Raw genomic sequence first — 72,089 nt, forward strand, 5'->3', positions numbered from 1 at the left:
GGAGTTCAAGTATCTCAGGGTCTTGTTCACGAGTGAGGGACGAATGGAACAGGAGATTGACAGGCGGATCGGTGCGGCGTCTGCAGTGATGCGGGCTCTGCACCGGCCCGTCGTGGTGAAGAAGGAGCTGAGCCAGAAGGCGAAGCTCTCGATTTACCGGTCAATCTATGTTCCTACCCTCACCTATGGTCACGAGCTGTGGGTAGTGACCGAAAGAACGAGATCGCGAATACAAGCGGCCGAAATGAGTTTCCTCCGCAGGGTGTCTGGGCTCTCCCTTAGAGATAGGGTGAGAAGCTCGGTCATCCGGGAGGGGCTCGGAGTAGAACCGCTGCTCCTCCGCATTGAGAGGAGTCAGATGAGGTGGCTCGGGCATCTGGTGAGAATGCCTCCTGGACACCTCCCCGGTGAGGTGTTCCGGGCCCGTCCCACTGGAGGAGGCCCCGGGGAAGACCCAGGACACGTTGGAGAGACTATGTCTCTCGGCTGGCCTGGGAACGCCTCAGGGTCCCCCCAGAAGAGCTGGAGGAAGTGGCCGGGGACAGGGACGTCTGGGTCTCTTTGCTCAAGCTGCTGCCCCCACGACCCGATCCCCGGACCAGTGGAAGATAATGGATGGATTAATTTTGTCAGGAAAGTCAACTATATTCAAGATAGACCTGTTTTGTTTGTTATTTTGGCCAGGGTCCACTCTAACTCGTGTTCCTAAGACATGTGCTCATTGCGGAGTTGCCAGTTGAGTGAGGAAAGGTTTTAACCAGACTAGGAAAGAGTTTCTGTTCCTAGCACCATGAGAAGCACTCCACTCCTGGGATGGAGGGCTTAGCTATTATTACCACAAACCTATTTTATAGTTTTATACTGAGTGTGACGTTTTTACATGGTTTATCACTTATTTCTGACAGTGTTCAGTCTTATTAACCTTGTCTACATTTATTGGTCAAAATCGTTGCACGTTTTGGATACCGTTTTTTACTTAACAATCTGCTATTGCAGTGGCGTGGCCAGACGCCGAGGTGTTCCATCTCTGTACGGGCGTTTTGACAGGTGTAAGGGGGGAATGACTATGAAGCCGCCGCTAACAGGACAAGATGGGTGGACACAAGTAGATACACATGTCACATACACACTAATATAGAAATAAGGGGAATTAGTAAACAACATATACAGGTATAGTAAGTAGGACTCTGGAAGCGGAGTTTGGACACATCGTGCGACAATTATGTAATCATACAATATACTGTAGCATAAGTTAATTTTACGGCAAGATACTGGTGGGTGTTTTCTTTTCTTTCTTCTCAGGATGACATTCTGGGAAATGGAAAACGAACTGAGAGACACTGGCTGTCCAGGGACCCCCATGGAATGGACTCAGAGACTCAAGACGGGATGATGAAAACGGACTGTGGGACCCTGGACAGGAGAATACGATAAAGGAAAACAGACGTTGTATAACAAAAGATGGAAACTAAGCTGCACGGCTACTCCACTGCAAATGCATTGATATTTTTCAGTAGTACTAGTTTGCTTAAAATCTAGAATTGTTTGGATTGAGTTATAATCATGAAAAATGTAATCGTTGATGTTATAATCTTGGTTGCTGTTATGAACCATTTCAATCTGCATTGTATGCCATAATGGAGTGTGAACTTATATGTTACTTGTGATATTGTTGTCATTATGCTTTTGATATAGCCTATTCTCTGTAATACAGTAGGAGCTCAAGAGTGAGATTCCCTTAGGTCATCCAATCTTTTTCCCCACCTTTTAGGAAGGGTGGTTTTTTATCGACTGGATGACAACTGACCTGCAGGTTCCCCACAGGGACACACAGATTGCATGGGAGAGCCGGACATGAATGTTTTGTCATGTCAGGAGACTGATGAGTTGTGTGACTGGAGGGAGACCGGTAGGCTGGTTTACTGTAGCCGAATTTGGACTAATTATATGATAGATTTAGCTTACCTAGTCTAAAATAGTTAAAATAATGTGCGCATAGACACGTAAATAGGAGTTTAACTAATCAGTTGACTTACGATTACGCTTATGATATATTAAGAGATTTAGCAACCAATAATGTCGAACAGTGAAGTCTTTGTTGATGCAGGTTTATGGGGTTGACCATCTATCATGACCATTTTGTGTTTCGGGACTCTAAGTAGTCCCGAAGGGGGGAATGAAGTGTATGGACCAGCAGACAAAATGGAGCACAAGGCGCATGAAGAAGGCCGAATCAGGTTCATTTGGGTTCGAAGCTGCATAGGTTCACCAAGTGCATAATTGTTGCGCGTGCCTCTGCGCGCCTCCTTGTAAGACACGGACATAGACTTAACACAACCAAATAAGGAAAGATTTGAAAGGAGACATCTTTAAGTTAGACCATATCTCTTGGCTAAACGCCTGGACCAAGACAGTGGCCTTGAGCTAGGCTCTCTTAAAAGAGAGGCTTCCCTTCAGGACGGGGAGAGGGTTTTTCATCTGGCTAATTGACACATATTCTCTCCAGGAAGATGCATCTTTTCTGTAAATTTGAGACGGACCTGACGACAGAAATAAAGATTTCTTTGTTCAACTAAGTCCGTGTCAGCAGACTTCTTCACCACTCATTTCTACATCGGCTCGGCGACCTTCCCTCATATTCACTACATTACGCTACAAGGTTAATCTTCCAGAGAGAGCAGAAGGAAAGTATACATAGGCTTTATTGGATAATTGGATCCCGTAGATACAGACTCTCACAAGGGGTTTATGCTAGAACGATCATGCCGGGTCACCCAGAGATGGGATCACAGTGATCACAAAGTTCATGAATGTCTGTTCATGAAAGTCGGCAACCTTAGGAGCAGCGGGGGTTCAAAACCAAGTCTCGACAAGGATCAACAAGTATGGTTAAATCCAGTCTTGGCAGCAGGAGTAATCAAGAAATGGGAATTTAAAGCAGCCAGGCAGAAACTTTTAACCTGGGCGAAAGCCGACTGTTGACTCCATCAAACAGTCTGGGAAAACAAAAGAGGAATCCGTTTCCATGGAGGGTGGGACCTTACTCAGCAACTTAAATTCATTGGAGTTCCCTTAACCAATCAGTAATGTTTAGAAAGGACGTAGGTTATGCGCCGAGGTTCATGCTTACTCTCGCGAGGCTGTAGCTCGCGAATCACGCTTCCCACATCCGCTTTCATTATACCGGTGCCATTTGATAAATCAAACTTTTCCCAAAGCCAGTTGGAAGGAGAGCTACGACATCCTTGCCACTAACAAAATTGACGAGGCATTCCTCTTGCTCTTGTTTTAATTGTGTAATGCTCTCCAGAGTTGAGACAACTTCATGGATAGCTTCTAGCGTTCTTCCGTCGCCATGTTTATTTCCGCTGCGGTTGAACTACAATTATATGGACTACAATGGACTCCGCGCGTGAGTTCTGCGTCACCACTCGCAACTGTTTGCTGATTGGCAAAACACTGAGCGAACCGAGGTAGGGGGATTTGGCCAGACTATGTGCGGAGCCAAAATCTTTGGGCGGAAGTACGTAGGATGGCGTCGCCAGGCTAAGAAAGTTTAGCTTCTTTCACGAATGTTAAATTTGCATACCCAATTCACACATACCAAAAAACGGAGGATCAGCCCCACATCAATGTGTCCTTACAAACATCAAGCCGGCATTGAGGAATCAGCTGAATGACAACAGCACCGTTTGTTCAAGTGACAAGTTCCACAATGCCAGCTGAATGTGAGTAAGCGCACACGAGGTGGGACAGTTTCACCTCTCTTTCAACCTCCCTTACTAGCTGAGTGGCATATCAGCAGTGGATAAACTTCAACCCCATTTTCAGTCCCAGCTTGAAATAGGATATGTGAAAGAAGCTTTTGAAAGATGGTGATGAAAAAATGAATGCACATGGACACAGATAAATGTCTTTTACAAACCAAAAAGATCCATTGCATTATCATGGAAAAATATTGTTTCACAAATGAGTGTATTTCACTTATACTCACCCTCCTATCCTCATATTTATTCACATGAATCTCAGTTAGAATTACTGTATTAAAATATAAGCGGAACTTTACACATTTCTGCCCCGCTCTGATGCTGGTGGCTTCTGGGGTTTCCCTTTTCCCTATTTTGACTACAGGCTCCTGTACGGCCTTTACCCTTCTGGAACATACAGCAGCTTCAGCAAGCAACAAGAGGGGGACAAAGATTTCTTCAAGAACATCCACTTCTCAAAAGTGCTTGCACCTAAAGCCCATCGTTTTGGAAATAGGCAGAGCCGGACAGTAACGGAGTACATTTACTTGAGTACAGTACTTAAGTCCAATTTTGAGGGATCTGTACTTTACTCGAATATCATTTTTGGGGAGTACTCATGACTTTACTCAAGTACATTTCAGAGGCAAATATTGTACTCTTTACTCCGCTACATTTCTATCCATAACCGTGAGTATAAAAAAAAAAAAACCTCAATTTGTAGTTTCCCTCTCAAACGTGATTGGATTGTGCACGCACCACTGATTGGGACAGCCTATCAGCAATCACCTTCAGCTTTCCACCAAAGTCAACTCCATGGTCAGATTAGATGAGAGAAACCCTGGACGAAACAATGGAAGAAGACGCAGCAGGTCCATCCCGGGAATTTGCCAACCAGTGGCCCCACCTCGCCAGACTAGTTCAATTTTCTGAACAAGTGGCAGATAGTTTTCGCTTCAAGTGTTTGCTCTGTTTGCCAAAACAGAACTTCATCACCGCCTACAAAAATTCATCCTCCAACTTGCGGAAGCATGTCAAGGTACGTACATTGAAATAAACTTCCTTACATTTCTAAGCTAGATTCTAGCTACAGAAAAGTGCACTAAATAATTGGCTATCTACGATAATGCAGCTTTTTACATTCTCGGTTATGTTTGAGTAGTCGAAGCCACATGCACCCGCCAATTTGCCACCTGTAGCTAGCCATTCAGATGGCTAACTTTGGCCTGACAATAGTGAGCATAAGCTGAGACAAGCTAATCGTGTAACACCTGCTGCAAGACAGAAGCCCGTAACATCAGTTACGTTATTTTAGCTTTGGTCCGCTGCACTTTAGAACGCTGGAATTAAGTTACAGCGGAGTTACGGCCATGGTTACGGCTCTCTGCCTTTGTTTCACCATGCATCAATGTTAAGATGGGGTTCGAGTTCTGTTGACTGCGCTGGAGTTACGGTATTATGGTGGCTAGCTGCCTGCCAATCTGAACTCACTGACAGAAAACAACGCGAGTGGGTTGGGGATGCCTCATAACACCTCTCTGCCAAAAACATACCACGCACACAAACCAAACCAGCAGATATAACTTAGATCGCATCCTACCTTTTCTTGAAACCTGGTCAAAATCCATGTTAAACAACATCCACTGAGAAGATAAATCCAATGTTTCAATTCATCACGAGTTTTCAGCAAGCCCATTCGCAATGTAAATATGTGCCAAAGCTATCGCCTATTCTAAAGTGCAAAGTTATCGTCCGGAGGTGGTCATTCAGTTTTAAGTGTCGCTGTGGATAGGTTATTAGCTAAAGCTGAACAGCGTTGTTTGCAAAATATTTCACTCCCATACGAACAATTAACTACACAGCATGTTCTTTAGTCCATAAGTCTTCCCTGATGTTTTGATTTGTCAAGAAAGCATTCGGCGAATCCACCTGATGCTTAGTTGATATGCGCCCGCATTCAGTGAATTATTAGAATACTGCATATTCCTATATGTTTTGTCAGAAAAGGGTAAATGGTATATGAGAAACGGCATCTATATATTACTGGCGTAGCCAAATCTAACCTTTCAAATGTAAGAAATAAAGTATTTTAAATAAGTACAATGATAAGGCTTTAAATATATATATATATACATATATATATTTGTCATGTTCTATTCATGTAATATTAAGCCTAACTAGACAGAAATCACTAAATGTTATTTTAAGACAATCATTGTTATCACAGAAATGTTTCTTTGTTTTATAGGCTACTGGTGAATGTGAATGAATTGTATTACATAAAAATACAATTATTTATTTCTGAATCCTCTGACTTTGTCATCTATAATTATTGCCATTAAAAACAACTCAAAGGACATACTCTCAATTTAAAAAGTTAGTCTGGAGCCATTGGAAAATTATGAACAACCAGCACTTCATAATTAATAATACTGCTATGTAGACTACATGATGGGTATCTTTTCTAATATTTATTAGTTTATTATAGTTTAAACTGAAATATTATACTGTGTTTTACAGAGAAGGCATGAGACACATCTGGAGGAATACTGTCAACTGACTTCAACAGCCTGCAAGAGGCCATCAGAAGGTGGAACAGGCTTCAAGGCGAAGCAACTGAAGCTGCTGGAGACCAAGCAGGTGTCTCAGAAGACGGTTGATCGGGCTATCCTCCGCTTCATCGTTCAAGGTCTCCAGCCCTTCTCCCTGGTTGAGAAACCATCCTTCCAAAACCTTATTGTAGAATTACAGCCGAGTAGTGCTGTCATGTGCCGCACAACTGTGCGGCGTAAGATTGATTCAGCTACATCTAAAATGAAAGAACGTCTCAAGAACTAAATGAAAACGGTACCATACATTGCCACCACTACTGATTGTTGGATGGCCAGGAGAAGGAGCTTCATAGGTGTAACAGCCCACTGGCTCGATCCTTGCAGTTTTGAACGCCGTTCAGCTGGCCTTGCTTGCCGTCAACTAAGGGGCTCCCACACATTCGATGCCTTGGCAGCTGTTTTGACCGACATTCATGCAGAGTATGAAATAAGTCTAAAGGTTGTTAGAACTACAACAGACAACGGTTCGAATTTCGTCAAAGCATTCTGTGTCTTTGGTCAGCAGTACGCAAATAACAATGAAGACGAGTTAGTTGCAGAAGGCACAATCGAAGAAGTAGGAGAAGATTGTGATGCATCTGATGGTGAAGAGGAGGGGGAATTCATGGATGTGGAAGCCATTCTGGAGGAAGATGATGGGCTTCAGTATCAGCTGCCGAAACATCATCGGTGTGCATGTCACTTACTAAATTTAGTTTCCACAGTCGATGTTGATTGGGCTAATAAGACAGAAGCTTATAAGAAATTGTCTAGATCAGCCTTTTCTAAGTGTCAGGCACTCTGGAATAAAGCATCAAGGTCTCCTCAAAATGCAGAGCTTATCGAGGAACACCGTAAGCTTCACTTGGTACAGCCTAATTCAACTCGATGGAACTCTTTCATGGCCGTGGAACGTGTGGTCAGAATCATTAAGGAACAAGGACAGGGGTCTGTGAGAACGGTCTGGGCTGCACTCAATGTTCCAATGTAAGTAGCTTATTTTAATGTATAATTGTGTTCTTAATTTGCTGAGTAATGCTCACCACATTATCTGCTGTAGGTACATAAACAAATAAATAAATGTCCAGTGGTTCTGTATACATTTTGTTGAAATATGTGTTTGTTTGTCTTCTGTTTCTATTAGGTACAGTCTGGCTGACATAGCCTTTTTAGGGGAATATGTCACCACCATGAGTCCAGTTGCGAAGTCCTTGAACATACTACAAGGAGAAGTCAACGTTCAGATGGGCTGGCTGCTCCCGACAATCACCACCCTCACAACCAAGCTTGAAAAGTCCAGACCGTCACTCAGATTTTGCAAGCCACTTGTTGATGCTCTTCTTGAAGGTTTGAGGAAGCGGTTTGAGACCATGATGCCAGAGCTAATTGCAGCAGCCATACTTGTTCCAAGGTTCAAAACATCCTGGACCAACAATGACACAGTCCTACAGCTTGATAAGGAAAATGTTTTTGTTTTCTTTTTTTTTTTTTTGTTTGCTTGTTTTTTTCCAACAATGATTCTATGCAGTTGTTTACTTACAGAGTAATAATAACAAAAATATGTGTTTGTTGGTGTGATTCTGTTTTTCTAATCAAGGACTTGGTTACATCAAGACACATCTGCCAGAACACGATGAAGGTCTTCGGTCTCCTGATACCACATCAACCTCTTCTGATGAAGAGGACTTCTTCTCCAATGTCAAGCAGACGCATTCCCATGAGATAAGTAAGCAACTTGATGGATACCTAGCCGCTACAGCTGAAGGAGTGAATACACTGGCCCCCTATCCAGCTGTGCGTAACCTCTCACTAAAGCTCAATACAGCCCTGCCAGCTTCAGCAGCGTGTGAAAGGCTTTTTAGCATTGCAGGTTTGCTTTTCACCCCAAGAAGGGGATCAATTCATTCATAGAATTTTGAGAACCAACTTCTCCTCAAGTTGAACAAGGATTTCATGACATTTGATTGAATTGAAGTACAGTGTACACACATAGATGTGTGAGACTGGTGTTATTCAGCTGAAAGTATTTTCTCCTACCTTTGCCTGTATGTCAATGTGAGAGGAAGGGGCTTAATACTGTCACTCAAATGAGCTGAATTTTATTTTTCCTTCTTTGTACGCTGACCTAAACACAGCTGATTAGCTGATTTTCTTTAATCATTATTTTCTCTTCTTTGCTATGCTGCATGTATAACACGGTCAGGTTCAGAGATGTGTCAACTCAGAACACTGCTATATTGCCTTCTTTGCTGGTTTAGGTTCATTGATTTGCTTGATGAAAAACACATGCATACAATTAGCTGAATTTTCTTTTCTGATATTACATATTTATGTAAGCTGAGCATTTGTTTTTATGTTCTTGAGTATACTGTGTGTTTAACAGTCAGGTTCAAATGTGGATGCAAAAATCCATTAAAACTCTAGCAGAGGTTTGTCAGTGTTGCCATTGTGCTATTGCCTTGCAAGTGAGAAATGTTAAATAAAGCAACATGGTAAAAAGATGAAAATGACTTGATTTTACTTTCAATTCCTTTCACATTCTCCAAGGTATTAACATTTTTCATAACTCCATGTAGGACGTTTCTATACATAAATGTAAGCACTGTGGCAGTAGTGATGCAATATTTAGAAATTGTACTCTTGATACTCAAGTACTTTTAAAAACCAGTACTTTTACTTAAGTAGACATCTGACTATAGTACTTTTACTTGTACTTGAGTAAAATGTATCAAGGGGTATGTGTACTTTTAATCAAGTAAGGAAGCTGTGTACTCTGTCCGCCTCTGCCACTGGGGTTCCCCAAGGTTCGGTCTTGGGTCCTCTTCTTTTCTCCATCTACACATCATCTCTTGGTTCTGTCATCCACTCCCATAACTTTTCCTACCACTGCTATGCAGACGACACCCAGCTGATTCTGTCTTTTCCCCCTTCTGACACCCAAGTGGAGGCACGCATTGCTGCGTGCCTGGCAGACATCTCGGGGTGGATGTCGATGCACCACCTTAAGCTCAACCTAGACAAGACTGAGCTGGTGTTTCTCCCGGGGAAGGGCTGCCCGTTCCGAGATCTGGCCATCACATGGATGACTCTGTGGTGACGTCAACCCGGACCGCGAGGAATCTGGGTGTGACCCTGGACGACCAACTGTCGTTCTCGCCAAACATCGCATCAGTGACCCGTTCCTGCCGATTCCTCCTCTACAACATCTGGAGGATTCGCCCCTTCCTCACCGACAAGGCAGCACAGGTGCTCATCCAGGCTCTTGTCATCTCCCGCCTGGACTACTGCAACTCCCTCCTTGCTAGCGCCCCGGCTTCTGCCATCAGACCTCTGGAGCTCGTTCAGAAAGCGGCTGCTCGTCTGGTGTTCAACCTCCCCAAGTTCTCCCACACCACTCCCCTTCTCCGCTCTCAACACTGGCTCCCTGTAGCTGCTCGCATCCAGTTTAAGACTCTGGTGCTAGCCTACAGGGCAGTGGAAGGAACAGCTCCTTCATACCTCCAGGCTATGGTCAAGCCCTACACCCCCGCCCGACCACTTCGCTCTACGGCCTCCAGGCGGCTGGCTGCCCCGTCACTCAGCGGTCCCTGCGCACGATCGACACGGTCACGGCTTTTCTCTGTTCTGGCACCCCGATTGTGGAACGATCTCCCGACTGATGTCAGGACAGCTGAGTCGCTGCCCATCTTTCGCCGCAGGCTGAAAACCCACCTCTTCAGGAAACACTACCCTGATCCGCCCTCTTAGGACAGCACCTGCTTCGTCCTAGTTCTTTACGCACTTATTTGTTTCCTAAATTGTCTTTGTTTTCTAAATAGTCTTCCCATGTGTCTAGGTACCTGACTTATCGCACTTACTCTAGCACTAGTTATGCTCTTAGCTGTTTGGTTTTGGAAGGAAATGCACTTATGATTTCTTGTGACCTGAAGTTCTTTTGCCTACCAATGTAGAACGCACTTATTGTAAGTCGCTTTGGATAAAAGCGTCTGCAAAATGACCGTAATGTAACATGCAAAGTCAACCCGCCAGTTAGCTGTAGGCTACATGGCTAGGCTAGTTAGTGTGGATGCCCAGAGGGCAAATCTAAAATTACCTGAAAGTTATTCTCTGTAAGTTGAATTAGCTGGTTAAACTTTTTTTGTTGTTGTTGTTGTTGTCATTGCTAGGAGAAGATTTTATTAATGCTACCAGCCTAACTTTTGTGTAATAAAATGCTTTGAGTAGTCTAACAGGCATCTTACACATCTACTTTGTTTCAGTCAGTGTTGGTGTATATTGTTGTACTCTTTTCGTATGAGGAATATGACTGCAGTTTTTGATAGTACTGATAGAGATACGTTCATGACAGATGTCCTGTAAAATAACTTTTTTTTGTGTGTGTTTTCAGGTTTCTGCTACAAATATGATTTGGCACTGTAAGTTGTGTTCAGCTTCTTTTGCCACAAGAACATATTTATTTAAACACTGCAGCACAGCCACTTTTAAAAAAAATTAGCCCACTCTCATGCCTCCATGATGATTGTATGTGCACATTTAAGACACTTAGTGCACTGAGGACTCTTTCATCTGTTTTAATCTACGCTGAATAAATTATATAAATACATTTTTTAGGTTATTTTTTCTGTTTTTATCTTTGCTACTGTATGTCACATTGTGTGTAATGTTGCCTAATTTCATTCATCATAAAATAAATGTGTGTCCTTTCCTCAATGCAGGTGTATGCAGAGTTCCAACGTATAACTAACCAGAACCTAGCTAACACTTTCTATTCCGAGCTTGATCGCCACACTCCTCGGTTGATGGCCTTATTCAGGCAGAAAGCTTCCAAAACTGGAAAGACTGCAGATTCTTTGGCTGACATTTTCAAAGTCCATGATACACAGGTGATTATACATTTCACAGTTTAAGTCTTTGTGTAATGTTGTGAGTTTAATGCTTCGAATAAGGTTTTGAATTCCACAATTGCACCAGATGAGTCAGAAGGTAATTATGTGCATTTATTGGTAATTAATTCATTAATAATGAGTTGGGACTGCTGACATTGGATTTGATTCGTAAACTTGTCACAACACTATTTTAATCTTCTTAGGAATTACATGATGTCCACACAAGGCTGTTCACCATGCCCTGCCTGTGTATCTACGTGAGGAAGTCTCTGGATTTTTACTAGGACTTACCACACATGTTCTGAAAGAGATATCAGGCATGTACTGTAAATTAGCCAATTCATATTTTAATTTAATTTACAACACACATCATTTCTGTATATGTACCAGTGTTTCAGCTACAAACCTCTGACAAGATGTGTGAAGTGTCATTTTGAGCCCATTAGGGCATCAAAAAAATTAATTGCAAAGAAAATCAAGTAGCCATCATTAGCCTAACAGTGGAACACATAAAACTCATCTCACTTTCTCAGCAAACGAGAGCACAACGCAGCAGAATGAACAGGAGTCTTTCAGACTTGTGTATTTATTGTTATTTATATGACAATCAACTGTAATCAAAATTGCCACAGCCATAGTTTCAGTAAATGTGATTAGTATATGATCTCCCTTTAATTTTTTTAAGGATGATATGGATGAGCCAGACCTGGGGGATGCTTCAGTGGTCCTCCTTACAACTGTCAGTGATCAGAATCGCTTTTTATTGCCAGGTATGTGGACACACACGAGGAATTTGACTCTGGTTACACCTCGCTCTCTTTAGTGCAACAAGTACAAAAATAGACAAAAAAATAGACATAGAACAAGACTAAAGTAGAAAGTGCAAATTGGTGCATGGGGCAAGGATGATATACTGAAGCCAGATCCGATTTTAGCTGTTTAACACAGAGACGGCCTGAGGGAAGAAACTGTTCCTGTGTCTTGTTGTTTTGGCGTACAGAGTTCTGTAGCGCCTTGCAGAAGGGAGGAGTTTAAACAGTTTGTGTCCAGGGTGTGATGGGTCTGCAGAGGTGTTACCTGCCCGTTTCCTGACAGATACAGGTCCTGGATGGAGGGCAGGCTGACACCAATAATCTTCTCTACAGACCTTATTGTCCGTTGCAGTCTGTTTTTTTCCTGTTTGGTGGTTGATCCGAACCAAACGGTGATGGATGAACAGAGAACAGACTGAACAATGGCGGTGTAAAACTGGATCAGCAGCTCCTTAGGTAGGTTGAGCTTCCTGAGCTGCCGCAGGAAGTACAACATCTGCTGGGGCTTCTTGATGATTATGACTGTGTTGGTCTCCCACTTCAGGTCCTGAGAGATTGTGGAGCCCAGAAACCTGAAGGATTTCGCACTAGACACTGCGTTGTTGGTGATGGTGATGGGTGGCAGAGTGGGGGGGCTTCTCCTAAAATCCACTGTCATCTCCACTGTTTTTAGCGTGTTCAGCTCCAGATTGCTCTGACCACACCAGCAGACCAGCCGTTCAACCTCCCGTCTGTATGCAGACTCGTCACCATCCCGGATGAGGCCGATGACCGTTGTGTCATCTGCAAAGTTCAGGAGTTTAACAGACGGGTCTCTTGAAGTGCAGTCGTTGGTGTAAAGGGAGAAGAGCAGTGGGGAGAGCACACACCCCTGGGGGGCGCCTTTGCTGATGGTCCGGGTGCTGGATGTCATGCTCCTCAGCCTCACCTGCTGCTTCCTGTCAGTCAGGAAGTTTGTTATCCACTGACAGGTGGAGGAGGGCACAGTGAGCTCGGTGAGTTTGGTGCGGAGGATGGCTGGGAGTATGATGATGCCACAAGCCCAGTTCACTACAACCCAGTGAGAGTCTCTGCTGTCCTAGAGGGTGATGTGGTTGTCAATCTCCCCAGGCTTGCTGATGCCTTCCTGGTAATCAACTTAAGAACATATCCAGAATTAAGGGTTTCATGTCCCAAACAGATCAGGAGAAGCTGATTCATGCTTTCATCTCCAACAGACTTGACTACTGTAATGGTCTTCTGACTGGACTCCCCCAAAAGAGTCTCAAACAGCTGCAGCTCATTCAGAACGCTGCAGCCCGAGTTTTAACCAGAACAAAGAGATCAGATCACATCACCCCAGTTCTCAAGTCTTTACATTGGCTCCCGGTCAGATACAGAATAGATTTTAAAGTTCTGCTACTTGTCTACAAATCACAGAATGGTTTAGGTCCAGAATACATGAATGACATGCTAGCTGAGTATAAACCCAGTAGAGCTCTGAGATCTGCTGACTCAGGTCAGATAGTGGAGCCCAGAGTTCAAACTAGACACGGCGAAGCAGCTTTTAGCTGTTATGCTGCACACAACTGGAACAAACTACCAGCAACTGAAATCAGCCACAACTGTAAGCACTTTTAAATCCAGGTTAAAAACATTTCTCTTTCGGTGTGCTTATGGTTGAGTTTATATCTTTCTTTTTCCCCTCTTCTTTGATTGCTTTTAAGAGTGTTTTTAATTTTTTTTCTATTTTTTTTGTTTTTTTCTCTTTAAATTGCTGCTTTATGCTGTTCTTTTAAATGCCTTGTCTTTATGTAAAGCACATTGAGTTGCCTGTGGTATGAAATGCGCTATATAAATAAAGATGCCTTGCCTTGCCTTGCCTAATGTTCGGCCTGATCTATGCGGTACATCTAAGCCATCCCAAGGGACTGACAAACACCTTTGAATTCATACAGAAAATCTTACTTGGCCTTGACTCTAAAATGTCACCCAAGCTGCAGACTCTTAAAAATGACCTGATGTTATATGTGTAAATTAAATATATTTAGTGCTAAAAGACCGGGCAAAAAAAGTTTTAAACATATGAATAGAAAAAAAATACTTTTATGTGATGTGGGGTTTTTTTGTTTGACTTTTAGTAAAGAGTACTTATTATGTTTAAGGCATTCAGTTGCCACAAATATTTTAAGTTTTGAGGTAAATGATTTTGAGTCTTAACACGTCTATGTTTTTGAGTTATGGGTAATCAGAAGATTGAATGAAAAAACTAATTAATGTTAAGTACATAAAACATAGAAATCCTGAGTTGTCATGCTTGAAATGATTAAGTTCTCTTGAATTATTGCAATGAGAAAGATGAATGAATATTCTGAGTAGCAGAAACTGAATATTTTCGCGTTGGCTTAATCGGTAAATTTAACTGAACTATAATTTAAAATTACATTTAACATAAACTCAAAATATATAAGCTAGGGGTGGGCGATATGGAAAAAATGTTGTATCACGATTTTTTTGTAATAAAATCACGATTTCGATTTTTTATCACGATCTTCCATCCAAAAAAAAAAAACCAATTACAGTAGAGTTAAGTCGACATGCTGAACCACAGAAGAGCTAAGGAGTAAAAGAAAGAATTTGGCAATCAACACATTGTAATTCAACTGTAACCCAATTCAAGATGAAAAATAATGATCTAATTGATGACATCTGACACAGTGAGAGTGAAGCAACCGGAAATAGAAAAACGAACCACTGATGACGATTTGACTCCACCTCATGATGCCATTTAGCAACAGATGAGCAACGCTGCATGTTCATTTACTGCAGCCACAGTCACGCACTGTCATCACCAGAGCGCCCTAAAGGAATACTTTTCAACTGTGTAATGTTTGTCACGGTCGCGGTGCATCCCTTTTCTCTTGCACCGTAGTTAGCTTATGTGTCGTGTTCTTTGTTATGAATGCCAACAGACGTGACCTTTCTGGTTATCACCATTTATTCAGCAAACCTCCAACATGCAACCCCTCACTCGACTAACTGTCAAGCCACCGCTCCGTTCTCTTGACTTCCCCTTTACGTCTCGAACGTGTCCTTCAAAATAAAAGCACATCAATAATATCCTCAATTCCACCCCATCTCCCCTTTTTAAAGAAACATATGGACTGAGACAAATTATATCTACAACTACCTATAATAAACTCTCTCAAACTCTTATGCCTTTATGACATGAACACACTCCATTCTTCAGAACAAAACATTTCCCCATTACCCCCATTTGACCAACATCCCATTTTCTCACAAGTCCAGTCTCAGAGGTTTTACCACTACTCTGCCAAACCTAGTTCTGGTAGGGACAGGTGTTAGAGTCTTTTGTGCCTGGTTTGGGGGCTCAGGGCAACTTGGTGTGTTTGAGACAGACTCAACTGGCTGAGTTGGTGTGCTGGGTGTCTGACTCTGAGAAACAGTCTCTGGCATGGGAACAAGATGATGCCTGTTGCGCCTGATGGTGCCTGTGGGACTGTCCACTACATACGAGCGGGGTGTGGAGTGAGTTGAAACCACCGTGCCTTGAGTCTTGGTATCTGTAATCCACACAGGCTGTCCAGGTGTGAGCTGACGCAGATTCCTCACACGGTGTCTCCTGTTGAATACTCTTGTGTCCTTTATCTTCCTCTCTCTTTCTTTCCCTGCAAGCGTGGATCTATCAGGTAGCTCTGGGCTGAGAAGAGAGGGGTGCTGGGGCACTGGTGTACGAAGTCTGCGGCCCATCAGCAGTTGAGCAGGACTGTAGCCGTTGGACGACGGAGTAGCTCTATATGTTAACAGAGCGAGATATGGATATTTAGCTTTCTTTAGCAGTCTTTTCACTGTCTGCACATGTCGTTCTGCTTCTCCGTTGCTTTGAGCAAATCTTGGGCTGCTTGTAACATGTTTGAATCCATAGGCTGATGAAAAGTCCGTGAACTGTTGGCTGGAAAACTGCGGACCATTGTCAGTGAAAAACAGTTCTGGGATGCCGTATCTGGGAAAAATAGACTTCAGGTGCACAATGACATCCTCTGAACGCGTTGACGTTAGTTTAGCAATCTCCACAAATCTTGAGTAATAATCCACTACAAGCAGGTAATTGCAGTTGTTTAGAGTGAACAAGTCCGCTCCCACCTTTTGCCACGGCCTCTCTGGGAGCTCACTCGGCAAAAGCGGCTCCACAGGATTGGTGCGTTCTTTGATGCAAGTGGTGCAGTTTGTCACAAGTTCATTCAGTTGCCTGCTCAGGCCAGGCCACCACACTGTTTCTTTAGCCCGCCCTTTGCATCTTGTCATCCCCTGATGTCCTTCGTGAAGAGCCTTTAAGACAGAACTGCACATTGCTGTGGGAATGACAAGTCTGGATCCTTTCAGTAACAGTCCATCATGCACAGTAAGTACTATCTCTTTCTGACCAGTAGGTTTTCACAGGACCTGTGAGCTTACTGTAGTCAGGCCAACCTCTCTGACAAAATGACATAACTACAGAGCAAACACTGTCTTCTTTCAAATTATCTCTCAGCTGTGCCAGGTATGATGAGCTGGCTGGCATGTTGTGGATTACCTCATCAACATAGATCTTTGTCTGTCAACTTTAAACTTGAGCTGGTGGAGACAGGTGCACGAGAGAGAGTGTCTGCTGTATGTAGATCTTTGCCTGGTGTGTGTGAGATAGAGTAACTGTACCTCATGAGCCTCAGTCTAAATCGCTGGATTCTGGGAGGAAGTTCAGTTAATGTCTGATGACCCACCAGGCTGACAAGAGGCTTGTGGTCCGTCTCGAGGAAAAATTGCCTCCCGATAAGGAAGTCTCTGAACCTTTCACATCCCCATGTTATACCGAGTGCCTCTTTTTCTACCTGAGCATACCTTTGTTCAGTCTCTGTCATTGAACGTGATGCGTATGCGACCGGCCTCCACTGTTCTCCCTCTTTTTGCAGAAGGACAGCCCCTAGTCCATACGAAGATGCATCTGCAGACAGCTTCAGCTCTTTGTTGGGGTCGTAGAGTGTCAGCACTGGGGGTGAGGTGAGATCATTTTTCAGCTGATCGAATGCATTTTGTTGTGCACAGCTCCAGATCCACTGATTTTTCTTGGAGAGAAGGTCCCTCAGTGGTTTGTCCTTCTCTGCCAGCCCTGGGATAAATTCCCCCAGCTGGTTAACCATGCCCAGAAAGCTGCGGACTTCACCTGTGTTAGAGGGCTCTTTCATGTCTCTTACAGCTCTTATTTTGTCCGGGTCTGGCTGCACACCCTCAGCAGACAGGACGTGACCAAGGAACTTGACTTGGTGTGTGCTCAGCTCACACTTTTCCATATTTAGTGTGACGCCGGTTTCCTGGAGCTTGTTCAGCACAGCATGAAGCCTGGTGTCATGCTCCTCTTGATTTTTACCCCATATAAGAACATCGTCCATGTGGCAGACAACTCCCTGTAGCCCATAAAGGAGCATGGACATCCTCCGCTGGAAATGTTCTGGGGCCGAAGCTATGCCAAAGGGCAATCTGTTGAAAAAGAAACGTCCAAAGGGAGTTATGAACGTTGTGTAGTGTGCTGACTCTGGGGACAATGGGATTTGCCAAAACCCACTATTGGCATCCAATTTGCTGAAGATCCGAGTTCCTGCGAGAGATCCAAGCGTCTGCTCTACTGAAGGTAGGATGTATTTCTCTCTGCAGACTGCTTCATTGAGGCGGGTGAGGTCTACGCAGATGCGCACTGAGCCATTTTTTGATGGCACTGGAACCATGCCCGAGCACCATTCTGTTGGTTCTTCCACTCTTGAGATGACTGTCAAACTCTCCATTCTCTCCAGTTCCTCCCTCACTTTACTAAGTAAAGGAATAGGGACACGTCTTGGTGTTGTTAGAGAAAAGGGAATGGCATCTGGCTTAAGTTTGATTGTGTATGGCTGCTGCAACATCCCTAAGCCTTGACAAAGTTTTGGATAGGACTCTGCCATCACTTTCTTATCTATGCTATCCAGCCTGGAGACAAGGTTAAACTTCACGCTAGCTGGTCTGCTGAGCAAAGCTGTGTTTAAGTCTTTTATTACATACACATCCTCCTGAATCACCTGCTCACCCTTACATAGTGACTCTGTGTATTTGCCTATGACAGAGAGTGGTGTACCACCTGGGCCTAATAGTGGTCTCTGTTTCATTTAAATGTGAGTCTCTGTCAGCAATGGTGTAGTATGTCTGGGCTGGAATGGCTGAGACATCCGCTCCTGTGTCTATCTTGAACCTCACTTTGTGGCTTCTGATAGTCAACTCTGTGTACCAGGGGTCTGTGCCTGCATCTACTGAGCCTAGGAACAAAGGTGTGTCTCTGCAAACTGTACTAGTTTCCACTACATGTACTGCTTTGGGTGACTTACACACTTTACTGTAGTGTCCCTTTTTCGCACATGTGTGGCATATGGCATCCTTGGCTGGGCACTGCCATTGTCCATGTGCAGGGGTTTTTCCACACCTGTAACATTGCTGGTGATCAGGTGGTGCTTTGAACGTTGAAGGTTTTTATGTTGAAAAGATGTCTTTAGTGGGAGCTGCTTTTGCTTCTTGTGTTTTGCCATCACAGCATCAATTTCACTTTTGGCTTCTCCCCTGAGATCTGTTTGCTGTCTTTTGATCACTTCCGACTGCCTTGCCATGTTTAGCGCCTTTTCCAAGGTCAAATCTCTGTCTAGCTGCATCCTCTCTGCTAGCCTTGTGTCTCTGAGTCCCACCACGACGAGGTCTCTTATCAACTCGTCGTGAAGTGCACCATAGCCACAGTTTTCAGCCAAGCTATACAAAGCAGTGATGAAGGGTTCGACTGTCTCATTAGTCTGTTGTACCCGTTGGTTGAATTTTGCCCTTTCATATATTACATTTTTCCTTGGCACAAAATATGTTTCAAACGAGACTTTTACTGCTCCATATTGTTGTCTCTGTGCGTCGGTTAAAGCTTGGCCCCGCAGTATATCGTCCGCTTCATCTCCCATACAGTAGATCAATGTGTTCACCTGATTAGCTTCAGAGCTAAGATGCAGGTTGCTAGCCAGTCTGAATCTTTCAAACCTTCTGATCCATCTCTCCCAGTCCTGGGGTTTTGAGAAGTCGAATGCTTCTGGAGGTTGAATTGTGAACGTTGCACTTGGAGGTGGGTTTACACAGGGTTAGCTGCAGGCTGGGGAGCCTGTGCGGCGGCCACATTATTGGTGTCACCGACGGTCGACATTTTTTTCTTTTTTCTTTTTTTTTGTACTTTAGAAAAAAAAGATCTCTCCCGCTGCCTTTCCTCAGCTTCTTACTGCTGCCGCACTTCTGACACCATGTCGTGTTCTTTGTTATGAATGCCAACAGACATGACCTTTCTGGTTATCACCATTTATTCAGCAAACCTCCAACATGCAACCCCTCACTTGACTAACTGTCAAGCCACCGCTCCGTTCTCTTAACTTCCCCTTTACGTCTCGAACGTGTCCTTCAAAATAAAAGCACATCAATAATATCCTCAATTCCACCACATACGAGCTAGCGGTTTCCTCATCCGACCCGAGAGTGCTGCTGCTGGCCGTGAGTTTCTCCCTTGCGCCGCTATGGATGTGCTGTGGATGTTGCCGCTGCTGCTGTTCCCATTCCTGATGTGGACCAGCAGCAGTGGGTTAGGGTAGAAGAAAACCCGAACCAATTCCAAATTACAGAGGTGGATTTCCTGTTCTTCACCAGCTCGTCGGCTTGGCTTTCAGCCATGGCTGTCCATGCGTTTTCTAAGTTTTTACAAACACAACATGGACGCGTGTAAGAAAGTGTCACGACGCACAGTTCGCTATGATTGGTTGGTTAGGTTAAGGACGCCCTACGTCTGCCGCATCGGCGGGAACCAGCATTAAAAAAAATAAAAAATCATTGCGCTGATTGGCAAAGGTGATCTATACGGTTTCTCTAATTTGGTAGATCGCCTGCGATTCTCCACTCTTCCTCGCCAGTCACGATTTTATATCGTCAGATCGCGCACCCCTAATATAAGCTATGATGTACTCAAATGTTTGAGTTTATGAACTCAAAAAAATTGTGTCAACTGATTGCCTTACTTTTTTTTAAGTTCTGCTTACTTATTCGGGTTTACAGTGTGATAGTGGAGTTATGGCATAGCTTCAGGTATAAAACCCTGGATTATACTAAAGGGCAATACCAAAGTGGTCTATGTATTAAGACTATATAATGAGGTATAAGTAGTTAACCTTTGAACTCAGTTGTGGTTGTGTAGCTCACATTATGTTTAGCTGCAGTACAAAATAAAACATAAACATAACTAATAGTTACCTTAAAGTTTACTGCTCTCACACCAGAGGTACTCTTACAGTACATGATTTATACACTCGAAAGATCTATTTGTTAAACTAAATCACGGGACAGTATGACAAATGCATACTTTTAATACAAAACAGGAAATCACCAAAAATGAAAACTTCAGACAAAACTAGATATCGAGCCGAGCTGGAACACAAAACTGACAACAAACTCACAAGAAGGGAACCACAACAATGAGGGTCTGGCGATGAACAAAAACTGAGAGATTCATATTGAGGAGGCTGATGATTAACACAGGACAGATGGTGGTCTTTGCCTAACTTAAGCCAGTTTTACAGGCTGAGCAGAAAACAAGACTGAGTAAATGAAAGAAGAAAAAAAGACACGAAACAGAGATCCAATATGACCCAAACTGAACTAACCCAGATTCCTGGGTTGGTCAGGATTATCCACAATGGATGACAGTTTGTACAGAGTCCTCCTCTCCATCACGACCTCAGATGTCTCCAGATTGTGTCCGGTGATGAAGCCAGCCTTCCTGGTCAGTTTGTCCGGTCATTCTGCATTGCTGGCTCCAATGCTGCTCCCCCCAGCAGACAACAGGTAAGAAAAATACACTGCCCACAACAGACTGATAGAAAATCTCCAGCATGTTGCTGCACACTTTAAAGGATCTGAGCCTTCTTTAGAAAGTAGAGTCCGCTCATCCCTTACCAGTACACAGCCTTTCCTGTTGGTCATACAAACTGTGTCCTGTCTGCCAGGTAGTCAGTAATCCAGGAGATGCATCAACTGAATCTTCTCACCTTATACTTTATCATTGTTTGTGTTGTGGTGTTTATTTATCTTCTGGAATCTAGGATGGGTTGGGCAGGCTGGGACCTGCCGCTGGGTGGAGTCCTGGGTTCCCTCTCCTCGGTCAGTACACCTGTTGTTCATCAATCTCATTGCTGGCCTGCACCCAATCTCCACCAGATTATCTGCCATAGTAAATGTAAAAATGTAAATGTACTTTATTTATACAGCCCTTTACAGACAATCCTTACGGTGTACCAAAGTGCTTTACAGCAGGTAATAAATAAAGAGAAGAATAAGTAAAAACAATAAAAGAACAGTGAAAGCAGTAAAATACAACAAAATGGAATGAGATAAGTGTCATCATACTACTGGGTATTAAAAGCAATCCTAATTAAGTAGGTTTAAGTAGAGCAGCTCTTTCATGGCTCTCTTGCGTTTCTTGAAGCTCACACTTCTAACATCTCTGTCCCTTTGCTTCTCAGTGTCCTCCATCCAGCCGAAGAGCAGCCTACTTGCCCAGATCACTTACCTGCTTCCCTCAAGATGCTCCGCTCCTGTGGAAAACCTCTCTTGATTAACGCCTGCCCAGCCACCCTCGTACGATCTCTGCACCCGTTGGAACTGAAACCAGTACCCCCTTTCCAAGTTTCCTCTTCCCAGTTACCAAGTAAGCAAATTCTTCTGTAAAATTCAACACCCTGTGCATCTCTCTCTGGAAACTATGTTTCAATCCATACCTGGACTAACTTCCCTCTCCTCTCCCAGAGCAATCTCCCCTTATGACTGGGCCTTTTCTCCTGAGAGCCAAGGCTGGGGCACATTGCTTCATACACAGATATGAATGTATTTTCAGGTAAACTTGATATAACATCCCATCACAGAGGTGATCTGTGAAAAACATTGCGTGGCATCATTATGTCCACATCCGTGAAAACAACCAATGCACAAACTTGGATGTCCAGCATTCCATGGTTGCTATGGTTCCTCCTCAGGTGCATCTTTTAGGTCGCATCATCATTTAAACACAAACACAATTTTATCATTCAAGGACAGTGTTTTCTCAGACATCCCTCAACGATTGCTGTTGATTTCGATCTCTTTGACTGACAATTTGCTGCATCTTCTAAAGAGCCAAAGACTCCCAGAAACTTCTTGTGACTCAACAAACGTCCAACATGGAAAATGTGAGAAATTTGATTTTTAGAAATTTGATAGTCTGAAGGCTACTATTTTTCTTTGCTTTGTGAAGAAAATGGATAAGTAATAATCCAAATTTAACTTAAAATTGGGGGATTTTTTTTACTAATTCTATACTATTTCAGTCATTTTTACTGTCATGATATTGACTGTAAGACCTCAACTGTACCAGAACTTTTAACACCTTACTATGAAACTGAGCATTAGTTTATAGTTATCCTAAGTTGTTTTTTTTCCCTTTTGAAACACTTCCTTTAAGTACTTCAAAACATCTGTCCTCAGAAATAACATATAAAACACCCATTAACCAGGTCACATTGTACAGAACATACAGTGAAGTCAAAGTTAGGATAGAATAGAAAAATACTTTATTCATCCCCCAATGGGGGAAATTCAGAAGAGAGTGCATATTTATGTGATTTTAAAGAACAAAAATGGGTTAAAGTTTAAGGGAACGTCATTTTGACTGAAATGATGCCGACTGTCAGACCTGAACTTGCTTTTGAACTTGTTTTAATTCTAAACGCTAAGTTTTGTCTGAGTAGCTCACATTATCTGTCCTTATAATTACTTTTATAAAATCCAACAAAGGTCAGACTTTATACTTTTATTATTTGAAATGCAAATTGCAGGTTAACAACATAAACTTTACATATTTAATTATATATATATATTTACTATAACTTTTGGAGACATTTTAGTATCAGAGTTTTGCACATTTTTGAAAAAATACAGCTCAGCAGCAACAACGATGAATGTTGTTATTCTTCGACTTGTTCTGGAACTCTTTTGAGCTGTGTCACTGCTGAGCTGTCATTTATTTTTAAAAGTACCATACTTTTATATCAAAACATGTCTGAATGTTACTATAAAGCATATATATATATATATATATATATATATATATATATATATACACACATTCTTTTCTAAAAAAAACTAGCTCACACACCTGTTTTTCTTGAACTTAAATCACTGAGGTTGTTAACTTGTACGTTGCACTTAAAAAGCATGTGAGGCAGCTGTAGGTCACCTGGGCGAAGCACTGCCCTCTCTATTCCGCCTGTGGTTGGCTGATAATGTTCATCAGTCATCATCAATAAGTGGATATGCTCTGTTTAACTCTGCGTCACTGGTGAGGTTATGAATGAGATATATGTGACCATCACTCCAATAAAATTAAATGAAAAACTACCAAATTCAAAGGGAAACAACTCAGGAAAAACTCAAACCTGATCTGAACGAGAAGTTTTGCTACATATTTATAGTATAAAAATAATATTTTTAAGAGTTTAGAGGATTTTATTTTTGTATATTGTATTATTTTATTGTTTTAATGTCTATTGTGTTGAATGAATCAAAATGAATGTATTTATTATTGGAGTGAATCGGGTACTATAATGAGCAGGGAAGCACTGATGGTTGAGATCGATAAGGTCTAAGAACTGTTCTTTACCAAACTATTCAGGAACTCCGTGGGTTGAAAAGACTTCTTAAAAACATCACTGATTTATTTATTTTTTTTTTTTTTTAGGAAATTATAAGGATTTGTAGGACTGTGCAAAATTCCCATTTCTTACATTTACAATCCATTTAAACCCATTCTCTAACATGTTGTTTCAGTGTGATGTACTAGCCGACCACCAGTACGCCCGCAGATCCAGGATCGCAACCACGGCCCGTAGGCAGCGTCCTCGCCGCAGGGACGATCAGGTAAGACATCTGATTCTCACATACAGATAAAACATTTGATGTTGCATTGTGATGAAATGAAATGAAAAACTACCAAATTCAAAGGGAAACAACTCAGAAAAACTCAAACCTGATCTGAACGAGAAGTTTTGCTATATATTTATAGTATAAAAAGAGTATTTTTAAGAGTTTAGAGGATTTTATTTTTGTATATTGTATTATTTTATTGAGATTTATTGTTTTAATGTCTATTGTGTTGAATGAATCAAAATTAATGTATTTATTATTGGAGTGAATCGGGTACTATAATGAGCAGGGAAGCACTGATGGTTGAGATCGATAAGGTCTAAGAACTGTTCTTTACCAAACTTTTCAGGAACTCCGTGGTTTGAAAAGACTTCTTAAAAACATCACTGATTTTTTTTTAATTTTTTTTTTTAGGAAATTATAAGGATTTGTAGGACTGTGCAAAATTCCCATTTCTTACATTTACAATCCATTTAAAGCCATTCTGTAACATGTTGTTTCAGTGTGATGTACTAGCCGACCACCAGTACGCCCGCAGATCCAGGATCGCAACCACGGCCCGTAGGCAGCGTCCTCGCCGCAGGGACGATCAGGTAAGACATCTGATTCTCACATACAGATAAAAAATGAGATGTTGCATTGTGCCCGACAAGTGTACAGGAATTAATTCCAAATCCCAACCCAACATTTTTAATCACTTATCTTCCTACATCCAAGTGTAGAACAAAATAAGGTTTGATCTGTAAAAACCTGATGTAATGATGAATTTGCATTCTTACAAAGGAAAATGTGCAAAAGTAAGTGGGTTCCTCCAGTCTGAACTCCTCTGTGTTATTGACCTTCTGCAGGTGGCTAAAAAACGCAAGCGCTCCAAAAGTGCAAGCCTCTCACGGAAGAGGAACCGCAGCGAGGTGGCCGGCCCCTCTCAACCTCCTTTAGGGGTTCCGCGTTTCGTGGCAAAGCCCAGAGACCCCATCCCACCTGAAGACCTCCCAGCAGTGTCTTCTATGCCCCTCAGCCTCCAGCCCTCCAGAGCTCCCATACAGGACGACGGCCCGCTCATGATACACAACCACACGGTGGAGGAGTACCAACGAATCTACCACGAGGTGGTTGATGACATGCTGAGGTGTGTTTCTATCGAATGATGTGACTTTTTCAAATGAATCATCATCACATTTAAAGCGTACTAAAAGATTTAAATTCATTATTTTTACGATGTCATTTCTGTTTCTTTTAGGTTCAAAAATGGCCGTGCCCGTCCCTACAGCCTGAACCTGGGACTTCAGATTAAACAGAAGCTCTGGGAGAGACTGAATCGTCCATCACTGACGACCACGGTCGCTGAAGACGGGCTTCAGACTGTTCACGTCTCCTATGGGGCCGGAGAGTATCCTCCGCTTCATAACGTGGATATTTCTGATGAGCCTAGGCCACCCAAAAGATTTACTAAATCTAAATAATATTTAATAATCTATCTAAGATTTTAAGTATGAGTTAGATGGTTAAATATCTGTACATAGTTATATTGCTTTAAGTTTTTTGTTTTCATATTTGAATCGGTAAATACAGTTTTTGTCTCCATCAACAGCCATCAACCTGCAGGATAAACCTCCACATTCCACATCCATCTGCAGCTTCGACCATCTGCCTGCGAAAACCCTCCACCTTCCAGCTCCAACCGCAGAGTCTACCATTCACCTGCAAAAACCCTCCACCTTCCATCTCATGCAGTCTACCATCCACTTGCAAAAAAACTTCACCGTCCATCTCATGCAGAGTCTACCATCCACCTGCACAACAACTCCACCTTCCAGCTCATGCAGTACCATCCACCTGCAAAAAAATCCACTTTCCATCCCATGCAGAGTCTACCATCCACCTGCAGAAAAACCTCCACCTTCCTTCTCCACATGCAGAGTCTACCATCCACCTGCAAAAAACCTTCACCTTCCATCTCATGCAGAGTCTACCATCCACCTGCAAAAAACCTCCACCTTCCATCCCATGCAGAGTCTACCATCCACCTGCAGAAAAACCTTCACCTTCCTTCTCCACAAGCAGTCTTATACCCGTCTGCCAAAAAACTTCACCTTCCTTCTCCACATGCAGTCTACCATCTGTCTGCAAAAAATTACAGCTTCCTGCTCCAAATGCAGAGTCTACCATCCACCTGCACAACAACTCCACCTTCCAGCTCATGCAGAGTCTACCATCCACCTGCACAACAACTCCACCTTCCAGCTCATGCAGTACCATCTACCTGCAAAAAACTCCACTTTCCATCCCATGCAGAGTCTACCATCCACCTGCAGAAAACCCTCCACCTTCCTTCTCCACATGCAGAGTCTACCATCCACCTGCAAAAACTCCACTTTCCATCCCATGCAGAGTCTACCATCCACCTGCAGAAAAACCTCCACCTTCCTTCTCCACAAGCAGTCTACCACCCATCTGCCAAAAACCTCCACCTTCCTTCTCCACATGCAGTCTACCATCTGTCTGCAAAAAATTACAGCTTCCTGCTCCAAATGCAGAGTCTACCATCCACCTGCACAACAACTCCACCTTCCAGCTCATGCAGAGTCTACCATCCACCTGCACAACAACTCCACCTTCCAGCTCATGCAGTACCATCTACCTGCAAAAAACTCCACTTTCCATCCCATGCAGAGTCTACCATCCACCTGCAGAAAACCCTCCACCTTCCTTCTCCACATGCAGAGTCTACCATCCACCTGCAAAAACTCCACTTTCCATCCCATGCAGAGTCTACCATCCACCTGCAGAAAAACCTCCACCTTCCTTCTCCACAAGCAGTCTACCACCCATCTGCCAAAAACCTCCACCTTCCTTCTCCACATGCAGTCTACCATCTGTCTGCAAAAGATTACAGCTTCCAGCTCCAAATGCAGAGTCTACCATCTACCTGCAAAAAACTCCACTTTCCATCCCATGCAGAGTCTACCATCCACCTGCAAAAAACCTCCACCTTCCAGCTCATGCAGTACCATCTACCTGCAAAAAACTCCACTTTCCATCCCATGCAGAGTCTACCATCCACCTGCAAAAAACCTCCACCTTCCAGCTCATGCAGTACCATCCACCTGCAAAAACTCCACTTTCCATCCCATGCAGAGTCTACCATCCACCTGCAAAAACATCCACCTTCCATCTCATGTAGTTTACCATCCACTTGCAAAAAACCTTCACCTTCCATCTCATGCAGAGTCTACCATCCACCTGCAAAAACATCCGCCTTCCATCTCATGCAGAGTCTACCATCCACCTGCACAACAACTCCACCTTCCAGCTCATGCAGTACCATCCACCTGCAAAAAACTCCACTTTCCATCCCATGCAGAGTCTACCATCCACCTGCAGAAAAACCTTCACCTTCCTTCTCCACAAGCAGTCTTATACCCGTCTGACAAAAAACTTCACCTTCCTTCTCCACATGCAGTCTACCATCTGTCTGCAAAAAATTACAGCTTCCAGCTCCAAATGCAGAGTCTACCATCCACCTGCACAACAACTCCACCTTCCAGCTCATGCAGTACCATCCACCTGCAAAAAAATCCACTTTCCATCCCATGCAGAGTCTACCATCCACCTGCAGAAAAACCTCCACCTTCCTTCTCCACATGCAGAGTCTACCATCCACCTGCAAAAAACCTCCACCTTCCATCTCATGCAGAGTCTACCATCCACCTGCAAAAAACCCCACTTTCCATCCCATGCAGAGTCTACCATCCACCTGCAGAAAAACCTCCACCTGCAGAAAAACCTCCACCTTCCATCTCATGCAGAGTCTACCATCCACCTGCACAACAACTCCACCTTCCAGCTCATGCAGTACCATCCACCTGCAAAAAACTCCACTTTCCATCCCATGCAGAGTCTACCATCCACCTGCAGAAAAACCTTCACCTTCCTTCTCCACAAGCAGTCTTATACCCGTCTGACAAAAAACTTCACCTTCCTTCTCCACATGCAGTCTACCATCTGTCTGCAAAAAATTACAGCTTCCAGCTCCAAATGCAGAGTCTACCATCCACCTGCACAACAACTCCACCTTCCATCTCATGCAGTACCATCCACCTGCAAAAAAATCCACTTTCCATCCCATGCAGAGTCTACCATCCACCTGCAGAAAAACCTCCACCTTCCTTCTCCACATGCAGAGTCTACCATCCACCTGCAAAAACTCCACTTTCCATCCCATGCAGAGTCTACCATCCACCTGCAGAAAAACCTCCACCTTCCTTCTCCACAAGCAGTCTACCACCCATCTGCCAAAAACCTCCACCTTCCTTCTCCACATGCAGTCTACCATCTGTCTGCAAAAAATTACAGCTTCCAGCTCCAAATGCAGAGTCTACCATACACCTGCAAAAAACCTCCACCTTCCATCTCATGCAGAGTCTACCATCCACCTGCACAACAACTCCACCTTCCAGCTCATGCAGTACCATCTACCTGCAAAAAACTCCACTTTCCATCCCATGCAGAGTCTACCATCCACCTGCAAAAAACCTCCACCTTCCAGCTCATGCAGTACCATCTACCTGCAAAAACCTCCACTTTCCATCCCATGCAGTCTACCATCCACCTGCACAACAACTCCACCTTCCAGCTCATGCAGTACCATCCACCTGCAGAAAAATCTCCACCTTCCTTCTCCACATGCAGTTTACCATCCGTCTGCAAAAAATTACAGCTTCCAGCTCCAAATGCAGAGTCTACCATCCACCTGCAAAAACATCCACCTGCAAAAACCTCCACCTGCAAAAACCTCCACCTTCCATCTCATGCAGTCTACCATCCACTTGCAAAAAACCTTCACCTTCCATCTCATGCAGAGTCTACCATCCACCTGCAAAAAAATCCGCCTTCCATCTCATGCAGAGTATACCATCCACCTGCACAACAACTCCACCTTCCAGCTCATGCAGTACCTTCTACCTTCAAAAACCTCCACTTTCCAACCCATGCAGTCTACCATCCGCCTGCACAACAACTCCACCTTCCAGCTCATGCAGTACGATCTACCTTCAAAAACCTCCACTTTCCAACCCATGCAGTCTACCATCTGCCTGCACAACAACTCCACCTTCCAGCTCATGCAGTACCATCTACCTGCAAAAACCTCCACTTTCCATCCCATGCAGAGTCTACCATCCACCTGCAAAAACCCTCCACCTTCCATCCCATGCAGAGTCTACCATCCACCTGCAAAAACCTCCACTTTCCATCCCATGCAGTCTACCATCCACCTGCACAACAACTCCACTTTCCATCCCATGCAAAGTCTACCATCCACCTGCAAAAACATCCACCTTCCAGCTCATGCACTACCATCCAGCTGCAGAAAAACTCCACCTTCCATCCCATGCAGTCTACCATCCCCCTGTAAAAAAAAAAACCTCCCCCTTCCATCTCCACCTGCATAGTCAATCATACACCTGCAGAAAAACCTCCACCTTCCAGCTCCACATGCAGAGTCAACCATCTGCCTGCAAGAAAACCCCATCTCCACCTGCAGAGCCAACCATCTGCCTGCAAAAACCTTCACCTTCCATCTCCACGTGCAGAGTCAACCATCCACCTTCCATCTGACAATATTCTCCAGCACTAACCTCCACCTGAAACCAAGGTAGCACCTCCACCCATCATATTTCCTCTTTATCTGTGGCTTCTAACATCCTCCATTCATCTCCCTTACTGTCCCTTCACTTTTGTGAAATTCTAACTCTACTTGCAGCAAAAATGAAGTAGTGTTTTATTTTTAGCTTTTGACTATTTTTATCCTCTTGCTGATTGCAAACAGATGCAGCTCCACCTGAAGTCCCTGACATCAACCTTCAGAAAAATGCCACCTTCAATCTCCACCCTCAAAGTCTATCGGAACTACCCCAACGAGCTCAGAGCCTGTCACATAGGTGCAGAGGTAAGAGACGCATCCCCAAAAAAAAACACAAAACAAGAAACCTCTGAAATGGCACCACTCATTATTTTCTCTGTGGTTTTCCTCACAAACATCCAGATCGAGCAACAGAAGCTGAACAAGTCAACACCACCATCTCCTTCCCCGACTGGGAGTGCTCCTTCATGCTGGACTTTCAGAACATGAAAAACTCTCTGCTCACTGCTTTCAGAATAAAAATTGCTGGGACCAAATGCTGATAAAACTGTTGTACTCATTCCACAAGTTTCACCTTAAAGAGAAGCCTTTATAAGTGACATTTTGATTTTCCATTCTAGTGTGTGATATTTTCCTTAATGTTCTATTATCTACCTTTTGAATCATTATGCAGTATGAATACAGCTAAATGACATAATCATTTTCATACCAGACACATTCTCTCAGTAAAATTATTTTTCCTGCTTTGTCCATGAGCAGCAGGATGCTTTGTGAGAATGGCAGAGAGGAGATTCACCGTCACCTCTTTTCTATCATGATCATGTGTTTACTAAATGGTCTCTAAATGTTTTAGCACGTAATGTAAAAGGTGAAAAATATTTTAAATCCGCAGCTAAGATGAATGGACTTCTATCTGAGAGTCTCTGTGCAAAGCATCCATGTGAAATATTTCACAGTTTTAATCACCATGTTTTGAACATGGAGTCTTAACGTCCTGAAAGGGTTTCCTGGGGCAGCTGTCCACCTTACCAGCACCTTGGTAATCATTTCATTATTGATAACTTTTCTTTCTAGAACAGAGTTTATTCATATTGGCTGCTATGTTCATGTTGTCAGCCATAACCAGCATGTATGTTCAACATTTAGGACTGACTAAACTGACATCAACTAAACCCAATGTACTGTCTTCTAAGTGTGCAGCACTACTTCAACGCAGAACTCTTAGAAATAAATTTCCTAAAAATTCCACATCAGTCTGTGAATTATGTGTAGTCCACTGATAGTGGAGTTATGGCATAGCTTCAGGTATAAAACCCTGGATTTTACTAAAGGGCAATACCAAAGTGGTTTATGTATATAATGAGGTATAAGCAGTTAACCTGTGAACTCAGTTGTGGTGTAGCTCACATTATGTTTAGCTGCAGTACAAAATAAAACCTAAACATAACTAGTAGTTACTTTACAGATTACTGCTCTCACACCAGAGGTACTCTTACAGTACATGGTAACATGATTTATACTCTCGAAAGATCTATTTGTTAAACTAAATCACGGGACAGTATGACAAATGGGATTAGGGATGTTCCTGATTAGTCAGTTAAACGTTTCTAACATCACTAGTTGGCACCAGAAACACTAGTCAGTTAAACTTAAGATTGTATTAATAGTTGGAAGATTATTTTATCTCCATTTTGAATGACAAATACTCAAATGATGAAAATAACCCATTGTCCTTAAATATTGTCCTTATTGTCCAATATTGGTAGCCTAGAAATCTAGACGCCCCTAGCGGCCACAAATGGAATTTGCTCCGGGGCTAGGAGTTGAGCTGGAGAAAATTGCTTTGTATCCACACACTGATCTTTTTTATGCAGGGCCATAATGTATCTACAGGCCCATGTTCTCCTGCCGTCAGTGACACGTAGATCTGAGTGTCATCTGCATAGTTGTGGTAGGACACATTAAGATCCGATTTATTGGTCATGCATACACATGAAATTTGTCCTCTGCTTTTAACCCATCCAGGTTGGCACCTGTTGACACACACATGCACAGGGTCACACACTCAGAGACAGATGCCAACCTGGAGCGGTGGGCAGCCATGAAGCGCCCAGGGAGCATGGGAGGTATTTGCTCAAGGGCACCTCAGCTGTGACAAGGAGGTGGACTGACACCCCTCCAGCTATCAGTTCCACCAATCTTTTTTGAGTGGCAAGAGTGGGAATCGAACCGCCAACCTTCCGGTTATTGGACGACTGACTCTAGCCCGTGAGTTATATTATAGCTGAGTATTAGCTGGCCTAATGGAAGCATGTATTGAATGTATGAAATGCAGTCCTCTGGACTCACAGATTGAACAATAGGGGTCCCAGGATTGACCCCTGGGGAACCCCACAGGCCATAGCCATTTGGTTCAGGACACGGTTACCAATTCCAACAAAATATTCCCTGTCCAGATAGGACTTGAACCAGTTTTAAACTGCCAGAGATTCCCACCCAGTATTCTAACCTCTGTAATAAGATGGCATGCCAACTGTGTCAAAGGTAGCACTTAAGTCAAGCAGAACTAAGACTTGGACTTTCCCTGCGTCTGTGTACAGGCGGATATTGTTTGTCACCTTGATCAGAGCTGTCTTAGTGCTGTGGTGGGGCCTGAAGCCTGATTTGAAAGTATCAAAAGCATTGTTAGACAGGAGAAGGTCAGTAAGCCGTTGGTATACAACTTTTTCTAGGACTTTGCCTAAAAATGGCAGGTTTGATATGGGCCGGTAGTTGTTCAGTACTGTGGCTTCAATATTGCTCTTCTTTAGGAGAGGCTTAATGACAGCAGTTTTGAAGACCTTTGGAAATGTTCCAATATGAAGTGAGATGTTAACTAGATATGCAAGTTGTGATAACAAACTGCTCAGCACAGACTTTAGAAATCTAGTGGCCAACTCATCAAGGCAGCATGTCGATGAACTCATATTGCAGATGATCTCTTCAACTGTTTTGTCAGTGTCAGGTGTGAAATGTGTCAGCTCTAGGTGTCTAGCTGGCTGCAGAGTAGTTATTTGTGTTGTGGAAATGATTGCATTTTTAATGCCTTGAACTTTGTCATTAAAGAATATTGCAAACTCATTACACTTAGATGTAGAAATGAGTTCTAAAGGCAGTGAAAGTGGAGGGTTTGTTAATCTGTTTACTGTAGCAAATAGGACTCGAGAATGGTTACTGCAGTTTTTGTTGATTTCAGAAAAATAACTCTCCTTCGTTCTACGTAAAGTCTGGTTGAACACAGATAGCTTTTCTTTGCAAATCGCATAATGAACCTGGAGCTTTGACTTGCGCCATTTCTGTTCGGCTCTCCGGCACTCCCTTTTCTGTGCCCTGACCGACTCTTCCTTTCTTCATGGCGCCCTTTGCCAACTTTTAACCATTATAACCTTGACAGGAACAATGGTATCCAAAACATTTAAGAGACTTGATGTGTAAGAGTTCAACAGATCATAAACATTAGAACACGGGGTCATTTCCATAAACTGTGTCACTGTGCTGTCATTTATGAATCTTCCCTGAACAACTGCACACCCAATTAATGATTAGTGTGTAACAGACAGGTCGAAGAAAACACAAAAATGATCAGATAAAGCAACATCGACGGCATCCACATTTGAGATAACAACACTCTTTGAAATTAGCACATCTAGAGTGTGCCCTCTGCTGTGGTGGTTTGTAAATGGTGATGTAAAGTTGGAAGATTATTTTATCTCCATTTTGAATGACAAATCCTCAAAGGTGAGAATGCCTCCTGGACGCCTCCCCGGTGAGGTGTTCCGGGCCCGTCCCACTGGGAGGAGGCCCCGGGGAAGACCCAGGACACGTTGGAGAGACTATGTCTCTCGGCTGGCCTGGGAACGCCTCGGGGTCCCCCCAGAAGAGCTGGAGGAAGTGGCCGGGGACAGGGACGTCTGGGTCTCTTTGCTCAAGCTGCTGCCCCCGCGACCCGATCCCCGGACCAGCGGAAGATAATGGATGGATGGATGGAAATCCTCAAATGATGAAAAAAACCCATTGTCCTTAAATATTGTCCTTATTGTCCAATATTGGTATATTGTCCTTAAACATGGCACAAACACACCCACCCCTCTGGTTTTCTCATGTTTCAAACACAAAATTGAAGTCAGATGGACTACACTCAATCAGGACTGCATTAACTGTGTTTTTGTCGAGCCATTTCTCAGTTAAAACCATGAAATCAAGATTGTGAGAGGAAATAAAACTATTAATTAAGAATGATTTGTTTTTTAAAGATCTGACATTGACAGATATCCCAAGTTCCAAAAACTCATTTCAGGGAGATGCTTATGAATAAACCAATCAGCTGACAAGCAGTCGCCTTAAGCGCTCGTTGAACAGAGCATCGCTTTGGACAGATACGCACAGGTTTCACACCTCTCCCCACACCCCTCTCTCTCTCATGCCTGCGCAGTGGAAACGTGCTTGGTGCACGAGTTATTGTATTGCCTGCACGCTCTCACTCGCATTGAAAAAAAAAAAAAAAAAAACATTCCCTCGCATAGTCTAAAATCCGGGATATTTTATCCAACTCGCGGGCATCCGTGTTTAACTATCAATATCAGGGAGACTCCCGGAACTTCCGGGAAACTTTGGGATGTCTGCATTGATTACTGTGTGTTTGAGATTAGCTAGAGTTGAACTGGACGCTGTGTTCTCGCAAGAGATATGGATAAGATTTCTCTGACTGGACAGTCTGTCGGTCCCTCTCTTCACTCCATCCCTGGACCTCTGGTTAAGACGGTGTTTACCAACACGGAGGCCCTTCGTGTCCTAGACACAGCATTGACGCTGTTGGAAATAACGGAGGTTGCTGCTGTGGCTGCAGTAGTTGAATCCTTTGCTGGGTCCTTGGGTGGTGAGGCAGGAGCTCTTGTGTTCAACAACAACCATGTGTTCAACTGAAGCAGCCGGCTTAATTTGTTTATCCTCCTGTCGATGTTTGGGAGAGGTCCACTAATGAACGTTGGTATCGCTACTTTATCAAGACTCTCAAATAGTTTCTTAAAGTCTTCTTTTTAAGATTTCAGACTGATTCTCTCTGATGACCACTACCCCCACGTGCACAATCAGCTGTTTCACTCCTTGGTGTTTTGCCAGTACCTCAGAGAGTAATTTTGTGATGTCAGAGAAAATGGCACATCTTAGACCTTTGTATTGTCAGAGAAGGCACTTATCCATGAGCGTGTTAAAGGGATAGTTCGCCTCTTTTGACATGAAGCTGTATGACATCCCATCCCAAAAGTCAGACCTCACTTCGCTTGGCGCTATTTTTGCCTCCCTTGATATCAATGCGTCCAATGTAAACTGTGCAGACTGAAGTGCAGACCGAGCACTCCCCTGCTTCCGAGCAGCAAACACCGTAACAGGTGCAGCTATCGCTAGGTGGCTTGACGCATTGATATCAAGGGAGGCAAAAATAGCGCCAAGCGAAGTGAGGTCTGACTTTTTCATGCAAAACGATTTTGCGATGCAAATGTATTACACTTTTGAACGCATATTTTTTTGAGAAGCAAGACGCTTTATTTTTTAAGCCCCAGCCAACTAGCCAGACGTGGTCGTGCACGTCAAAACTCAGCTGGAACTCCGCTCACAGGACGCAGCGGGGGGTAAGTCAATGTTCATAAATGATATTGATAATATTGGATTTCATACAGCTTCATGTCAAAAGAGGCGATCTATCCCTTTAAGAGTGAAAGGGAGTGTTCATGTGTGTTTCACAAACGAGTGTATTTTACTTATACTCACCCTCCTATCCTCATATTAATTTACATGAATCTCAGTTAGAAGTACTTTATTAAAATATAAGCGTAACTTTAAATCGTTCAGCTGCAAGGAACTGTGAGCCAGAATATTCTCCTGTTATTTTCATAAAAGAAGCAATGTTTACTATTCAACCGTACCCAGTATCCAATTTTCTGATAGTCAGTCACCAGCAGCTGTGTGTTGTTAGCCCGTTAAGCTCTGATTGGTAATGGCTGGTCTCTGGCAGCATTTATAAACCGTCACCTTTGCTATTTTCTTTAATGCTGGCTTTCACCATGATGACTGCTAGTTTTTTCCTGAGGTTTGGAACAATAGTCCTTTGAAGTCTCTTGCCAGTTTACTTGGGGGTATTTGTTGATCCTTCTCTTTTACTGTATTTGTTAATGATTTCAGGGTTTCCCTCTTTGCCTTGCTAGTTGTGAATGCATATGGATTCCACTCAAAAGGTAAAAAAGATCGTCCCCTATATCTAAACCTAGCTTTGTTTGCTTGAATTGGATCTTTCTAAACTTTGTTCTCCTGCAACCAGGTTCAGAGTCTTCAGGCCAGGGGAGTGGTGGCACAACTGGTGCAGTTAACTTTGACCCTCGGCACCGACCGGCTGTACCCTACAGAGCTTTGAGTAGTGCCTCTCTGCCTGTGCAACCTTTCAGTCTCACTCAACCTCCCTTTCAGCCGGCACAAGTGCTTGTGCAAGCTCCTGGTGGCCCTCAGGTGTTTCAGCTTGTGCCAGTAAGTGGTAGCTCTGCTGTTGCACCAGCACAAATGGTTGTGCAAACTCCTGGTGGCCCTCAAGTTGTACAGGCAGCACCAGCAATTGGCAGCTTGAGTTCTGGTCTGCCTGTGGTAGGATACTCTACCTTGGGATCTCCTGCTGTAGTTCAGGCAGGGTATGAAGTCACCCCTCCACTAAGCAGAGCTGCTCAGTCTACCCTACCAGGTAAAGAATCTAATGCATAGTTGGGTTGATTTAAAAATGTAATGCTGGGAAGTCTATAGGTCTACAGCAGGGCTCTCATAGCCGACTGTCCTGCAGGTTTAGATGTTTCCATACTTCAACACACCTAATTCAGATTAAATGGATGTCTTCAAAAGCTGGTTAAATTCCACATAAATAGGCTAATGAGGCATCAAGCTGCCTTGGCGTTTTGCTGGATGGGAACATTCAGGACCGCTGCCCTTGAGGACTGAAGCTTGAGATCCCTGGTCTACAGACATTGGTCATATGGCTGCTTGCAAGTCTCTGCATGATCTCTATATTGAGCCTTCAACCTTATCTGACTAGACTCTTTTGGGGTTCTTTCTTGACATGTCAACTCTGTTCATGTGGGCTCCTTCCTTGGAAGTTGAGTTCTCTCAATGAATCTCAAAAAGAACCTATACCACTTTGACCTGATTCTTTATATGGTTGGAGGACTACTTTTTTATTTTTTCTCCTTCCTCAGAAACGCAGTGGGCCATTGCTCCTCATGTCTTTGAGGATGCTTCAGCTGACAGCACAGCCCTTGGGCTTGGTGACTCTGTGCCATCTGGACCTGTTCTCCAGTCTGGAGAGACTTCCAGTGTTGTGAAGGAAGCGGAACTTGGGAACTACCAGCAGCAGACAGAAGAAGTTGGCTACCCAGATTTCCTTAAAGGATTTGGCCAGGAATTTGCCAGTTTATTTCTGCCCCGCTCTGGTGCTGGTGGCTTCTGGGGTTTCCCTTTTCCCTATTTTGACTACAGGCTCCTGTACGGCCTTTACCCTTCTGGAACATACAGCACCTTCAGCAAGCAACAAGAGGGGGGCAAAGATTTCTTCAAGAACATCCACTTCTCAAAAGTGCTTGCACCTAAATCCCGTCGTTTTGGAAATGGGAGAAGGTTCTTCCCACATGCCCACAAGAGCTGAACATGATGTGCAAAGGGTATGTTGAGGAAACTATCTGCAAACATCTTTATCTCAACACTAACTAACATGGGTTTCCTTTCAGGTTGGACTCTGGGTAGCGCTGCTGTTACCAAATGCATGGTTTTTGGTCCTGGAATAAAATCCTGTCAAATACTCTGGCTTAAGAATGACTTGTTACTCTGAAATTGGTCTCCTTCTTGACAGTTCATCAAATATATCTAGACTTCCTCTCTCCACCAGAACTAGAATCAGCAGATAGAACCACTTCCATGACGGCACCCAGAAACTTAAACATAGTTTGGGTATCTTAAACTGCTGTTGAAACCCCCACCCCATGACTCCTCTTGCCCACAAGGGATATGACAAAGACAACACTACACATGGAGCTTATGGAATATCCCAACACCCCAGTCACCTTGGGAAACTCTAGAAAATTGTCCCATTCCCACATCTTGAGTTTAGGTCTAGGATCGATTTGCTCAAAAGGAGCCTAAAAATATGTTGCTTGTACAACTCAACCTCCTGAACCAGTGAGAAATAAGTCAGTGAGCTTATTTTCTTTAAATTTCAGTTCTGAGTTGTTTCATACCTCTAGAACTGGTCAGTGACACTGGAAGCAACCAAGCAAAACCGGGTCCCTGCCTTCACTTGTGCCCTGGTTTTTCAACAAGTTGGTTGATGCTGATCTTTCGGTGGTTGGTCTACACAGTGGAAGCTCTAATTTTCAGACTGTCTGAACTTGGCTCCACAGGGTTCAGCCTAAAGAGGTTTGCTGCGCTTTGCAGAAAGACGTATTGCATCACTTCCTGTTACCTTGCTTGTGTAGCCTACTGTGGAATTTCTTGCTCTGCTTGGACTACTGATAATCACTTTATTTCTATCTATAAACTTACCGTTCTGTTCTAACACACTCCTACAGATCTTTAATCTTCTTACGTTTTAGCGGTGTCTGGTTCTCTAGCGTAGCATGGCTACCAGTTCTCTCACTTCTCCTGCTTTCACCTGCTCCGTGTGTCATGTTTAGTTACTCCTCTGCCTCCTTTAGCGACAATGGTACATGTAACAAATGTAGTTTTGGAGGCGAGGTTATCTAAATTGGAAGCTCAGCACTGTTGAAAATCAACTGATAGCAAGCCAGGTCCCTTTAGCCAGTGTGGAGCCACCTAGTGTAGCTAGCTCAATTAGCCTCCCCTGAGCAGCCAGGATTACAAGGTGGCTGGGTGACTGTCAGTCATAGCTCTAAAGTCAAGCCTGTTGTTCACCATCGACCTGTCCACGCTTAAAACAGATTTTCCCCACTCAGCGACACACCCGCTGAGGACACAACCCTGGTAATTGGAAGCTCTAGTCAGAAACGTGGCATTAGAGACACCAGCGGCCATAGTCAAATGCATTCCAGGGGCCAGAGCGGGCGACGTAGAATCCTATTTAAAACTGCTGGCTAAGGATAAACGTAAATATGGTAAAATAGTTATTTACGTCGGCATTAATGACACCCGGTTACGCCAATCGGAGGTCACTAAAATGAATGTTGCATCGGTGTGTAATTTTGCTAGAACAATGTCGGACTCCGTAGTTTTCTCTGGACCCCTGCCAAATCTGACCAGTGATGACATGTTTAGTCGCATGTCGTCCAATCGCTGGTTGTCTAGATCAGAGGTCACCAACTAGCGGTCCGGGTCCGGACCGAGAAGACGTCCGATACGGACCCGGACCTAACCGGCCAAAAACAGAAGGTTTATGATAAAACCTGACGGCGCGCTTCCATTTTAACTGGTGCAGCTTTTGCAGTCTTTACGGTAGCAGTTTAGCTTCTGTGATAAAACCTGATGGAGCGCTTCTATTTTAACCGGCACAGCTTTTGCAGTCTTTACGGTAGCAGTTCAGCTGGTGTGGAAACGCACAGACTAATCCCAGGTGATACTACTCAGCCAATCAAGTCTGTGCATTACAGGCGGTAAACATTGCGACCCTACAGTGCAGACAAAAAAGAGTTTGAGTCAAGTTACACATGAAAAGACGATAGATAGCCAGGGTTCATACGGTCATGAAAAACCTGGAAAAGTTTTGAACTTTTAAAAATAAATTTCCAGGCCCTGGAAAAGTTATGGAAAAAAATATTTTGTTGAGAAGTTTTGGAAAAGTCATGGAATATATCTAGTGTTTAATCGATTATCTTAATAAAATTGATGCACCGTAATAAAATGTAAATTGTCATGATGTCTCTTGGGTGGAAATGTTTTCAAGCGCAGTCTAGCGTGATGCTGAGCTATGTTACAGTAAGCCGGGGAAGTGTAGCTTTAATAATCTGTGGCTGTCAAAAGAAAGTTACCGGCAATGGCTTGCCAGGGACGACGACCAGACTCGTGCCCGATGCTAGTTGTCACAAAACTTCCTCTGTGGAGAGAGGAAGTGTGCGTATGTGTGTACATTTGGGATCGCCCCTCATGTGAAGAGCCATAGTGCCAATGGAGAAAAAAACAGATGAAATAGTGTATGATATACAATATACGTATGTTGATATAAATACAAATTTGTCTTCATGATGATTTCACGACCTAATTTCCTATTCATTTTCATCTCTGACTCAAGGCCTACACCAGGCAAGTGAAGTGAATAATATAAATAAAAAAGTGAATATAATTAATGTAGTATAACATAGTATTAGTAGTAACGGCAGCGTATAGCATATAGTAAAGCATAGCCTATAGTATACGTAAATATATATAATATATATTATGTATAATATAGGCTATGTATATAATATGCCCGCGCGCACGCGATTGGTCATTGGTCTTTTGGTCATGGAAATTCAGTAAAAGGTTTTGGAAAAGTCATGGAAAAAAGTTGGTGAAAAAGTGTATGAACCCTGGATAGCATACAGGGACATACACATATACAGATGACTGACTTGAAGAAAGTTGAGAAACAGCAGTGAGACTGAGCAAGGGAGAGAAACAGGAGTGAGACTGAGCAAGGGAGAGAAACGGACAACGGAGACGGAGAAAGTCCAGGAGTGAGACGGAGAAAGGTAGAGAAAATTAAGTAACAAATGACGCTCTCCAAAAAAAGAAAAGTGGACAGCGAAAATAGAGCATTTAATCCGGAATAGAGAGACTCCTTTCTGTTCATACTTCCCACTGGGAGCATTAAAACTTTGTGTCTCATATGTTCAGAGACTGTGGCACTTATAAAAAGTGCCAATGTGAAATGCCATTATGAGACAAAACATAAAGGTTTTGAACAAACATACCCACTCAAATCTGAAGTGAGATCACAGAAAATAAGTGGTCTCAGAGCCCAATATGACCAGTCCAGAAAGCGTTCTGTGAAGACCTGTTAGGTGTCACTCCCCTTCAGACCAGTACAAGAGGAGAAGACATCTACCTGGCCATAAAAGAGATGTTACAAAAGAGAGCAATAGAGCCAAAACAAGTGGTTTCAATAACCACAGATGGAGCCCCTGCTATGATTGAGAACATTATACTTATCTGCAGTCATACATACATGTTCAGTTCTATGTTACGTGACAATAAATATTGTCAAAAAGTTTTTGAATTGTACTGAATTCATTTGATTTAACCGTCAGGTATTGATTACATGCAGATGTTGATACAACTACTTGGCTACTTAAATATATATCACACTAAATAGTTAGACATTATGATCTTCCGGACCTTTGCTTCAAGAAATTTTCTCTAACTGGACCTCTTTAAATTTTAGTTGAATACCCCTGGTCTAGATGGTGTCCAGCAAACAACGTGGGCTACATAGATAATTGGCAATCTTTCTGGAGAAAACCTGGTCTGATGAGAAGAGACGGCATCCATCCCACTTTAGAAGGAGCTGCTCTCATTTCTAGAAATATGGACGAATTTATTTGTCACCCTAAAACATGACAACCCAGGGTTCAGACCAGGATGCAGAGTTGTAGTCTTACACACTTCTCTGCAGCTTCCCACCTGATGCTACCCACCCAATCAATTAACACAAAAGGAGCAAATCCTCTTGTGCAAAAAATAATTAAAACAAAAACTTTAACTGAACAAAAACATCAAACTATTAAATGTGGTTTGCTGAATATCAGATCTCTCCTTTCGAAGTCTCTGTTAGTGAATGAGTTGATTTGTGATCATCATATTCATATATTTTGTCTTACAGAAACTTGGCTGCAGCAGGAGGATCATGTTAGCATTAATGAATCAACTCCCTCTGACTGTTTAAATGTTTACGTTCCTCAAACCACAGGCAGAGGAGGAGGAGTGGCAGCTATCTTCAGATCAGGGTTACTTATCAGTCCCAGACCCAAGATTAGTTTCAGCTCTTTTGAATCTCTGATTCTCAGTTTTTCCCACGCAAAGTGGAAATCACAGAAACCTCTTGTGTTTGTTGTTGTGCATCGTCCACCTGGCCCTTATTCTGAGTTTCTGTCTGAATTCTCAGAATTTTTATCCCAGTTAGTGCTGAGTACAGATAAAGTCATTGTAGTGGGTGACTTTAATATTCATGTAGATGTTGAAAATGACAGCCTGAATATGAACTGTAATTCTATATTAGACTCTATTGGATTTTCTCAGAGTGTTCATAGACCGACTCACTGCCTTAATCACACCCTTGATCTTGTGCTGACTTATGGCATTGAGAGAGAACAGTTAACAGTGTTCCCTCATAACCCTGTCTTATCTGACCATTTTTTGATAACCTTTCAGTTTACATTACTTGACTATACTGTTTCTGAGAAGAAATTTACGTATAGAAGGTGTCTATCAGAGGATGCTGTAACCAGATTTAAAGAATCAATTCCATCATCCTTTTCTTCACTGCCATGTGCAGATATGACAGAAGACGACTTCCTAAATTTTACTCCAGCAACACTTGACTCTCTTGTTGACAGCACTATAGTTTCAATGCATACAGCACTGGACAATGTTGCCCCTCTGAAAAGGAAGGTAATCAGTCAGAAGAGGTTGGCTCCTTGGTATAATTCACAGCTGCGTGCTTTAAAGCAGACTGCAAGAAAGCTGGAGAGACAGTGGCGTTCCTCTAATTTAGAAGAGTCTCGGGGCGGTCTGTGGCGTAGTGGGTACAGCAGACGCTCCATGTACAGAGGCTATAGTCCTCGTGCAGCTGGCCCCAGTTCGAATCCCGCATCGGACAGCCCTTTGCTGCGTGTTATTTCCCTCTCTGCCCCTTGCTTCCTGTCTCTCTTCACTCTCCCATTATAAAGGCATAAAAAGCCCAAAAAAAAAGAAGTCTCAATTAGTCTGGAAAGATAGTTTAATAATGTATAAGAAAGCCCTTCATAAAGCTAGAACTGCTTATTATTCATCATTGATAAAAGAGAATAAGAACAATCCCAGGTTTCTTTTCAGCACTGTAGCCAGTCTGACTAAGAGTCCGAGCTCTGTTGAGCCAGGTATTCCTTTAACTCTCAGCAGTGATGATTTCATGAGCTTCTTTATCAATAAAATTGTTTCTATTAGAGAGCAGATTGATGGAGTCCTTCCCACTATTATCAGTGATGTATCATCAAGTACAGCAGCTTTAGAAGTATCTGTAGAACCTGATTTGTATTCAGACGGCTTCTGCCCAGTTGATCTCTCTGATCTAACGACCGCAATAGTCTCTTCTAAACCATCAACTTGTGTTTTAGACCCAATCCCAACCAGACTGTTCAAGGAGGTTTTCCCATTAATTGACACTTCCATATTGGATTTGATCAATCTGTCTTTGTTGACAGGATATGTACCTCAGACTTTTAAGGTTGCTGTAATTAAACCTTTACTTAAAAATCCTACTCTTGATTCAGAAGTGTTGGCTCATTATAGACCTATATCCAATCTCCCTTTTATGTCTAAAGTTCTTGAAAAAATAGTTGCAGCTTGGCTTTGTGATCACGTACACAGAAATAATCTGTTTGAAGAGTTTCAGTCAGGATTCAGAGTGCATCATAGCACAGAAACTTAACTGCTGAAAGTTACCAATTATCTTATTACAGAGACTTGAACATGTTATTGGAATTAAAGGAACTGCATTAGGCTGGTTTAAGTCATATTTATCTGATAGATTTTAGTTTGTTCTTGTAAATGAAGTATCTTCCTCACACACCAGAGTAAGTCATGGAGTTCCCCAGGGTTCTGTGCTTGGACCGATTCTTTTCACTTTATACATGCTTCCATTAGGTAACATTATTAGACAGCAGGGCATATATTTCCATTGCTATGCTGATGATACCCAGTTGTACTTATCTATAAAACCAGATGAACCCAATAGGTTGGTCAGACTACAAGCATGTCTGAAAGACATAAAGACCTGGATGACTCAGAACTGTCTGCTTCTAAATTCAGACAAAATTGAAGTCGTTATCTTTGGACCTGAGCGCTTCAGGGAGAGATTGTCTAGCTACATAGTTACTCTAGATGGTATTTCCTTGGCTTCTGGTTCTACAGTGAGGAACCTTGGAGTTATTTTTGACCAGAACTTATCATTTGACTCGCATATAAAACAGGTTTCTAGGACTGCCTTCTTTCATCTTCGTAATATTGTTAAAATCAGGAAAATCTTGTCTCAGAGTGATGCAGAAAAACTTGTCCATGCATTTGTTACTTCAAGATTGGACTACTGTAATTCTTTATTATTGGGCTGTCCCACATATTCTCTGAAAAGCCTTCAGTTGATCCAAAATGCTGCAGCCAGAGTTCTGATGAGAACTAACAGGAGAGTTCATATTTCTCCAGTTTTAGCTTCTCTTCATTGGCTCCCTGTTAAATTCAGAATAGAATTTAAGATTCTTCTCCTTACATATAAAGCTCTTAATGACCGAGCTCCATCATATCTTAAAGATCTCATTGTAAGATATTTTCCTAACAGAGCACTTCCTTAGCTAGGAAATTGTTTTTGAATTGGCTCTATTTGAACAAATTGAATTATTATATGAATAATTATGATTACAATTAATTGAATTCCAATTGGCTTGAATTGGACTTTATTATCTAAGTGCCTTGAGATGAAATTTGTTGTATTTGGCGCTATATAAATAAAAATGAATTGAATTGAATTGAATAATATTTTATCAAGTTACGCTACAAGGTTAATCTTCCAGAGAGAGCAGAAGGAAAGTACACATAGGCTTTATTGGATAAATGGATCCCGTAGATACAGACTCTCACGAGGGGTTTATGCTAGAACGAGCATGCCGGGTCACCCAGAGATGGGATCACAGTGATCACAAAGTTCATGAATGTCTGTTCATGAAGGTTGGCAGTCTTAGGAGCAGCGGGGCTTCAAAACCAAGTCTCGACAAGGATCAACAAGTATGGTTAAATCCAGTCTTGGCAGCAGGAGTAATCAAGAAATGGGAATTTAAAGCAGCCAGGCAGAAACTTTAGCTTCTTTCACGAATGTTAAATTTGCATACCCAATTCACACATACCAAACAACGGAGGATCAGCCCCACATCGATGTGTCCTTACAAACATCAAGCCGGCATTGAGGAATCAGCTGAATGACAACAGCACCGTTTGTTCAAGTGACAAGTTCCACAATGCCAGCTGGATGTGAGTAAGCGCACACGAGGTGGGACAGTTTCACCTCTCTTACAACCTCCCTTACTAGCTGAGAGGCATATCAGCAGTGGATAAACTTCAACCTCATATTCAGTCCCAGCTTGAAATAGCATATGTGACAGACGCTTTTGAAAGATGGTGATGAAAAAATGAATGCACATGGACACAGATAAATGTCTTTTACAAACCAAAAAGATCCATTGCATTATCATGGAAAAATATTGTTTCACAAACGAGTGTATTTTACTTATACTCACCCCCCTATCCTCATATTTACTTACATGAATCTCTGTTAGAATTACTGTATTAAAATATAAGTGTAACTTTACGCTTATATTGTTCAGCTGCTAGGAACTGTGAGCCAGAATATTCTCCTGTTATTTTCAGAAAAGAAGCAATATTTACTATTCAACCGTACCCAGCACCCAATTTTCTGATAGTCAGTCACCAGCAGCTGTGTGTTGTTAGCCCGTTAAGCTCTGATTGGTAATGGCTGGTCTCTGGCAGCATTTATAAACCTTCACCTTTGCTGTTCTCTTTACTGCTGGCTTTCACCATGATGACTGCTAGTTTTTTCCTGAGGTTTGGAACAATATTCTTTTGAAGTCTCCTGCCAGTTTACTTGGGGATATTTGTTGATGCTTCTCTTTTACTGTATTTGTTAATGATTCCAGGGTTTCCCTCTAGTGATGGCAAAATGAGGCTTTGTGAACCAATGAGGCTTTCCAGCCCAAAGGTTCGCCAAAAGGTTCATTACCCGAAGCCTCATTGAAACGGTCTCTCTAGTGACACCTGCTGTGCAAAATGAATATATGACAGACTAAATTAACCCTGAGTTAGAGCATCCTGCAATATAAAATAAACAATTGTTGTCACTGTGTCTCAATGAAAATAAATGTGTGAAAACTGCATATATGGAAGTATTATTGAGTGCTATGGTGTTGATCACTCAAATGAAATATATCAATGATGTACACTGACTACAGTGCTTATGGAACTGGGAGTATGAAAGTGCTTATGGGACCGGGAGTCAGGAATAAACTGTAACAGAGCAGTATGGGCAACAAGACAAATATAAGTTATTGTTTTTTATTTAAACAAATGTGTGTCAATAACGTTGCGGTTTAATATGCCCAGAAGAAAAAAGAGCAACAACTACCGATAACTATGTTCTTCTCTCGAAAAAACACACCTGCACCGCGGGCTTTAGAAGAAAAAAAACGCTGAGTCAGGATGCAGCGGCTCAGTCAGAAGAGGAGTGAGTCACTATTTGTCCTACTGTAGCCTTTTTGTATTTTGTTTTCATAATCATTTTTCATTTTCTCCCGTTCTAATCCAATGACTCGGGTCGCGGTGGGGCGGTGCTGATCTCCGCAATTTGAAGCCTTCAGTTCGTATTGATGATTCAAATTATTATGTTACAGTAGGCCTACAGTAGTTATTTGTAAAAAAAAAATAAAGGTTACTACTTCACGGATTTCGCCTATCACGGGTTCTTTTTGGAACGTAACCCCCGCGAAAAACGAGGGTTCATATCCTTTATAACTATTCTAACACTATTCTAACCTAATTACGATATATTCTAAATGCAGTATAATAGATGATATAATAACTGAACTTAACCACTAACTCTGATACAACCAACGCACACTCTACCTCTCACCAATACCAAACGCCAACTCAAAACCCTCGAAGTGCCGCGAGGTTCAAACCCTTTTTATGCGATAGTGACGCTCAAAATGAATCAGTGACGTGTACACTGAATCCGAGGCCTCGTTTGTCATCAGTCACGTGATTTTTATGGAAACGATACAAGCCTCGAACCAACGCTTCATCTGGCTCGCCCCTTTTTGCTCGACACATGCTCCGAGGCCTCGCTTCAAACGCCACATCACTATTTCCCTCTTTGCCTTGCTAGTTGTGAATGCATATGGATTCCACTCAAAAGGTAAAAAAAAAATCTTCCCATATATCTAAACCCTAGCTTTGTTTGCTTGAATTGGATCTTTCTAAGCTTTGTGTTCTCCTGCAACCAGGTTCAGAGTCTTCAGGCCAGGGGAGTGGTGGCACAACTGGTGCAGTTAACTTTGCCCCTTGGCACCAACCAGCTGTACCCTACAGAGCTTTGAGTAGTGCCTCTTTGCCTGTGCAACCTTTCAGTCTCTCTCAACCTTCCTTTCAGCCGGCACGAGCGCTTGTGCAAACTCCTGGTGGCCCTCAAGTTGTACAGGCAGCACCAGCATCTGGCAGCTTGAGTTCTGGTCTGCCTATGGTAGGATACTCCACCTTGGGATCTCCTGCTGTAGTTCAGGCAGGGTACGAAGTCACTCCTCCACTAAGCGGAGCTGCTCAGTCTACCCTACCAGGTAAATAATCTAATGCCTAGTTGGGTTGATTTAAAAATGTAATGCTGGGAAGTCTATAGGTCTACAGCAGGGATCTCAAAGCCCACTGTCCTGCAGGTTTTAGACGTTTCCATACGTCAACACACCTAATTAAGATTAAATGGATGTCTTCAAAAGCTGGTTAAATTCCACATAAATTGGCTAATGAGGCATCAATCTGCCTCGGAGCGTTGATGCATGAAAACGTTAGAACATTCAGGACTGCTGCCCTTGAGGCCTGAAGCTTGAGATCCCTGGTCTACAGGCAATTGGTCATATGGCTGCTTGCAAGTCTCTGCATGATCTCTATATTGAGCCTTCAACCTTATCTGACTAGACTCTTGGGGTTCTTTCTTGACATGTCCACATTACTAATGAGGAATCCCTCCTTTGGAAGTTGAATTCTCTCAATGAATCTCAAAAAGAACCTATACCACTTTCACCTGACACTTTATATGGTGGGAGGACTACATTTTTATATATAATTTTTTTTTCTCTCCCCTTCCCCAGATACGAAGTGGGCCATTGCTCCTCATGTCTTTGAGGATGCTTCAGCTGACAGCACAGCCCTTGGGCTTGGTGGCTCTGTGCCATCTGGACCTGTTCTCCAGTCTGGAGAGACTTCCAGTGTTGTGAAGGAAGCTGAACTTGGGAACTACCAGCAGCAGACAGAAGAAGTTGGCTACCCAGATTTCCTTAAAGGATTTGGCCAGGAATTTGCCAGTTTATTTCTGCCCCGCTCTGGTGCTGGTGGCTTCTGGGGTTTCCCTTTTCCCTATTTTGACTACAGGCTCCTGTACGGCCTTTACCCTTCTGGAACCTACAGCACCTTCAGCAAGCAACAAGAGGGGGGCAAAGATTTCTTCAAGAACATCCACTTCTCAAAAGTGCTTGCACCTAAAGCCCGTCGTTTTGGAAATAGGAGAAGGTTCTTCCCACATGCCCACAAGAGCTGAACATGATGTGCAAAGGGTATGTTGAGGAAACTGTACCTGCAAACATCTTTATCTCAACACTTTAACTAACATGGGTTTCCTTTCAGGTTGGACTCTGGGTAGCGCTGCTGTTACCAAATGCATGGTTTTTGGTCCTGGAATAAAATCTTGTCAAATACTCTGGCTTCAGAATGACTTGTTGCTCTGAAATTGGGTCCCCTGTTTCTTGACAGTTCATCAAACATATCTAGACTGCCTCTGATCTCTCCACCAGAACTAGATCAGATGGAACCGCTTCATGACAGCACCCAGAGACTTAAACATAGTTTGGGGTATATTCAACTTCTGAAACTGCCGCCCCATGATTTCTCTGGCCCACCAGGGATAACTTGCCAAAGACGACACTACATATGGACTTCACCTTGGGCACCTCTGGAAAATTAGCCCAGCCCCACATCTTGAGTTTGGTTCCAGGACATGATTTCCTCAGGGGATCCAACAATCTAGTTGGCACAACTCAACCTCCTGAACCAGTACAAAATGTCCAGCTAATTTTCTGTTAAATTTCAGTTATCAGAGGGGTGACGTTCAACATCTCTAGAAATACCTGGCGATGGCCAGGTCCCTGCCTTGTTTGTGGCTCAGTTATCAAAGTTTGGCTGCTGATCTTTCTGTGGTTGGTCCGCAAAGTAACAGCTGTGTCCCTTGGCTCCATTGTTCAGCCAAGAGGTTTGCATAATTCTAATGGAGGAGTAATGGGTATTGCAGTACAACTACAGTAACATTTCTGTGTACACGTATCACATTTTGCAAATAAACCTTTCTGTATGTAACATCCTAAATACAGTGCTTGTTTTTGTAGGTATATGTACGTTGGCCTCACTGCCGTGGTGATGTTGTCACCACTTTAAAAATGGCTTACCATCTTTTGTACACAAGGCAATTCAAAGTTCTTCAATGCTACATAGTCACGAGGGAAAATATAAAGAATCTTAAAATCAAAAGCAAAGAGTGCCAATGAAATGCTTTCAGTTGTCAGAATTGAGGTCTGTCATCTTCTTGAAGACTGTTCCAGATTTTGAGAGCAAACTAAAATGCAGCCTCGGCTTGTTTAGTCCTGACTCTGGGCACCAGCAGGAGACCCCTGAGGTTCTCAGACTCCCAGTTGGTTCATATGGCTCTAACATGTCAGATGTACTTTGGCGCGAGACTCGTACACAAGCAGAGCTTTTTTTAAAGTCTATTCTGAGTGACAGGAAGCCAGTGCAGAGACCTGAGCACTGGACTAATATGGTCATATTTCCTGGTTCTAGTCAGGACTCGAGCAGCAGCATTCTGGATGTACTGCAGCTGTCTTGCAGCCCGTTTAGAGAGCCCAGTGAGCTGGCCGTTACAGTAGTCTAACCTGCTGGAGACAAATGCATGGATTAGTCTTTCTAAGTCTGGTTTAGATACTATTCCTTTGATTCTGGCAATGTTTTTTTAGACGGTAAAAAGCTGCTGATGTTATGGATTTAATGTGGCTGTTAAAGTGTGAGTCCAATATTACCACTAGATTTCTAACCTGATTATTAAGTTTTAGAGAGTCTCAAGGTGACTGATAACACTTTATCTTTGTTTCTGTGGGCCACAGACAATGAATTCAGTTTTGTCTGAGTTGAGCTGGAGAAAATTGGTTTGTATCCACACACTGATCTTTTTGATGCAGGGCCATAATGTATCTAAAGGCCCATGTTCTCCTGCCGTCACTGACACGTAGATCTGAGTGTCATCTGCATAGTTGTGGTAGGACACATTAAGATCCGATTTATTGGTCATGCATACACATGAAATTTGTCCTCTGCTTATAACCCATCCAGGTTGGCACCTGTTGACACACACATGCACAGGGTCACACACTCAGAGACAGATGCCAACCTGGAGCGGTGGGCAGCCATGAAGCGCCCAGGGAGCATGGGAGGTATTTGCTCAAGGGCACCTCAGCTGTGACAAGGAGGTGGACTGACACCCCTCCAGCTATCAGTTCCACCAATCTTTTTTGAGTGGCAAGAGTGGGAATCGAACCGCCAACCTTCCGGTTATTGGACGACTGACTCTAGCCCGTGAGTTGTATTATAGCTGAGTATTAGCTGGCCTAATGGAAGCATGTACAGATTGAACAATAGGGGTCCCAGGATTGACCCCTGGGGAACCCCACAGGCCATAGCCATTTGGTTCAGGACACGGTTACCAATTCCAACAAAATATTTCCTGTCCTCAAGATAGGACTTGAACCAGTTTTAAACTGCCAGAGATTCCCACCCAGTATTCTAACCTCTGTAATAAGATGGCATGCCAACTGTGTCAAAGGCAGCACTTAAGTCAAGCAGAACTAAGACTCTGACTTTGCCTGCGTCTGTGTTCAGGCGGATATCGTTTGTCACCTTGATCAGAGCTGTCTCAGTGCTGTGGTGGGGCCTGAAGCCTGATTTGAAAGTATCAAAAGCATTGTTAGACAGGAGAAAGTCACTAAGCTGTTGGTATACAACTTTTTCTAGGACTTTGCCTAAGAATGGCAGGTTTGATATGGGCCAGTAGTTGTTCAGTACTGTTGCTTCAAGATTGCTCTTCTTTAGGAGAGGCTTAATGACAGCAGTTTTGAAGACCTTTGGAAATGTTCCAATATGAAGTGAGATGTTAACTAGATATGCAAGTTGTGATAACAAACTGCTCAGCACAGACTTTAGAAATCTAGTGGCCAACTCATCAAGGCAGCATGTCGATGAACTCAGACTGCAGATGATCTCTTCAACTGTTTTGTCAGTGTCAGGTGTGAAATGTGTCAGCTCTAGGTGTCTAGCTGGCTGCAGAGTAGTTATTTGTGTTGTGGAAATGATTGCATTTTTAATGCCTTGAACTTTGTCATTAAAGAATATTGCAAACTCATTACACTTAGATGTAGAAATGAGTTCTAAAGGCAGTGAAAGTGGAGGGTTTGTTAATCTGTTTACTGTAGCAAACAGGACTCGAGAATGGTTACTGCAGTTTTTGTTGATTTCAGAAAATTAACTCTCCCTCGTTCTACATAAAGTCTGGTTGAACACAGATAGCTTTTCTTTGCAAATCGTATAATGAACCTGGAGCTTTGACTTGCGCCATTTCCGTTCGGCTCTCCGGCACTCCCTTTTCTGTGCCCTGACCGACTCTTCTTTTCTTCATGGCGCCCTTTGCCTACTTTTAACCATTATAACCTTGACAGGAACAATGGTATCCAAAACATTTAAGAGACTTGATGTGTAAGAGTTCAACAGATCATAAACATTAGAACACAGGGTCATTTCCATAAACTGTGTCACTGTGCTGTCATTTATGAATCTTCCCTGAACAACTGCACACCCAACTAACGATTAGTGTGTAACAGACAGGTCGAAGAAAACACAAAAATGATCAGATAAAGCAACATCGACGGCATCCACATTTGAGATAACAACACTCTTTGAAATTAGCACATCTAGAGTGTGCCCTCTGCTGTGGTGGTTTGTAAATGGTGATGTAAAGTTGGAAGATTATTTTATCTCCATTTTGAATGACAAATACTCAAATGATGAAAAAAACCAATTGTCCTTAAATGTTGTCCTTATTGTCCAATATTGGTATATTGTCCTTAAACATGGCACAAACACACCCACCCCTCTGGTTTTCTCATGTTTCAGACACAAAATTGAAGTCAGATGGACTACACTCAATCAGGACTGCATTAACTGTTTTTGTCGAGCCATTTCTCAGTTAAAACCATGAAATCAAGATTGTGAGAGGAAATAAAACTATTAATTAAGAATGATTTGTTTTTTAAAGATCTGACATTGATTACTGTGTGTTTGAGATTAGCTAGAGTTGAACTGGACGCTGTGTTCTCGCAAGAGATATGGATAAGATTTCTCTGACTGGACAGTCTGTCGGTCCCTCTCTTCACTCCATCCCTGGACCTCTGGTTAAGACGGTGTTTACCAACACAGAGGCCCTTCGTGTCCTAGACACAGCATTGACGCTGTTGGAAATAACGGCTGTGGGCATCGATGGTGGGGGGCCCGAGCTGGGGGGGCTTTGATCATTGAAGTAGGCTGAGGGGCTCGATGCTTCTTTGAGGATAGAATCCTTCATCTTGTCATGTTTGGCGTGAGAGGAATCATTTTAATCCCTGATTTCCCTGATCAGGAAGTCTCATGGGTGACGGTGGAGAAGAGAACAATAGTAAAACGCCTCTGGAGGGTGTAGATGCAGCAGGTGGGTCCCAGGCCTGTGGTGAGGGCCGCGGTGAAGGCGATGTTCGGGATGCTGGAGGTGCTGCTGTGGCTGCAGTAGTTGAATCCTTTGCTGGGTCCTTGGGTGGTGAGGCAGTAGCTCTTCTCTTGCTCCTCTTCTCTCTCGGCGGCAGCAAAGGACCCGGTCCTGGCCCATTCTGATGCCTCAAAGCGTGGAGGAGATTATCCGTCAGTCGTCTCACTCCACCTCTGTTCAGGTGTGGGCCTTTTCCTTTAAACAGATCATCTCTTTGCCAGAAAAGAATAATGTTCTCAATGAAATGCAGTCCTCTGGACTCACAGACTTTGGACAACCATGTGTTCAACTGAAGCAGCCGGCTTAATTTGTTTATCCTCCTGTCGATGTTTGGGAGAGGTCCACTAATGAACGTTGGTATCGCTACTTTATCAAGACTCTCAAATAGTTTCTTAAAGTCTTCTTTTTAAGATTTCAGATTGATTCTCTCTGATGACCACTGCCCCCACATGCACAATCAGCTGTTTCACTCCTTGGTGTTTTGCCAGTACCTCAGAGAGTAATTTTGTGATGTCAGAGAAAATGGCACATCTTAGACCTTTGTATTGTCAGAGAAGGCACTTATCCATAAGCGTGTTAAAGGGATAGTTCGCCTCTTTTGACATGAAGCTGTATGACATCCCATCCCAAAAGTCAGACCTCACTTCGCTTGGCGCTATTTTTGCCTCCCTTGATATCAATGTGTCCAATGTAAAACTGTGCAGACTGAAGAGCAGACCGAGCAGTCCCCTGCTTCCGAGCAGCAAACACCGTAACAGGTGCAGCTATCGCTAGGTGGCTTGACGCATTGATATCAAGGGAGGCAAAAATAGCGCCAAGCGAAGTGAGGTCTGACTTTTTCATGCAAAACGATTTTGCGATGCAAATGTATTACTCTTTTGAACGCATATTTTTTTGAGAAGCAAGACGCTTTATTTTTTAAGCCCCAGCCAACTAGCCAGACTACCTTCGTGGACGTCAAAACTCAGCTGGAACTCCGCTCACAGGACGCAGCGGGGGGTAAGTGTAGTTTGTCTCTATTCTTGTGAGTCACGAATAGATGAAGAGTTGAATCAAAGTGGTTGTTTATTAATAAATCCGATGACTCGCATCCAACACGTTGCTTCAGCTACAGCCGGTACAATACAACGAGAGCTCGCGAACTAATCTCGCGATACATTAATCTGAACAGTCCAATAACGAAACAGCACTGCTGTCAACAGTAAGTCAATGTTCATAAATGATATTGCTAATATGGGATGTCATACAGCTTCATGTCAAAAGAGGCGAACTATCCCTTTAAGAGTGAAAGGAAGCGTTCATGTGTGTTTCACAAACGAGTGTATTTTACTTATACTCACCCTCCTATCCTCATATTTATTTACATGAATCTCAGTTAGAAGTACTTTATTAAAATATAAGCGTAACTTTAAATCGTTCAGCTGCAAGGAACTGTGAGCCAGAATATTCTCCTGTTATTTTCATAAAAGAAGCAATGTTTACTATTCAACCGTACCCAGCACCCAATTTTCTGATAGTCAGTCACCAGCAGCTGTGTGTTGTTAGCCCGTTAAGCTCTGATTGGTAATGGCTGGTCTCTGACAGCATTTATAAACCGTCACCTTTGCTATTTTCTTTCCTGCTGGCTTTCACCATGATGACTGCTAGTTTTTTCCTGAGGTTTGGAACAATATTCCTTTGAAGTCTCTTGCCAGTTTACTTGGGGATATTTGTTGATGCTTCTCTTTTACTGTATTTGTTAATGATTTCAGGGTTTCCCTCTTTGCCTTGCTAGTTGTGGATGCATATGGATTCCACTCAAAAGGTAAAAAAAAATCATCCCCTACATCTAAACCATAGGTTTGATTGCTTGAATTGGATCTTTCTAAACTTTGTGTTCTCCTGCAACCAGGTTCAGAGTCTTCAGGCCAGGGGAGCGGTGGCACAACTGGTGCAGTTAACTTTGCCCCTTGGCACCAACCGGCTGTACCCTACAGAGCTTTGAGTAGTGCCTCTTTGCCTGTGCAACCTTTCAGTCTCTCTCAACCTCCCTTTCAGCCGGCACAAGTGCTTGTGCAAGCTCCTGGTGGCCCTCAGGTGTTTCAGCTTGTGCCAGTAAGTGGTAGCTCTGCTGTTGCACCGGCACAAATGCTTGTGCAAGCTCCTGGTGGCCCTCAAGTTGTACAGGCAGCACCAGCATTTGGCAGCTTGAGTTCTGGTCTGCCTGTGGTAGGATACTCTACCTTGGGATCTCCTGCTGTAGTTCAGGCAGGGTATGAAGTCACCCCTCCACTAAGCGGAGCTGCTCAGTCTACCCTACCAGGTAAAGAATCTAATGCATAGTTGGGTTGATTTAAAAAAATGTAATGCTGGGAAGTCTAAAGGTCTACAGCAGGGATCTCAAAGCCCACTGTCCTGCAGGTTTAGATGTTTACATATTTCAACACGCCTAATTCAGATTAAATGGATGTCTTCAAAAGCTGTTTAAATTCCACATAAATTGGCTAATGAGGCATCAATCTGCCTCGAGTGTTGCTGCATGGAAATGTTAGAACATTCAGGACCGCTGCCCTTGAGGACTGAAGCTTGAGATCCCTGGTCTACAGGCATTGATCATATGGCTGCTTGCAAGTCTCTGCATGATCTCTATATCGAGCCTTCAACCTTATCTGACTAGACTCTTGGGGTCTTTCTTGACATGTCCACAATACTAATGAGGAATCCCTCCATCCTTGGAAGTTGAATTCTCTCAATGAATCTCTCCTTGACCATTTTCACCTTTTGACTCTTTATATGGTGGAACTAAATCTAAGTTGTGTTTTTTTTTTTGTTTTTGTTTTTTTTTTCCTCCCCTTTCCTTCCCCAGATACGCAGTGGGCCATTGCTCCTCATGTCTTTGAGGATGCTTCAGCTGACAGCACAGCCCTTGGGCTTGGTGGCTCTGTACCATCTGGACCTGTTCTCCAGTCTGGAGAGACTTCCAGTGTTGTGAAGGAAGCTGAACTTGGAAACTACCAGCAGCAGACAGAAGAAGTTGGCTACCCAGATTTCCTTAAAGGATTTGGCCAGGAATTTGCCAGTTTATTTCTGCCCCGCTCTGGTGCTGGTGGCTTCTGGGGTTTCCCTTTTCCCTATTTTGACTACAGGCTCCTGTACGGCCTTTACCCTTCTGGAACATACAGCACCTTCAGCAAGCAACAAGAGGGGGGCAAAGATTTCTTCAAGAACATCCACTTCTCAAAAGTGCTTGCACCTAAATCCCGTCGTTTTGGAAATGGGAGAAGGTTCTTCCCACATGCCCACAAGAGCTGAACATGATGTGCAAAGGGTATGTTGAGGAAACTATCTGCAAACATCTTTATCTCAACACTAACTAACATGAGTTTCCTTTCAGGTTGGACTCTGGGTAGTGATGCTGTTACCAAATGCATGGTATTTGGTCCTGGAATAAAATCTAGTGAAATACTCTGGCTTCAGAATGACTTGTTACTCTGAAATTGGGTCTCCTTTTTCTTGATAGTTCATCAAACATATCTAGACTGCCTCTGATCTCTCCACAAGAACTAGATGCTAGATCAGATGGAACCGCTTCCTTGACAGCACCCAGAGACTTAAACATAGTTTGGGTTTATTCAACTTCTGAAACCTCCACCCCATGATTCCTCTGGCCCACCAGGGAAAACTTGACAAAGACGACACTACATATGGACCTTATGAATATCCCAACAACCCCACTCACCTTGGGCAACTCTGGGAAAATTAGCCCAGCCCCATATCTTTAGTTTGGTTCCAGGGCATGATTTCCTCAGGGATCCAACAATCTAGTTGGCATGACTCAACTTACTGAACCAGTACATAATGTCGTTGAGCTCATTTTAGTTCTGTTAAATTTCACTTATCAGAGCGGTGACGTTCAACATCTCTAGAACTAGTTGGCGACAGCCAGGTCCCTGCCTTTGCTTGTGGCTCAGTTATCAAAATTGATTGGATGCTGATCTTTCTGTGGTTGGTCTGCAAACTCACAGCTGTCTGACTTGGCTCCATTGTTCAGCCAAGCGGTTTCCATAACAATTCAAATGGAGGAATACTGTGTAATGGGAATTGCAGTAAAACTACAGTATGTTTCTGTGTACACTTTGCACATCAACTTTTCTGTATGTAACATCCTAAATACAATGCTTGTTTTTGTAGTTTGCACATGTATATGTACGTTGGACTCACTGATGCATAAGTTGTCACCACTTTAAAAATGGATTTTAACAGTCAGAATTGAGGTCTCATCTTCCTGAAGACTGTTCCAGATTTTGAGAGCATTCTGAAATGCAGCCTCACCTTGTTTAGTCCTGACTTTGGGCACCAGCAGGAGACCCCTGAGGTTCCCAGACTCCCAGTTGGTTCATATGGCTCAAACATGTCGGCTGTACTTTGGTGCGAGACTCGTACACAAGCAGAGCTGTTTTAAATCGGGATGGCACCTGAAGCGTCATGAAGCTTCCACAGGGTTCATTTGTGCCAGAAAATGAACCAAAGTTTTGGGGCTTTGAAACCACACAGAACAGCGACATCTGATGGTTCACTGCAAGTATCATCTGCTTCAAACAGCCTCGTTGTCCTTGTTATACTTTAACATGTACAAAATAAAAAGCGTAAAAGACTTCTTTTTTTTTTTTTTTTAAATTATATGAGAAGTGCTTGTGTTACATTGTGAATAAGTATAAAGTGAGAGGGGGGTGTGCTTATGATGACATTAAATGAAATACAGCTCATTAGGTAAACATGCATTGATACTCTAAATGCTATAGAACTACTAGCCACCGTACCCTGAAACCTTTATCTTCCACAATGGAAAATGGTTGCGCATCCATTACAATCATATCCACCAACACAGAATCAAGCTTTTGCTTCCTTGACAATACAAAAATAAAATTCTGCATATCAAGAAAATGAACGCAGGGCAAACTTGTAAAATGCTGTATTTGAACTCATAACCTTTGGATGCAAAAGCCACTTAGCTAATCACTGTGCTATCAGTTAAGTGACTGTTTGCACCCACCATCTATATTATCTCTAGTTAAAGACATCAACAGCTAAGAATAATAGTACACTTTAGTTGTTTTAAATAATTCAGAGACACTTTGCGTAATAACCACACCTTTCTATCAGAACACAGAGAGGCGTTTGGTACACGGGACACAGCTGTGTAATAATGGCCGTGAGCGCTTTGTTTGTGATATGCGCTAAATAAACAAATCCAAAATTAATGTATTGTCCTACATAACCTAGATTCTTAAATTTGCTGCCCCCTTATTTTAAGAAGATAACTATATTAGCATGCATACCCATAATAATAGTAATAAAGCTTATATTTACAGTTGGAAAAACAAAAACAAGCATCACACAATAGTATATTGTACAATAGTATCACCTTATTAGGAGAAACCAAGGTGAAGGGATCCCAAGCCACAAAACGTTTCTTGCCAGAAGCCATGGAAAAGAGCAATGAATTGAATTCAATTCTGACAGGGCAACAGAACTGGTTGGGAAACGTCGTTCGGGATTCATTCTCCTTTTATAGAGAATAGCGCACCCAAGTGTTCAAACGATGAGAGACCTCTGAACCGTGGTTCGACCAAACAATGCATTCGGCGCTTCGGACGTCATCAATCACGTGATCAGCGCCATTTGATACACGCCCAGAAACATTGTGCCGAACCACTCTGCTTCACGAAGATGAAACAAGTGCCGAAGCGTTCGTGTCAAACGGGCCATCCCTAGTTCTAACACACTCCTACAGATCTTTAATCTTCTCACGTTTTAGCGATGTGTCTGGTTCTCTAGTGTAGCGTGGCTACCGGTTCTCTCCCTTCTCCTGCTTTCACCTGCTCCGTGTGTCAGATGTTTAGTTACTCCTCTGCCTCCTTTAGCGACAATGGTACATGTAACAAATGTAGTCTTTTTGTAGTTTTGGAGGCGAGGTTTTCTGAATTGGAAGCTCGGCTCTGCACTGCTGAAAATCAACCGATAGCGAGCCAGGTCCCTTTAGCCAGTGTGGAGCCACCTAGCGTGGCTGTCAGGAAGAGGCATAGCTCTAAAGTCAAGCCCGTTGTTCACCATCGACCTGTCCACGCTTAAAACAGATTTTCCCCACTCAGCGACACACCTGCTGAGGACAAAACCCTAGTAATTGGCAGCTCCAGTCAGAAACGTGGCATTAGAGACACCAGCGGCCATAGTCAAATGCATTCCAGGGGCCAGAGCGGGCGACGTAGAATCCTATTTAAAACTGCTGGCTAAGGATAAACGTAAATACTGTAAAATAGCTATTCACGTCTGCGTTAATGACACCCGGTTACTCCAATCGGAGGTCACTAAAATTAATGTTGCATCGGTGTGTAATTTTGCCAAAACAATGTCGGACTCCGTAGTTTTCTCTGGACCCCTGCCAAGTCTAAACAGTGATGACATATTTAGTCGCATGTCGTCCTACAATCGCTGGTTGTCTGGATGGTGTCCAGCAAACAACGTGGGCTACATAGATAATTGGCAATCTTTCTGGAGAAAACCTGGTCTGATGAGGAGAGACGGCATCCATCCCACTTTAGAAGGAGCTGCTCTCATTTCTAGAAATATGGACGAATTTATTTGTCACCCTAAAACATGACAACCCAGGGCTCAGACCAGGATGCAGAGTTGTAGTCTTACACACTTCTCTGCAGCTTCCCACCTGATGCTACCCACCCAATCAATTAACACAAAAGGAGCCAATCCTCTTGTGCAAAAAAAAATTAAAACAAAAACTTTAACCGAACAAAAACTTCAAACTATTAAATGTGGTTTGCTGAATATCAGATCTCTCCTTTCGAAGTCTCTGTTAGTGAATGAGTTGATTTGTGATCATCATATTGATATATTTTGTCTTACAGAAACCTGGCTGCAGCAGGAGGATCATGTTAGCATTAATGAATCAACTCCCTCTGACTGTTTAAATGTTCACATTCCTCAAACCACAGGCAGAGGAGGAGTGGCAGCTATCTTCAGATCAGGGCTACTAATCAGTCCCAGACCCAAGATTAGTTTCAGCTCTTTTGAATCTCTGATTCTCAGTTTTTCCCACGCAAAGTGGAAATCACAGAAACCTCTTGTGTTTGTTGTTGTGTATCGTCCACCTGGCCCTTATTCTGAGTTTCTGTCTGAATTCTCAGAGTTTTTATCCCAGTTAGTGCTGAGTACAGATAAAGTCATTGTAGTGGGTGACTTTAATATTCATGTAGATGTTGGAAATGACAGCCTGAATATGAACTTTAATTCTATATTACACTCTACTGGATTTTCTCAGAGTGTACACAGACCGACTCACTGCCTTAATCACACCCTTGATCTTGTGCTGACTTATGGCATTGAGAGTGAACAGTTAACAGTGTTCCCTCATAACCCTGTCTTATCTGATCATTTTTTTATAACCTTTCAGTTTACATTACTTGACTATACAGTTTCTGAGAAGAAATTTACATATAGAAGGTGTCTATCAGAGGATGCTGTAACCAGATTTAAAGAATTAATTCCATCATCCTTTTCTTCACTGCCATGTGCAGATATGACAGAGGACGACTACCTAAACTTTACTCCAGCAGCACTTGACTCTCTTGTTGACAGCACTATAGTTTCAATGCGTACAGCACTGGACAATGTTGCCCCTCTGAAAAGGAAGGTAATCAGTCAGAAGAGGTTGGCTCCTTGGTATAATTCACAGCTGCGTGCTTTAAAGCAGACTGCAAGAAAGCTGGAGAGACAGTGGTGTTCCTCTAATTTAGAAGAGTCTCAATTAGTCTGGAAAGATAGTTTAATAACGTATGAGAAAGTCCTACGTAAAGCTAGAACTGCTTATTATTCATCGTTGATAGAAGAGAATAAGAACAATCCCAGGTTTCTTTTCAGCACTGTAGCCAGTCTGACTAAGAGTCCGAGCTCTGCTGAGCCAGTTATTCCTTTAACTCTCAGCAGTGATGATTTCATGAGCTTCTTTATCAATAAAATTGTTTCTATTAGAGAGAAGATTGATGGAGTCCTTCCCACTATTATCAGTGATGTATCATCATGTACAGCAGCTTTAGAAGTATCTGTAGAACCTGATTTGTATTTAGACAGCTTCTGCCCAGTTGATCTCTCTGATCTAACGACCGCAATAGTCTCTTCTAAACCATCAACTTGTGTTTTAGACCCAATCCCAACCAGACTGTTCAAGGAGGTTTTCCCATTAATTGACACTTCCATATTGGATTTGATCAATCTGTCTTTGTTGACAGGATATGTACCTCAGCCTTTTAAGGTTGCTGTAATTAAACCTTTACTTAAAAAACCTACTCTTGATTCAGAAGTGTTGGCTCATTATAGACCTATATCCAATCTCCCTTTTATGTCTAAAGTTCTTGAAAAAATAGTTGCAGCTTAGCTTTGTGATCATTTACACAGAAATAATCTGTTTGAAGAGTTTCAGTCAGGATTCAGAGTGCATCATAGCACAGAAACTTAACTGCTGAAAGTTACCAATGATCTTATTACAGAGACTTGAACATGTTATTGGGATTAAAGGAACTGCATTAGGCTGGTTTAAGTCATATTTATCTGATAGATTTTAGTTTGTTCTTGTAAATGAAGTATCTTCCTCACACACCAGAGTAAGTCATGGAGTTCCCCAGGGTTCTGTGCTCGGACCGATTCTTTTCACTTTATACATGCTTCCATTAGGTAACATTATTAGACAGCAGGGCATATATTTCCATTGCTATGCTGATGATACCCAGTTGTACTTATCTATAAAACCAGATGAACCCAATAGGTTGGTCAGATTACAAGCATGTCTTAAAGACATAAAGACCTGGATGACTCAGAACTGTCTGCTTCTAAATTCAGACAAAATTGAAGTCGTTATCTTTGGACCTGAGCGCTACAGGGAGAAATTGTCTAGCTATATAGTTACTCTAGATGGTATTTCCTTGGCTTCTGGTTCTACAGTGAGGAACCTTGGAGTTATTTTTGACCAGAATTTATCATTTCACTCGCATATAAAACAGGTTTCAAGGACTGCCTTCTTTCATCTTCGTAATATTGTTAAAATCAGGAACATCTTGTCTCAGAGTGATGCAGAAAAACTAGTCCATGCATTTGTTACTTCAAGATTGGACTACTGTAGTTCTTTATTATTGGGCTGTCCCACATGTTCTCTGAAAAGCCTTCAGTTGATCCAAAATGCTGCAGCCAGAGTTCTGATGAGAACTAACAGGAGAGATCATATTTCTCCAGTTTTAGCTTCTTTTCATTGGCTCCCTGTTAAATTCAGAATAGAATTCAAGATTCTTCTCCTTACATATAAAGCTCTTAATGACCGAGCTCCATCATATCTTAAAGATCTCATTGTAAGATATTTTCCTAACAGAGCACTTTGTTCCCAAACTGCAGGTTTACTTGAGGTTCCCAGAGTTTCTAAAAGTAGAATGGGAGGCAGAGCCTTCAGTTATCAGGCCCCTCTCTTGTGGAATAAGCTGCCAGTAAATGTCCGGGAAGGTGACACCCTTTCCACTTTTAAGACCAGGCTTAAAACTTTCCTTTTTGATAAAGCTTATAGTTAGGGATGGCTCAGGTGATCCTGAAAGCTGCTATAGGCCTAGACTACTGAGGGGCCTCATCTGTCACACCTTTCCTCACTTTACTCTCTTTTTCCCCTGTTCAATTTATCAAATGACATTACGTATATGTGACATTATTGTGGTCATCAACTCGTGTATCCCTGTTCCAACGGATATCCTTTGAATGGTGTTACAGTGCCCCCCCCCCCCCCCCCCCCCCACACACACACACACCTTTCTGTCTTCTCAAACCCCAGCTGGTCGAGGCGGATGGCCACCCTTCTTGAGTCTGGTTCTGCCAGAGGTTTCTTCCTGTTAAAAGGGAGTCGTTTCTCTCCACAGTCGCCTAAGATACGCTCAGGACGGGAGATTGGACCGAAAAACAAAGTTTCAGTGCAATCCGTTGGTTTCCTTAGCTAGGAAATTGTTTTTGAATTGGCTCTATATGAACGAATTGGATTATTTTATGAATAATTATGATTACAATTAATTGAATTCCAATTGGCTTGAATTGGACTATTATCTAAGTGCCTTGAGATGAAATTTGTTGTATTTGGCGCTACATAAATAAAAATGAATTGAATAATATTTTATCAAGTTACGCTACAGGGTTAATCTTCCAGAGAGAGCAGAAGGAAAGTACACATAGGCTTTATTGGATAAATGGATCCCGTAGATACAGACTCTCACGAGGGGTTTATGCAAGAACGAGCATGCTGGGTCACCCAGAGATGGGATCACAGTGATCACAAAGTTCATGACAAGAATGGTTAAATCCAGTCTTGGCAGCAGGAGTAATCAAGAAACGGGAATTTAAAGCAGCCAGGCAGAAACTTCAGAAAGCTTCATTCACAAATGTTAAATTTGCATACCCAATTCACACATACCGAACAACGGAGGATCAGCCCCACATCAATGTGTCCTTACAAACATCAAGCCGGCATTGAGGAATCAGCTGATGACAACAGCACCGTTTGTTCAAGTGACAAGTTCCACAATGCCAGCTGGGTGTGAGTAAGCGCATACAAGGTGGGACAGTTTCACCTCCCTTAAAAGGCATATCAGCAGTGGATAAACTTCAACCCTATGTTCAGTCCCAGCTTGAAATAGCATATGTGAAAGAAGCTTTTGAAAGATGGTGATGAATAAATGAATGCACATGGACACAGATAAATGTCTTTTACAAACCAAAAAGATCCATTGCATTATCATGGAAAAATATTGTTTCACAAACGAGTGTATTTCACTTATACTCACCCTCCTACCCTCATTTATTTACATGAATCTCAGTTAGAATTACTGTATTAAAATATAAGCGGAACTTTACACTTATATTGTTCAGCTGCAAAGAACTGTGAGCCAGAATATTCTCCCGTTATTTTCATAAAAGAAACAATGTGTACTATTCAACCGTACCCAGCACCCAATTTTCTGATAGTCAGTCACCAGCAGCTGTGTGTTGTTTGCCCGTTAAGCTCTGAATGGTAATGGCTGGTCTCTGGCAGCATTTATAAACCTTCACCTTTGCTGTTCTCTTTACTGCTGGCTTTCACCATGATGACTGCTAGTTTTTTCCTGAGGTTTGGAACAATAGTCCTTTGAAGTCTCCTGCCAGTTTACTTGGGGCTATTTGTTGATGCTTCTCTTTTACTGTATTTGTTAATGATTTCAGGGTTTCCCTCTTTGCCTTGCTAGTTGTGAATGCATATGGATTCCACTCAAAAGGTTAAAAAAATCTTCCCCTATATCTAAACCCTAGCTTTGTTTGCTTGAATCAGATCTTTCTAAACTTTGTTCTCCTGCAACCAGGTTCAGAGTCTTCAGGCCAGGGGAGTGGTGGCACAACTGGTGCAGTCAACTTTGCCCCTTGGCACCAACGAGCCGTGCCCTACAGAGCTTCCAGTAGTGCCTCTTTGCCTGTGCAACCTTTCAGTCCCTCTCAACCTCTCTTTCAGCCGGACCGAGCGCTTGTGCAAACTCCTGGTGGCCCTCAGGTTGTTCAGCTTGTGCCAGTAAGTGGTAGCTCTGCTGTTGCACCGGCACAAATGCTTGTGCAAGCTCCTGGTGGCCCTCAAGTTGTACAGGCAGCACCAGCATTTGGTAGCTTGAGTTCTGGTCTGCCTGTGGTAGGATACTCTACCTTGGGATCTCCTGCTGTAGTTCAGGCAGGGTATGAAGTCACTCCTCCACTAAGCGGAGCTGCTCAGTCTACCCTACCAGGTAAAGAATCTTCTAATACATGGTTGGGTTGCTTTAAAAATGTAATGCTTGAAAGTAAAGGTCTACAGCAGGGATCTCAAAGCCCACTGTCCTGCAGGTTTTAGATGTTTCCCAACCTCAACAAACCTAATTCAGATTAAATGGATGTCTTCAAAAGCTGTTTAAATTCCACAGAAATTGGCTTGGAGGCATTGATCTGCCTCGGTGTGTTGAAGCAGGGAAACATCTTAAACATGCAGGACTGCTGCCCTTGAGGACTGAAGGTTGAGATCCCTGGTCTACAGGCATTGATCATATGGCTGCTTGCAAGTCTCTGCATGATCTCTATATTGAGCCTTCAACCTTATCTGACTACACACTTTTGGGGTTCTTTCTTGACACGTCAACTCTGATGCACAAGTTTTTAATGTGGGCTCCATCCTTGGAAGTTGGATGCTCTTAATGAATCTCTCCTTGACCATTTTCACCTTTGACTCTTTATATGGTGGAACTAAATCTAAGTTTTTTTTTCTCTCCCCTTCCCCAGATACGAAGTGGGCCATTGCTCCTCATGTCTTTGAGGATGCTTCAGCTGACAGCACAGCCCTTGGGCTTGGTGACTCTGGCTCTGTGCCATCTGGACCTGTTCTCCAGTCTGGAGAGACTTCCAGTGTTGTGAAGGAAGCTGAACTTGGGAACTACCAGCACCAGACAGAAGAAGTTGGCTACCCAGATTTCCTTAAAGGATTTGGCCAGGAATTTGCCAGTTTATTTCTGCCCCGCTCTGGTGCTGGTGGCTTCTGGGGTTTCCCTCTTCCCTATTTTGACTACAGGCTCCTGTACGGCCTTTACCCTTCTGGAACATACAGCACCTTCAGCAAGCAACAAGAGGGGGGCAAAGATTTCTTCAAGAACATCCACTTCTCAAAAGTGCTTGCACCTAAATCCCGTCGTTTTGGAAATAGGAGAAGGTTCTTCCCACATGCCCACAAGAGCTGAACATGATGTGCAAAGGGTATGTTGAGGAAACTGTACCTGCAAACATCTTTATCTCAACACTTTAACCATCATGGATTTCCTTTCAGGTTGGACTCTAGGTAGCGCTGCTGTTACCAAATGCATGGTTTTTGGTCCTGGAATAAAATCTTGTCAAATACTCTGGTTTAAGAATGACTTGTTACTCTGAAATTGGTCTCCTTCTTGACAGTTCATCAAATATATCTAGACTGCCTCTGATCTCTCCACCAGAACTAGAATCAGCAGATGGAACCACTTCCATGACAGCACCCAGAGACTTCAATATAGTTTGGGTATCTTCAATTGCTGTTGAAACCCCCACCCCATGACTCTGTCCCACAAGGGACAACTTGACAAAGACAACACTACACATGGACCTTATGGAATATCCCAACACCCCAGTCGCCTTGGGCAACTCTAGAAAATTGGCCCATCCCCACATCTTGAGTTTAGGTCTAGGATCTGATCGGCAGTTGTGATGTAACTAACTCAGCTGCTAGTTCCAAGGTCCGTGTATATTTTGGTAATTGGGTTTTCCCTTTATGAATGGGAATTAAAGAAACAAAACGACTGGTTTATTTGACTTTCGTTTTGAAGCCCAAAACCAATTGAATTATGCAGAATTTCTTTCTTTTTCGTTTAATTACACTTTAAAAAATGTAATTTAAAGTCGACAAGAACGAAGAAACGGACCAAAAACAAGCATTCATATCAGAAATTATTCTAGAATTGGCAAAACAAGGCCTGTAATCGTCAAATCTCTGCGCGCATTTCAGTGGAAGGCGCGGGCGGAAGAGGATTTTCAGCTCAATGTGCGAAAATTCTGTGCTGAAAACGGCATAAACTTGAGGGGGTTGCCCGAGGACGAGTTGGAGGTGGCAAAAGCCATAGACGAGGTATGAAAACTGACCTTTTCTTTCTTTCTTTGATAGGCCTATGTGTGTGCATGTGAAAAGCAATTTATTTCGGTTTTGGAATGGTAAAAGCATAGGCCTATTGTTTTCTAGACAGGACCAACATTTGGAAGGATGATAAAGGGGTACATGCTGCAGAGACACATATAGGATCAGTGCTTAGAACTATACACCGACTTTACAATGAAGCAAGACGCCAGGTAGTCTATACAAATTCAAGATGTTTCAGGTAGAGGTGTGTCACTTATCTACTGGCATAGGCTACTTCATAACCATCACAATTACTAACACATGCACTTGTTTTCAATGATAAATCAATTCATGGATCAGTGATTATAGTGCGCATAGCCCATAAGTGTAAGGTCATCCTGCCTCCCTCCAATGCAGCAACCCTACCCTGCCACCCAGTGGTCATATAATATCATTACAGCCTCCTTTCTCTGAGGTGGGCCAATGGCCATAAAACTAGACATGGATGCTTAACATAAATCCATTCCACACACCCATTAAACATATTATTACATCCTCCTCTCCCAAGGTTATTCAACAGTAAAATAGTCCATTGGTTAAAAAAAAAGAGTCCAAAGAGTCCATTGGCCACATCCAGACTGAACCTGTAAGTTAAACAACCAAGCATGAAGCATTCAGAAATACTTTTAACACACAGTAGTACTGACTCAAGTAAGGAAGTTGTAGGCGTACTGTGTCCGGATCTGTTGAGGATAGTGTTGAAGCCTACGTTTGTGGAATTGTCACATTATTTTTGTCTTCTTTTAGGGTTCTCGCAACCTCAACCCCATACCATACCAAGCAGACTACATGGGACAGAAGGTTCATATGGACCAGAATGAAAAGTTCTCATTGTTCGGGGTTACACATGTTGTAGCCATTGACGGCTATAGCAAAAAGATTGTTGGTCACTCCACCATGGCCATAAAAAATAACCTTGCCATCTATGAAGATGTTTTCAGGTAACAGCATGTAATTTGTGGACATGTAACAGCATTCTATCACTTATGTGAGCCAAGCCGGATGCTGGCGAATATATCAATATGGTATCAAGATTGTGATATGCACTATTCTAGACTGTGATTTTGGATGCCCTACTAAGAAAGGCTGAGTAGTCCCCTATACCTGACAGACTCTTATACTACCATTGGAAATAGTATCCCACATAGGCGAATGTGACAATATGCTCTCAGCTTAACAGTTACTGAATCATTTATATTTTAAAGAGAAGAACTGATTTTAAATGGTCAAATTTGAAAAGCTTTGCTCAAATTAAAACCAAGTTTTTCATCCAATAGGCCTGCAATACTAGCTAATGGGATGTGGGACCAGGTCCGCGTGGATCATGGGAAGGAATTTTATTTGACACTCTTCATTCAGGAGCTGAGGTCATCTCATCGCTACAATCCGGAGAGAAGACCTTACTTGCAAACTCCATCCACAAGGGTACAGTTCAATAGTTTCTATAGTTGCTTCACCAACACACACTGTGGCTATCCCTGTTGAAATGATTTGTTAATATTTTGTATTGTTTGTTATTTCAATACAATAATTTGTTTTAGGACTTGGAGAAGGCGTTCGACCGTGTCCCTCGGGGACTCTTGTGGGGGGTGCTCCGGGAGTATGGAGTGCCGGACTCCTTGATATGGGCTGTTTGGTCTCTGTATGACCGGTGTCAGAGTTTGGTCCGCATTGCCGGCAAGTTGGACATGTTTCCTGTGAGGGTTGGACTCTGTCAGGGCTGCCCTTTGTCACCGATTCTGTTCATAATTTTTATGGACAGAATTTCTAGACGCAGCCAGGGCGTCGAGGGGGTCCGTTTTGGCGACCTCAGAATCAGGTCTCTGCTTTTTGCGGACGATGCGGTTCTGTTGGCGTCGTCGGGCCGTGACCTCTGCTTAGGCTGCTGCCCCCGCGACCCGATCCCCGGACAAGCGGAAGATGATGGATGGATGGATAGATGGAATTTGTTTTCTGGCAAGTTTGCAGATTTGGTTGAGTTACTGAAAATTCTGCAAAATGTACTGTAAAAGGCATTTTTTTCATTTGACCATTGGAATAAATTAATATGTTTTTGCCTCACATTCAGAATCACACAGTTGAACGAATCTGGCCGGAGATAAATAGTCGTGTCAACTACCCCCTGAAGAAAGCCCTTCTGCAGTTGGTGGACCAGGAATTACTTGACATGGATGACAGCCTTGTCAAATACTGTGTGTCCTGCCTGACTGGTCAGCTGTGCCAGATTGATCTTACATGAGTGGTAGAGTCTTGGAATGCTCATCGAATTCCAGGTAAAATAACCAGTATTGCAAACATTAAAAGAATTACAACATAATTAAAAACAGACACACACAAGTCTCAATGTCAACAGTATGTCTTTATTTTACAGGAAAAGGAACACTTGTCTGACTTCCGGTGCGAGAATATGAATAATGCTTGTTTTTGGTCCGTTTTTTCGTTCTTGTCGACTTTGAATTTAATTTTTTAAAGTCTAATTAAAACACGAAAAGGAAAGAAAAATGCTGCGTAATTCAATTGTTGGTTTTGGGCTTCAAAACGAAAGTCAAATAAACCAGTCGTTTTTTGTTTTTTAATTCCCATTCATAAAGGGAAAATCCAATTACCAAAATATACACGGACCTTCCAAGCTAGTTCTGCTGCGTTTGGATCGAGCGAGTTTGCTGCGAGCGGATTATAAACCAACATCCAACAACGTGGCAACATGGTAAACCAGTGTGCCTTTGCTAATTGCAACAATAGAGCCCATAGATGGGTTCCGAAAAGTTTCCATTTTCCAATAAAAGATCCGGAAAGAACAAAACTCTGGCTCCTAGCTGCAGGATTAGACATACAAACTCCGATGGAGACGCTGCGTATCCGGGTCACATAAGTGCACATTATAATAGTTACACTGTGGACTATTAGTTATTATAGCTTACACGGTACGTTTTTTCATTCAACCAATAGATAACAAATCTCAACAAAATTTTGTTTTGGTAACTTATCGCAATAGGGCTCGGGCATGTGACGTCACTACGTGAGCGGCGGCCATACTGGAAGCGCAGAACTGTTTGTTTACATTGTTTTCCACTGCGCGCAGGACGTACTCCCGCCTGGTCTTGGAACTTTCTTCGTTGGTTTATCTATCTTACTTATTGTCTATGGTCGCACGTTGCTGTGTCGTGGGGTGCAATAGCGCAAGCCGTGACAGGAATGGGGGGGGGATCGTAAATGGTTTATCTTTTTACCGGTTTCCTGCTTGGAGGCGCACCCACGGAGACCAAGTGTCCGAGATAACAAAGCGTCGTCGACTGGCATGGATCGCTGCTGTAAGACGACCAAGCATAACTTTCCACTCAATCCCGGTGTCGATGAGAGTGTGTTCTCTGCATTTTCATTCTGGTAAATTACAGACTTTTGTGTGCTGGGACTTTTGTGTGCTGAGGTAAAGATCCCCGCCTTCACAAGAGGACACTGTCAGTTGGAAGCAAGGGATGTCTCAATGGGTTAAAAGCGGAGGACAAATTTCGTGTGTATGCATGTATACATGACAATAAATCTGATCTTAATCTTAATCTAATGTGGAAAATACAAGGAAAATTACCCATCTCCGAATTCACGTGGAAAGGGCGATTGGAACTGTCAGAAACAATACACCTTTTTGTCAGCTAAAGTACCTATCAACATAGTTTTGCCATGCGAAGGTGAAGACAAAACATTCTTTGACAAGATTGTGTCTGTATGTTGTACTCTGACCACCATGAGCAGGAGTGTTGTGCAAAGTTGAAGTCGTCTGAAATAAATATGCTTTGAGATACAGCCAAGTGTGTGTGTTTCATTATTTATTTACAAGTAGAGTAACATGACAAAAGTGTAAAGTGTCATTATAATTGAAACTGTTGCAAAGTATAAGCACTGACACCACATCCTATATACGCAATTATGTCCGAAAGGGTGAACTTCGGCAGTAAATCTTTGTCGACACTCCATTCCTTGCTTGGTATTTCATAAGGGTCCAGTCCGTTTATAACGCCAATCTTCTGTATGTACCGATCTCTGGCTTCCTTCTGTAATGTATCCCGGTATATCCCACATCCTTTCTTCGATTTCTTCGGGCAACAAACCACTCCATCAGGGCAATTTCAAGAAATGAATTGGCCCAATGCTGCCAGGCCAAGAGATGAGGCGGTTGCCATCTAAGGGCCAGCATTTTCTTAGCTGCTGTGAGGCCCGCCCATAGAATACGACTATGTTGTAGGGACAAATTTAAAGAAGAGTCATCATTGAGCAAAAGTAAGGCTGGGGAAACAGGGATCTTGATCTTAAGAATATCACTTAAAGTTAGAGATATTTCTCTCCAAAAACAGACCACACCGGGGCTATGCCTCTTCCTGACAGTCACCCAGCCACCCTGTAATCCCGTCTGCTTGGGTTCTGCTAGGGGGAGGCTAATGGAGCTAACTACGTTAGGTGGCTCCACACTGGCTAAAGGGATCTGCCTGGCTATCGGTTGATTTTCAACAGTGCAGAGCCGAGCTTCCAATTCAGATAACCTCGCCTACAAAACTACAAAAAGACTACATTTGTTACGTGTACCATTATCGCTAAAGGAGGCAGAGGAGTAACTAAACATCTGACAAATGGAGCAGGTGAAAGCAGGAGATGGAGGGAGAGAACTGGTAGCCATGCTACGCTATAGACCCAGACACACCGCTAAAAAGTGAGAATAAAGATTAAAGATCTGTAGGAGTGTGTTAGAACAGAACGGTAAGCTATAGAGTTAACTATGCAAAATTGTGTAAGTTATAGATATAAATAAAGTGATTATCAGCAGTCCAAGCGGAGCAAGAAATTCCACAGTACACAAGCAAGGTAACAGGAAGTGATGCAATACGTCTTACCACAATGCAAAGCGTCACAGCAATCATTAGCGATCACAGCGATATTAGCATGCAGTCCTGAGACTATTATATTAGCAATACATAGACTCATATTTTGGATCAATAAGTGAACTATTATAAATCTGCCTTCTGGATCTATAACTGTGTTGTTTACCATGAAATTTACTCTTCTACTTATCAGAATGGCTACACCTCTTTGTCTGGAGTTGTAACAGGTTGAGTACACACAAGGAAACTGCTGTGGTGAGAACATCAGCTGCAGTCTTTGATAAATGAATCTCCTGTAATAAAACAATGTCTGCCTGTAGATCCTTCAATCTATTGGAGATTTTTAATCTCTTCTCCCTGGACCCAGCTCCATGCACATTCCATGAAATAAACCTTAGCGTGGACATGCTCAGACTAACGCTGTGAGTGCTGGATGCTTGCTAAAAGCATCCCTTGCGTGCGTGTGCATATATGCTTGCATGCGACTGATTGTTCTTCTGTTCTGAGTGCTTGTGCGCTGTCAGTGCTGTGAAAGCGTGGTGTTTGATTCCGTGTGCTGCTCAAATCTCTATCTGTGCCGTGCATGTTAACATTAATATGACGTATTAAGGTGGAAACGCAGCAGGTTGGGGAAGAGAAAAACAGTGCAAAAGAGTAGAAGTGTGAGATAGAAAAAAGCCCAAAAGAAACCCAAATAAACAAATGTGACCTGCATAACCTTCTATGCTAGTGAGACTGGCAGTGAGCTATGTAGCCTACTTGACAGATGACTGTAAATTATGTAGAATATTTCAAAGTTACACTATGATCTTGATCTTTGCGGTAAGACGTGTTGCAT

The sequence above is a fragment of the Odontesthes bonariensis genome, chromosome 13 (genome assembly GCF_027942865.1).
Source record: "Odontesthes bonariensis isolate fOdoBon6 chromosome 13, fOdoBon6.hap1, whole genome shotgun sequence".
Classification (NCBI taxonomy): Eukaryota; Metazoa; Chordata; class Actinopteri; order Atheriniformes; family Atherinopsidae; genus Odontesthes; species Odontesthes bonariensis.